General features: G+C 48.3%; 4 protein-coding genes across 4 annotated transcripts; 2 read left to right on the forward strand and 2 right to left on the reverse strand.

Moving 5' to 3' along the window:
• Positions 1 to 36,414: 36,414 nt before the first annotated feature.
• LOC117856349 (putative cyclin-dependent kinase F-2) lies at positions 36,415 to 37,518 on the reverse strand. Its single transcript, XM_034738733.1, has one exon. It carries the CDS (start codon positions 37,516 to 37,518, stop codon positions 36,415 to 36,417), a length of 1,104 nt encoding a protein of 367 aa, XP_034594624.1.
• Positions 37,519 to 43,701: 6,183 nt separating this feature from the next.
• On the reverse strand, positions 43,702 to 47,487 carry LOC117854498 (uncharacterized). The gene is made up of 7 exons (XM_034736708.1): positions 46,973 to 47,487; positions 46,761 to 46,846; positions 46,301 to 46,379; positions 46,103 to 46,162; positions 45,718 to 45,842; positions 45,032 to 45,103; positions 43,702 to 44,395 (listed from the first exon to the last, which is right to left on the reverse strand). The coding sequence occupies exons 1-7, from the start codon at positions 47,318 to 47,320 to the stop codon at positions 44,293 to 44,295; spliced, it is 873 nt and encodes a 290-aa protein (XP_034592599.1). The 5' UTR covers positions 47,321 to 47,487; the 3' UTR covers positions 43,702 to 44,292.
• Positions 47,488 to 51,472: 3,985 nt separating this feature from the next.
• LOC117856678 (zinc protease PQQL-like) lies at positions 51,473 to 59,376 on the forward strand. Its single transcript, XM_034739031.2, has 21 exons — positions 51,473 to 51,799; positions 51,909 to 52,155; positions 52,254 to 52,379; positions 52,624 to 52,761; positions 52,858 to 52,995; positions 53,090 to 53,347; positions 53,906 to 54,043; positions 54,257 to 54,326; positions 54,503 to 54,716; positions 54,864 to 54,969; positions 56,345 to 56,578; positions 56,688 to 56,852; positions 56,967 to 57,116; positions 57,197 to 57,288; positions 57,438 to 57,519; positions 57,615 to 57,698; positions 57,795 to 57,911; positions 58,004 to 58,114; positions 58,208 to 58,288; positions 58,527 to 58,721; positions 58,821 to 59,376. The coding sequence occupies exons 1-21, from the start codon at positions 51,549 to 51,551 to the stop codon at positions 58,896 to 58,898; spliced, it is 3,075 nt and encodes a 1,024-aa protein (XP_034594922.1). The 5' UTR covers positions 51,473 to 51,548; the 3' UTR covers positions 58,899 to 59,376.
• Positions 59,377 to 60,481: 1,105 nt separating this feature from the next.
• LOC117856679 (uncharacterized) lies at positions 60,482 to 65,451 on the forward strand. Its single transcript, XM_034739032.2, has 10 exons — positions 60,482 to 60,771; positions 60,991 to 61,071; positions 61,966 to 62,015; positions 63,545 to 63,622; positions 63,702 to 63,759; positions 63,840 to 63,889; positions 64,256 to 64,364; positions 64,456 to 64,517; positions 65,076 to 65,131; positions 65,225 to 65,451. The coding sequence occupies exons 1-9, from the start codon at positions 60,688 to 60,690 to the stop codon at positions 65,116 to 65,118; spliced, it is 615 nt and encodes a 204-aa protein (XP_034594923.1). The 5' UTR covers positions 60,482 to 60,687; the 3' UTR covers positions 65,119 to 65,131; positions 65,225 to 65,451.
• The last annotated feature ends 5,442 nt before the right edge of the window (positions 65,452 to 70,893 follow it).

The following is a 70,893-nucleotide window of genomic DNA, read 5'->3' on the forward strand; positions in this document are numbered from 1 at the left end:
ATGGAGCACTGGAAGACCTCCGGCGAGAGGTCGACGCCCTGAAGCAGCCGCATGGACGAGCTTGCCATGGATAGCGCGCCGCGTGTCCTAGCTCGTAGTGGAGGAAGACGGAGGAGTCATATATAGACTTAGAACGTCTGCTGGCAGGAGCGGATCCAGAACGGGGCTGCGCCCCGGGCTGAGCCCCGGGCTGAGCTGTTGAATCACACCTAAAATAGTCTAATTTTGTCTCCTAAGCCTCATTTTATTAGGCTAAACAGCACATAGGTTAAAGGGACTCCATGATCTCGCCCCGGGCTGCAGCCCGGGCAGCCCGGGCCCTGGATCCGCCCCTGTTTGCTGGTCCGTGCCGGGGCCCTCGTCGCGGTGACTCGGCGTCGAGTACACCCGCGCCAGAGAGCAGCAAATGCACACCGACGACGGACCCACGCACGGCGGCGGGCCGTGGCGCTCCAGCCTCGTGTGGCAGTCGGACACCATTACCCTGGGCCTTGTTTAGTTGCCCAACTTTAGGCAACCCAAATTCCTGTAGCAACACTGTAGCGTTTCGTTTGTATTTGTGAATTATTGTCCAAACATTGACTAATTAGGCTTAAAAAATTCGTCTCGCAAAGTACAACAAAACTGTGCAATTAGTTTTTAATTTCGTCTACATTTAATACTCCATGCATGTACTGCAAGTTTGATGTGATGGGGAATCTTCTTTTTCTATAGTGCCAAAGTTGGGAGTTGGGGGTGAAGTAAACAAGGGCCTGGTCACCAACCAGCGCCGCCCGGGGGGAGGGTCGAGCTGTGCAGCCGCCTCGGGCCCAAAAAATGGAGGGGCCCATTTGTATGCATGTATATGTATACGGTATACTCTATCCCATGTACAGAATAGGAGGCCAGCAGTCCAGCAGTTTGTTCTATCCCATGTATTCGCGTCTCATCAATCTTCAGTTGGGCCAGGCCCATAGCACAGCAGAACTGCAGGAGGCCAGTAGACGCGAACGGACGGATTAATTAGGGCAAGTACATTGCTACATGTCAGCGGTCTCATAGGTCGTCTCATGCAGTGCCACGTAGGATTTTTGATGATGTGGAGGAGAGAGAGCGAGGAGAGAGAAAGAGGTTGTTGCTTCGTGAAACAACCACCTCATGAGCTAAATTGTAGGACTACGAGACAACTTAACAACCATTGTACGAGTTATTGTTGCCATGCAACTCATAATATTTTATTTTTCTTATGCACAAATTAAGGAATTATATACCACTATCAGACAACTTATAGGACAACTCATTGTACGAGTTGCCTGTTGAATCGTCTCAAGATTACATGTCAATGCATGAGACCGCCTATTAGACGACACCAATGTACTTGCCCTTAGGTGATTTGACGATTGACGATTCGCATGCCGTGATTGACGATTTGATGCCTGGAGTCTGGACGCCAATCGCCAAGTCGCCGTCTCGCACTCTCGCTGAAACCCTGAAACCTGAGTCGCCGTCTCGTCGAAACCAGAAACTCCTCGACGCTTGGACGCCTCGACTCGACGTCTCAACCGTCGTCTCCTCGACTCTTCGAGCTGTGCAGCCACGGCCAGAAGTAAAATAGGCACTCCAATCCTCCATTAATATTTGAAATTCATCTATACTGTATCTTACATAATTTACTAATAATTTGATTAAGTCGGTCCTATATATTAGTACATTTGTAAGTTACTAATTATCTTGTTAAAAAATCCCAGTGCCCTCATATCATCTAAAAAGCATGCATCAGGCAGTGAGAAAAGGGCAGTGAGAAAAGGAAAAGGAAGAAACGTGTATATGAGTTGATAGAATCACAAAGAGGATCCATTGACAAATTTTTTAAGAGTAGTACAACAACTTCAAGAAAGCCAAACGATTTGATGATAGTTGCTGTGGAGGAACAAACTAATACTATTCCAGAAGACAATGTTGGCATCAACACGGATGATTACAATGTGAGTGATCATGAGCACTTTGCTAGTGATGAAGAACCCGTTTTTACTTCAGATATGTATGATCCAGTCAATTGGGACAATCTTGATAATAAAGCAAGGGACATATTAGTAGAGAAGGGGCCTATAAGAGAAGAAAATATTATATTTCCTTTGGATGCCAACTCATGACATTTTTCTTACACTCATTACTCTAGAAAAATGAGCAATGGAGAAGTACGTGACAGGAAATGGTTAGTCTATTCAAAACATGTTGATAAAGTATTTTGCTTCTGCTGTAAGCTTTTCGGTTCTAATAACCGCAAGAGTTCACTGGGGCGTGATGGATTTAGAGATTGGAGGCATACTAGTGAGAGGTTGAAAGAGCATGAAGTTAGTGTTGATCATATTACCAACATGAACTCTTGGAATGAACTGAGTGCAAGACTAAGGAAACGAGAAATGATCGACAAGGAGTTACAACAACAAATTGCAAAGGAGAAAGAATGCCTAAGGCAAGTTCTGTTATGAATAGTGGCCATTGTGAAATTTCTTGGTAAATGCAACTTAGCTTTTCGAGGATCTAGTGAGAACTTTACAATGACCTTAATGGTAATTTCTTAGCTTGTTGTGAGATGATCGCAGAATTTGACTTGGTGATGCAAGACCATCTTAGATGTATTCAAAACAAAGAGCTTCAATATCATTATCTTAGTCATAAAATTCAGAATGAGTTGATTTCTCTTATAGCTTCTGACATTACAAGTTCTATCATAAAGATTGTTGAAGATGCCAAATATTTTTCGGTTATCCTTGACTGCACCCCAGATGTGAGTCACCAAGAACAGATGAGTTTGTTGGTTCGATGTGTTGATATGTCTAATGGACAAATAAAAGTTGAAGAGTACTTTCTTGGTTTTCTGAAGGTGGATGACACATCTGGTGAAGGGCTTTTCAATGTATTGCTTGATGCCATCAAGTCATTTGGTCTTAATATTAATGATGTCAGGGGTCAAGGTTATGATAATGGCTCTAATATGAAAGGAAAAAATAAAGGAGTACGAAGGAGGTTGCTTGATATAAATCCAAGAGCTTTGTATATGCCATGTGCTTACCACAGCCTTAATCTTACCCTTTGTGATAATCTTACCCTTTGTGATATGGCTAACTCCTGTACTAAGGCTATTTCCTTCTTTGGAGTTGTGCAGCAGGTATATGTATTATTTTCTAGTTCTACCAAGAGATGGAGTGCTATGCTTGAACATGTCAAAGATTTAACTGTGAAGTCATTGAGTAATACTCATTGGGAGAGTCGAATAAAAAGTGTCAAAGCAATTAGATATCAAGTTCCTCAACTACGGTCAGCTTTGAAGGCATTAAGTGAAGATAGAGATACCACTGCTAAGGATAGGAGTGATGCAAAAAATTTGTTTGATATCCTTGGAAGCTTTGAGTTCATACTTGGTATGTGTTGGGGGGAAATATTAACGATCCCCTAAAGTACTGCTTAAAAAGAGCAAACGCGGAGGCCCGAGCCCACCTAAGCATAATCGAAACTCCACCTCGCCCAACCAAGGCGCCAGGGTCGGGAACGCCCGACCCCCCTCCACAAGGCTTCCGCCTCGCCCGACTGCGGCCCCGGGGTCGGGGGCGCCCGACCCCTCGCCACGAAGTTCCGCCTCGTCCGACCCCAAACGGAGGGGTCGGGCGCGCTGGGGCCCCCGGGGCAGGCATCCCCCTCGGATGCGGTCCAGGTGGGCAAGACAGACAAAATCCTGTGGGTCCCCCCGTCGGCCTCGCCATAAATGCGCCGCAAGCCCTGGCGGAGGGAAGGGATGACCGCGTTCCTCACGCAACCCGTCGCAAGTACCCGTGCACGACCACACTGTACAAGCTACAGTGCGGGCGGCTCGCTCCCATTCGCCGCAGGGTACTCATGGCCTGCGCCGGCCGGAGCAAAGGAGAGACCGGCCTGTCCTCGGGCCCCGCGCGCCCTCGGGTCCCGTGCGCCCAGCGGCAAGGATGTGACGCCCTCTCTCCAGGAGCCGTCGTCTGAACGATAGCATCCACCGTCCTCCCCAACAGACACCATGATAACGACGGAACGCCTTCATCATGACCCGACGCCTACGAGTGTCGAAGGAGTTATCTGTAGGATGCAACGACAGTTGGCACACGGCCGCCTCCCCCTCCGGCATGCACGCCGGCGTTCGCCAGGGGCCGGTGGAGGCGTCAGGCGCCTAGGAACTTGCTCCTCCTTCCTGCCGTATTTTTTACCATTCTACGCTTTACTCTTTACAGTCCTCTTCACCCGATCCCAGCTGTAACTCCGGCCACCCCCCTTGCGATATAAAAGGAGGAATCCAGGGCCGGAGGAGGGATCGGCTTCTTCTCCCCCGCAAGCCACAACACATCACTACTCTCCCTGAGAGCGCAAGCACGGAAGAGACTGGGGACCAGTCCCTCTCTCGTCGATCTGTAACCCCCTACTACAGAACCCCGCGTGGGCAACACGAACATCCTCGATACTGGACGTAGGGCTTCCCTCGCCCGAACCAGTCTAAACTCGTGTCTCCCACGCCACCACCTGAGGCTTACGCGCATAAAAGAATTTTACTAGTCTAAGTCTTGATCCACCGATCTTGACAACGACAGTTGGCACGCCAGGTAGGGGACCTTTGCGCGTACATTCCCAGCCTCAGATGGCCAATTACGATAGTAGCTTTGCTCCGGGCTCCCTGATCCGATTCGGGAGCCTGGACTTCCTTGCCACCGGGGAAGGGATCAAGCTGATCCCTGTCCTCATCTTACCCGCTCGCTCAGCCGCCCCCGGCCCCGCTGCCGGGACGGCGGCGAACGGCCGCTCGCCCACTAGAAGGACCTCACCAGGGGGACAGCCCTTCGGGCTACGCAACGCCACGGGGGCTTACGGAAGCCTCCTGGCAAGGTCCATGACCGCGTCGCCCGCGAGCAACGAGCTTGTAGGCGCAACGAGGACGATCTCTGATGCTGGAGTCCACACCCCTCACGTGAGTGCCTCGTGGCCGTCGCGCACTTCGAGGGACCCAACGACAACGATGCCAAGGGGAGACAAAGGGCTCCCCCCTCGCGCGCCGCAGCCACAACCGGAGCCTTGCCAAGGGCCCCGGAGTGCTCTCGGCAACCAGAGGCGCGCGCGGGCACCCGCCAAGAAGTCGAACACCCCCACCATGAGGGAGGAGCGCGACAACGGGCGCGCGACGTCCAGCAACGCATCTGCGCGGACGAGGAGTGTCCGCAGCTCTTCGCCCGCGCTAGCCAAAACATCGCAGCCGCGGTGGTGTTGCTCCGACAGCTCCCCGAACCAGCGACGCCCGAGGAGCGACGGGCACGCCAAGAGATGCGCAACCTGCTCGAGTACGCTGCCGTCCAGCAGGCGGAAAGTTCGGCGTCCCGGCGATGCGGGCAGAACGCTAGCCGGGCGACGCCCGACGCACCCCCAGAAAGGGGGGGGATCTGTCCATCAACCCCCTCCGGGGGCGAATCAGGCCGCGTCCGCCCAACGGACCCCGCCACCCGCGGGAGGCGAGGCTCGATCCGTCCACCAGCGCGTCGGTCTCGTCCGCGACGCCCGCAACACCCTGAACACGCCGAGACGCTCCCGCGCGGACAGGGAGGACGGGGTAGATCGAGGCTACCACGTCCACCGTGGCGGACGCTACGACAGCGGGGAAGACCGCAGCCTGAGCCCAAGACCGGCTGGGCCCCGGGCCTTCTCTACGCGCATCCTAAATGCGCCTTTTCCGCCGCGCTTCAGGCAACCCACGAGTATAACCAAATACTCAGGGGAGACAAATCCTGGAGTGTGGCTCAGCGATTACTAGCTTGCATGTCAAGCCGGCGGGGCAGATGATGACCTGTTTATCATCCGCAACCTACCCCTTTTCCTGGCCGACTCCACGCGAGCTTGGCTAGAACATATCCCTTCGGGACGCGTTCGCAGCTGGAACGACCTGAAAGAGGTTTTCATAGGAAACTTCCAAGGCACGTACACGCGCCCCGGCAACTCCTGGGATCTCCGGAGCTGTCGTCAGGGGGCGGACGAGTCCCTCCGGGATTACATCCGGCGCTTCTCTAGAAAGCGCACCGAGCTCTCCAACGTCGCGGACGCCGACGTCATAGGAGCCTTCCTAGCAGGGACCTCCTGCCGGCCCCTCGTCCACGAGCTAGGGCGCCGAGGCCCGTGAACCACGGAGGAGATCCTCAATATCGCCACTAGCTACGCCTCTGGCGAAGAGGCCGTCGGAGCGATCTTCGACCGTTCCAAAGGCAAGGCGAAACGGGAGGAGGATGCCGACGAAGGCACCTCCAACCGCCAGCAGAAGAAGAAGGGCAAGCAACGGCGCGAGGCCCCCCTCGTGGCCGCGGTCGAGCGCAAGCGGGGGCAGCCGCCCCCCTAAGGCGCTCCCAGCTTCTTCGACAAGTTGCTCGAGGGACCGTGCCCGAACCACGAGTTCCCCGTGAAGCACGCCTACAAAGACTGTAACCTCATGAAGAGATACTTCGTGGGCAATCCGGTGAAAGGCGACCGGAAGCGGAAGCCCGATGAGGAAAAGAAGGGCGACGAAGAGAAGGAAGACGGCTTCCCTAAGGTCGACGGCTGCTTCATGATCTTCGGCGGCTCCACAGCGTATGACACCAAGCGCCAGCAAAAGCTGGAGCGCCGGGAGGTCTACGCGGCCGAGCCTGCGACTCCGGCCTTCCTCGACTGGTCCGGGCCGACCATCACCTTCGATAGGTCCGACCACCCTGGACGCGTCCGGCATCCGGGGCGTTACCCTCTCGTCGTCGACCCCATCATCGATACGACGCGCCTCACCAAGGTACTCATGGATGGGGGCAGCAGCCTCAACCTCCTCTACGCTGAGACTCTCGATGCTATGGGGATCGACCGCTTCCGCCTCCATCCCAGCAAGGCACCTTTCCATGGCGTCATGCCAGGGAAGCAGGCGACGCCTCTCGGGCAAATCGACCTGTCCGTTACGTTCGGGACCCCTTCCAACTACAGGAAGGAGGTCCTCACCTTCGAGGTGGTGGGGTTTCGCGAAACCTACCATGCCATCTTAGGACGGCCATGCTACGCGAAGTTCATGGCAATCCCCAACTACACCTACCTCAAGCTCAAGCTGCCGGGGCCCAACGGGGTCATCACCGTCGGCACGACTTTTCAGAAGGCATACGAGTGCGACATCGAGTGTTGCGAGTACGCCGCGGCCATCACCGTCACGAGCGGCATGACGGTCCAGCTTGCGGAGGTCATCGAGGATCAGCCCGACTCCAAGCAGTCGAACATCTCCTTTGAGCCCACCGAAGGTATCAAGGAAGTCCCTCTCGATCCCGGCTGTTCCAATGGAGGGGTTGTGCGGATCAGCGCGGCCCTATCCCCCAAATAGGAAAGCGCGCTCGTCGACTTCCTCCGCGCGAACAGCGACGTCTTCGCGTGGAAGCCCTCGGACATGCCTGGCATCCCGAGAGAAGTCGCCGAGCATTCCTTGAACATCAGGGCCGGCTCCAAACCAGTGAAGCAAGGCTTGCGCCGTTTTGACGAGGAAAGGCGCAGGGCCATTGGCGAAGAGCTCTAGAAGCTTCTGACGGCCGGGTTCATCAAGGAAGTGCGCCACCCCGAGTGGCTAGCGAATCCTGTCCTTGTACCAAAAAAGAACGGGAAATGGAGGATGTGTGTCGATTATACCGGTCTCAACAAAGCGTGTCCAAAGGACCCGTTTCCTTTGCCACGCATAGATCAAATAGTTGACTCGACCACCGGGTGCGAGACCCTCAGCTTCCTCGATGCATATTCCGGCTACCATCAGATCGCGATGAAAGAGGCCGACCAGCTCGCTACCTCCTTCATCACCCCCTTTGGCCCCTACTGCTACATTAAGATGCCGTTCGGCCTCAAAAACGCGGGGGCTACCTTCCAGCGATGCATGCTGAAGTGCTTCGGAGATCTCATCGGGCGGACCGTTGAGGCCTACGTTGACGACATCGTAGTTAAATCCAGGAGGGGTGACCAGCTCGTTCCCGACCTGGAGCTAGCCTTCGAAACGCTGAAGGATAAGCGTATTAAGCTCAATCCCGAGAAATGTGTGTTCGGAGTCCCAAGGGGCATGCTATTAGGCTTCATCGTCTCCGTGCGCAGCATCGAGGCAAACCCGGAGAAGATAGCGGCCATCAGCAACATAGGGCCAATCTGGAACACAAAGGGGGTACAGCGCATCATGGGATGCTTAGCAGCTCTAAGCCGCTTCATCTCGCGCCTCGGCGAGCGAGGTCTTCCTCTCTATTGGCTCCTGAAGAAGTCTGACCGCTTCGAATGGACCAGCGAGGCCCAGGAGGCACTTGACCGACTCAAGGACCTCCTAACGAAGGTCCCGATTCTAGTCCCGCCCACCGACGGCGAGACCCTCCTGCTCTACGTCGCGGCGACCACCCAGGTGGTTAGCGCGGCCCTGGTGGTGGAACGGGAAGAAGAGGGACACGCTCTCAAGGTGCAACGCCCGGTGTACTTCGTTAGCGAGGTCTTGTCCGAATCCAAGACGCATTATCCATAGATCCAGAAGCTCGTCTACGCCATCCTTATCACGAAGAGGAAGCTGCGTCATTACTTCACTTCCCACCCGGTAATGGTTGTTTCATCATTCCCTTTAGGTGAAGTAATCCGGAACCCAAATGCTACGGGGAGAATCGCGAAGTGGGCGCTTGAGCTCATGGACCAGGGAATCGCCTACATCCCCCGCACCGCCATCAAGTCTCAGGCACTTGCCAACTTCGTGGCTGAGTGGACGGAGGTTCAAACCCCATCAGCGCCAGAGGAGCAGGAGTACTGGACAATGTACTTCAACGGATCACTGATGAGGGCCCGCGCCGGAGCGGGCCTCGTTTTCGTCTCTCCATTAGGCGTGCGCATTAGGTACATGATCCGCCTCCATTTCCCTGCATCCAATAATGTCGCCGAATACGAAGCCCTCCTCAACGGGCTCCGCATCGCCATCGAGCTGGGTATCCGTCGGCTGGACGTCCGGGGCGATTCCCAGTTGGTCGTCGAACAAGTCATGAAGGAGTGGAGCTGCCACGACCCCAAAATGGCAGCCTACTACAACGAGGTCCGTAAGCTCGAGGACAAGTTCGACGGGTTAGAGCTCAACCACGTCGCAAGGCGCTTCAACGAAGCCGCTGACGAGCTGGCGAAGGCGGCGTCCGGCCGAATGCCCGTCCCCGACGGCGTTTTCGTTAGCGACCAGTTGAAGCCTTCAATCCGCTATCCCAAGCCGGCAGGGGTCGGCGAAGCACTCCCAGCCCTGGGATCGGGACCCGAGCCAGGGGAGGTCGGCAACGCGCCACCTGTCCCGGACCCGAGCACCAGTCCTAAGGGAATCAACGCTGCTTTGCCCGACTCGACCCTGGAAGCCGATCCATCCGACCTCGTGGTCATGGAAATCACGGCAGACCCTGCGGCGGGGGCCGACCCCCTGATCGACTGGAGAGCCCCATACCTCGACTACCTCGTCCGCGACATGCTCCTGGCAGACAGAACAGAAGCCCGCAGGATCGCGCGCCGCGCCAAATCCTTCACCATCATCGATCAGGAGCTCTACAAGAAAAGTCACACTAGGATCCTCCAGCGCTGCATCCCGATCGAGCAGGGAAAGGCACTGATCCAGGATATCCATGCCGGGGCTTGTGGTCACCACGCCGCGCCAAGGACCCTCGTGGGCAACGCCTTCCGACAAGGTTTTTACTGGCCGACCGCGGTCGCGGATGCTACCCAGGTAGTCCGCACCTGTGAAGGATGCCAGTTCTTTGCCCGCCAGACTCACCTGCCCGCACAGGCATTGCAAACCATCCCCATCACGTGGTCGTTCGCGGTCTGGGGGCTGGATCTCGTCGGACCCTTCAAAAAGGCGCCTAGGGGCTTCACCCATCTGCTCGTCGTTGTCGACAAGTTCTCCAAATGGATCGAAGCAAGACCAGTGGCGCAAATCAGGTCTGAGCAGGCGGTACAATTCTTCACCGACATCATCCACCGCTTCGGGATCCCAAATTCCATCATCACCGACAATGGCACGCAGTTCACCAGGAAGAGATTCCTCCAGTTTTGCGACAACCACAACATCTGAGTGGATTGGGCGGCAGTGGCGCACCCCCGCACGAACGGGCAAGTCCAGCGAGCCAACAGCATGATACTCCAGGGTCTCAAGCCACGGATCTTCGACCGCCTTAAAAAGTTCGGCGGACGGTGGGTTGCGGAGCTTCCCGCAGTCCTCTGGAGCTTGAGGACGACCCCCAGCCGGGCGACGAGGTTCACCCCGTTCTTCATGATCTACGGGTCAGAGGCCATTTTGCCTACCGACCTAGAGTACAGGTCGCCGAGGGTCAAGGCATACGACGAACAGGGAAACCAGACATCACTCGAGGACGCACAAGATCAACTCGACAAGGCACGAGACGTAGCCCTACTACACTCGGCTAAATACCAGCAAGCCCTATGGCGCTACCACAGCCGCAAGATACAAGGCCGCGCCTTCAACATCGGTGATTTAGTGCTCCGCCTCGTCCAGGACAACAGGGGTCGGCACAAGTTGACTCCCCCATGGGAAGGCCCGTTCATCATCGTGCAAGTACTACGGCCAGGCACATACAAACTGGCAACTCCCGACGGGCAGGTCTTCAGCAACGCCTGGAACATAGAATAGCTACGGCGCTTCTACCCATAGCTCTTATTTCCAAGTCCTGCATAAACTTGCCGTCATTTTTGTTTTTTCCTTTAAGCTCAGGGGCATCCGACCCTGGCCTCGTTCCAGGGCCGCATACCCCTCGGGGGCTACCAGTTTTGTTCTTCTGCGAAAAAAGAAACCCCGAGCCGCCTCGGTTCAGTCCTTCAAGCTCAGGGGTATCCGACCCTGGCCTTGCTCCAGGACCGCATACCCCTCGGGGGCTATCGGGGGTCCCGACCCCAGCCGCTTGGCGCCATCTAAAAGAAACGTTTTTTCTTTTTCAAACCGAACACTCCCTTTCTAGACCTTTGGGCACAAAAAAGAGAAGGATGCATGAACGGTGCTTAGGCATCGGACTGCGAAAAAACCTACACCCCAGCGGCTACGGCACCTTCGCTCATCAAAACTTACTGACGCACCCGGCGACGCATTCTAAGCTTTCGAGCTCAAAGGAACAGTAAAGGGGATCGGGATTTTTTCACGCAACAAAGTCATAGAACAGGCCCGTATGGCCAACGCAAAACGAGTTCAAGACTGACATATTTACAACTTTTGGGCACAAGCCCGGTACAGCTAACTTGACGAGGGGTCGGCAGGAGGGATGACTTCATCTTCCAGAAGCTTCGCGAGGGCCTCCGCCGGCGCGGTCACCGCCGCATCGATCCCATCCAGCTCAGCTTCGGTATAACCGGTGGCGTACCCTTCACTCATCCCGGCAAAATTGATGCCAGAATAGTGAGAGCCGAAGACCCCGAAGGCTCGCCGCACGCCGATGTGAAGCGCGTCCACGGCGATCTCGCGACGCCGACAGCGTACCCCGAGGACACGAGCCGGCAGAGAGCTCGACCCCTCCTCCGGAGCTACGCCAAAGTCGTCGCAGACGACGCGGACCGCATCTCGCAGGGCGCCGTGCTCGCCGCGCTCCGCGTCGAGCAGACCCTACAACTTGGCGATTTCACCTGCAGAAACCATCCAGAAAAGCCAACCAAGTCAAAGAACAGAACACAAACAACACGGGAACGTGGGAACGGAAAAAACCTCACCGTCGGCCCGGGTCTTCAACTCGCGCTCCCGGTCGGCCCCTCGGGACACGGCGGACTGAAGTCCCTGCACTTGCGAGCGAAGGTGACCAGTCTCCGCGCTGAGGGCTTCACGCTCCCCCCTCAGTTGTGCAAGCTCCTCGGCGTCACGGCGGGCCCTCTCAGCGGCAGCTTGAAGCTCCTCGGCGTCGCGGCGGGCCCTTTGAGCGACGGCCTGGAACTCCTCGAGGTCGAGGCAGGCCTTCTCAGTAACGGCTTGGAGCCTGGCCTCCGCTCGCCGCGCCTCCTCCAACGCTGCCCGCTCACGCCCTTGCAGGTCACGAATGACCCCCTGGGCGGCGTTGATTTGCAGGGACAGGTCCCTGGTGCGCTCCCTCTCAGTATTGAAGCGCTCCCAGAGACCCTGCTGCAAAGCAACGCGCCGTTAAGGCAAAAAGCAAAAGGGAGGTACTGATCACCAACAGTAGGAGCAACATACCTGGCTGCCAGGGAGGACGGTGTTACCCAGAACCCCCAACGCCGAAGATAGAGCCGCCTGGACGTGGGCAATGCCACCCTGCACTGCCTGCCACTTGTGCCATTCGGCGGCGGCGTCCAGCACGAAGAGATGTCTTGGCGGGTCATCGCGGGATGACCAGCGAAGGACGGACCCTCTCCACGCCCTGGGAACGGAGGAAGCCGAGGCCGAGGCAGGGGCCGACCCTGACGCTGCTGCCAAGACCGGCACCATTGCACTAAGAGCCACCGGGTCTACCGACGACCCAGGCACCTGCCCGCTCGTCGCCGCCGAGGCCGCCAGCGGCATCCCAGTGGGCCCCTCCGCCTCCGCCGCCGGAGCCACTCCCACGAGGGTGATTGGGGCGGAGGTCCCTGCCTCCGTCGCCACTGCCTCCGCCGCCACTGCGCTTCCAGGTGCAGGCGTTCCCTCCACCTCTGGTCCCACCACGGCTGCGGGGGCATCCGCCCTACCTCCCGTCGCCGCCGTCCTCTCTGCCTCGTTGGCATCGAGGTCGATCACCTCCCCGGCCTGAGAACCCGGGACGATCGCGCCCTGCACTGTAGGGACAACTGGGGTGACCGAAGGCGGAGTGGGGTCCGCCCCCCCTGCCGCGGCTGACGCCGCCGTCGCTCCGCCAGCCGCCGCCGCAGGGGCCACCTCCGCGGAGGGGTCCGCGGCCTCACCAGGGACCCCGCCGCTTGCCGCGGGCGGGACCGCGGTCCGCCCCCCGGAGGAAGCCGACAACCGCAACGCCTTCTTAGGCGCCAGCTGCAGGGTGAGGCCACGGGGAGTAGTGCTGCACATCAATGACCAGACGTCAGCAAAAACGGACGAAAGAAGAGGCAAGGAACGAGGCACAAGGAAGGGCAACTTACGAAGCACAAGGGCGGCGCGCGCGCTTCGACTCGGAGCCTGACGCCGACCCCGGGGCATCCGGCAACGGCCGCTTGTCGCCGCTTCGCTGCTCTCCGGCAGCGGGCACGGTGGTGGAGGCAGGCTCCACGGACCTCCGAGGAGCGCCCTGAACGGGCTCCTGGGGAGCGCCCCGCGCCGGATCCGAAGCTACGGCGGGGGCAGGCTCCGAAGACCCCCAAGGGGCGCTCCGTGTCGACACGAGGGGGGCACCCCTTGTCGACCCCTGGGGAGCGTCCCGCGCCCGCTCCTGGGGGACGCCCTGCGCCGACCCCTGGGGGGCATCCCGCACCCGCTCCTGAAGGACGTCCTGCGCCGACCCCTGGGGGGCGGCCCGCGCCAACTCCTGGGGCACGCGCTGTGCTGGCCCCTGAGGCACAGCCCCAGGGCCTGGTGGAGCCGAAGCCCGGGCGGATGCCTCTCCCGCTTCACCTCCCGCGGCCGTCCGCGGGGGCGCCTCCCGAATCACAAGGGCCCCCGATCGGGGGGGAACCAGCTCCTCCTCTTCATCACCTTCCTCATCTTCATCCTCTTCATCTTCATCATCGTCGTTGTCATCGTCGTCAGACATGACCGACCCCCTCCGCCGCCGCTGGAACTCCTTGGCGGCCTTCTTCCACTTCTTCGCCGTCTCCTTGTCCTTGCGGCGCTTCTGCGCCTCGGCAAGGAGACGATTGCGAGTTCGCCGTTCGGCATCTTCCGGCACCGGCGGAAGCGAGTCCACGACCCGGGTTAGTGGGCCCTGCAAACGCAAAACAGCTCTGCGTCAGAACGACGATCGCAGGATATAAAGAAAGGAAGACGATGCCCCAACTCCTTACTAGGTCTATGAAGCCCGCCTCTGGGCGCATCGGCGGGTGCCCGGAAATCGGGTACTCGACGTCCTTGTCCTCCAGTGCCTCCCGAATCTGTTGCCGGATCTCGGAGGCGGCGATCGCGCCCGTCGCCAAGACGGTGCCCTCGGTCGGCGCGTCGGAGGTCATGGCGCCGAGCGGTCGAATCCGGAGCATCAACGCCGCCACCCGTCGGGCATGGTACGCTCCGATGACCCCGGTGCCGGTGAGCCCGTTCCTCTTCAGCCGCTCGATGGCCTACAGTAGGTCGAAGAATCGCTTCTTCTCCTTCTCCACCGGCCCGTACGCCCATACATCCGGCGCCGCGTCGATGGTACGGCCGGTGAAAGCCGGCAGGGGGGAGTCCGGGTAGTTCTTCACGTAGAACCACTGATTGTGCCACCCCTTATGGGACGCCGAGGTCTTCATCGTCATATACTCCTTGGAGCGAGTATGACGAAGGTGGATTCCAGCGCACCCGATCGGCACCGGAGGCGACCGCAGCTGGCTCCCGGCCTTCCCCGACTTCTGGTACAAACTCACTGTGAAAAAATATTTTCACAGCGAGAAGTGGGGCTCGATGCCCAGGAATCCCTCGCACAGTGCGACAAACGCCGCAATGTGCTGGATCCCGTTCGGGGTTGAGGTGCTGGAGCTCGAGGCCATAGTAGTGGAGGAGCCCGCGGAAGAAGCGACACGGGGGAGAGGCGAACCCCCGCTCATGGAAGTGAGCGAAGGAGACGACGTAGCCGGAGGGAGGCGTCGGAACTTGCTCCAGCCCCGGCAGCTCCCACTCGCCCGCCGCCGTCCTCTCGCAAAGAAGGCCCTTCCGCACCAGGCCCTCGGCGCGCGAGGAGGTGAAATGAGAGACCCCCCAGGAACGCATCGCCGGAGGAGGGAGGAGATCGACGGAGACGGGAAGAAGAGCGTGCGGCTTGGAGCGAAGGAAACGAAGCAAGGCGCGGATGAACTGAGCGTAAGGCTGGGAGGCGAGAAGGCTCGAATGCAGAAGGGAGGCGGAACTGCCGCAGCGAGCTCCTGTTTTTATAGGAAAGGTACCGGGGAAGCCAAATCGACGCCCCGGCCGCCATAAATGCAGCGCCAGGTACGCCCCTGCCACGCCCGTTTCCTTTTCGAAAACCGCGCGCACGATCGGCCGTGAAAACATCCTATCCTCCTCGATTCGCGGGACGATGCTCCCCATAACTCCACTTCCCGGATGACGCGCCCACGACGCCTCCACGTTCGGCCCAGATGCAACGACCGCTTCGCTCCGGCCCATGGCCCAGAGGGAGGTAAGAAAGGGATACGGGGCTGAAAACACCCCTACGGCCCATTACGGTCCAGAGGTTCGAAAGCTGGCCCAACACGGGTTCGACAGCTGCCTCAGGACATCCCCCGAGCAAGGGGTGAGAAGGGACGGGTCCGCTAGCGGCCAACACCTAGGCAAGCAAAAGCCAAGGGTGTCCCGACCTCACGTTCGAGTCCCGTCCGGTATAAAGTTCATGGTTTTTCCACAGGGAAAGGCAACGAGCCCCCAGATCCGGTCGAACGAATCCGGGAACTATATGAACTGGCCGGCGGGAAATTGGAGTGCGCCACCAGCTTGGCCCGAGCCGGACCCCCCCAAACGGGGACCGGGACTCCACTCGAACCTACCCGTTTGCAGCTCAAACGAGCACCACGGTTCGTCCAACGAGGATAACGTGGCCCGGTTCAACCCCTCTGTCCTAGCGAACGGACGCTTGAGGGACAACGATCAAAAGTCGACCTAGCCTCCCGACCGGTTTCCTGCAGCGCGCGGGAGCTCGGGGGCTAGCATCGCAACTAGCGGCCACGCGTGTGGTCACCATTCGCAGGCTCCCCGGCCAAGCTGGGATAAAACAAGCGCGCCATAAAACAGAGCCCACAGCGAAACAGCGAAAGAAGCCTCCGGAGGAGCACTTCTGCTCCACCACAGGCTCGGGGGCTACTGTTGGGGGGAAATATTAATGATCCCCTAAAGTACTGCTTAAAAAGAGCAAACGCGGAGGCCCGAGCCCACCTAAGCATAATCGAAACTCCGCCTCGCCCAACCAAGGCGCCAGGGTCGGGAACGCCCGACCCCCCTCCATAAGGCTTCCACCTCGCCCGACTGCGGCCCCGGGGTCGGGGGCGCCCGACCCCTCGCCACGAAGTTCCGCCTCGTCCGACCCCAAACGGAGGGGTCGGGCGCGCTGGGGCCCCCGGGGCAGGCATCCCCCTCGGATGCGGTCCAGGTGGGCAAGACAGACAAAATCCTGTGGGTCCCCCCGTCGGCCTCGCCATAAATGCGCCGCAGGCCCTGGCGGAGGGAAGGGATGACCGCGTTCCTCACGCAACCCGTCGCAAGTACCCGTGCACGACCACACTGTACAAGCTACAGTGCGGGCAGCTCGCTCCCATTCGCCGCAGGGTACTCATGGCCTGCGCCGGCCGGAGCGAAGGAGAGACCGGCCTGTCCTCGAGCCCCGCGCGCCCAGCGGCAAGGATGTGACGCCCTCTCTCCAGGAGCCGTCGTCTGAACGATAGCATCCACCGTCCTCCCCAACAGACACCAGGATAACGACGGAATGCTTTCATCATGACCCGACGCCTACGAGTGTCAAAGGAGCTATCTGTAGGATGCAACGACAGTTGGCACACGGCCGCCTCCCCCTCCGGCATGCACGCCGGCGTTCGCTAGGGGCCGGCGGAGGCGTCGGGCGCCTAGGAATTTGCTCCTCCTTCCTGCCGTATTTTTTACCATTCTACGCTTTACTCTTTACAGTCCTCTTCACCCGATCCCAGCTGTAACTCCGGCCACCCCCCTTGCGATATAAAAGGAGGAATCCAGGGCCGGAGGGGGGATCGGCTTCTTCTCCCAAGCAAGCCACAACACATCACTACTCTCCCTGAGAGCGCAAGCACGGAAGAGACTGGGGACCAGTCCCTCTCTCGTCGATCTGTAACCCCCTACTACAGAACCCCGCGTGGGCAACACGAACATCCTCGATACTGGACGTAGGGCTTCCCTTGCCCGAACCAGTCTAAACCCGTGTCTCCCACGCCACCACCTGAGGCTTACGCGCATAAAAGAATTTTAGTAGTCTAAGTCTTGATCCGCCGATCTTGACAACGACAGTATGGTTATTTGGCATGACGTTTTATTTGCTATAAATACTGTGAGCAAGAAGTTGCAATCACCATCCATGTGTATTGATTCTACCTTACGATAGATAGAAGGTATGGTGAGTTATTTTGACACTTATAGAAATGAAGGGTTTGCTTCCAGTATGATCATTGCTAGAGAAATTGCATTAGACATGGGTGTAGAGACAACATTTCCCGTAAAGCGGCGTGCTTCTAGGAAGAAACAATTCGATGAAACAGAATACAATGAATCAATTTTGCAAGCTGAGAGGGACTTTGAAGTTAATTATTTTTTGGTTATAGTTGATAATGCAATCACATCACTAAAAAGGAGATTTGAGGAACTCCAATCATTCAAAGGTATATTTGGGTTTTTAATGAGTTCAACAACCTTGAATTCCCTAGATGGTATTGAACTAAAATACTGTTGCACTAAGTTTGCAGAAACTTTCACTCTAGATGGTGAATCTAATGTTGAGATAAATGATTTGATTTCTGAGTTAAGTGTTATGCAGTTCACTTTGCCAGATAGACCAATGTCTGCTATGGAGATTTTTGAGTTTGTCAGAGAAGCAGATTGCTATCCTAATATTTTTTTGCTTATCGTATCTTATTTACTATGCCTGTGACTGTAGCATCAGCTGAAATAAGCTTTTCAAAATTGAAATTGTTGAAGAATCATCTAAGGTCTGTAATGTCTCAAGAAAGATTAAATGGTTTGGCCACTTTATGTATTGAGAGGAAATTGTTGGATCAGATCAATATTGATGCCATCATCAATGACTTCGCATCTAGAAATGTTAGAAGAAATTTTTGATGTAATATAAATTGCTTGATATGAATGTTGCTTTTGGACACAATATCTAAATATTTTATTATTATTACTATTGTTGCTACTACTTTTCTTAGTATAGCTATATAGGCCCCCTCTTTTAGTTTCGCTACGGGCCACAAAAGTCTCAGGACCGGGCTTGTCGCCAACGCCGCCATCGGTAGGCAAGTCAAGGCAGCGGTACGGTGAACCAAGGAAGCTTTAGGAACTTACGCGATCGACACGACAACACCTGCCAAGAAGGGTTTCTGCTTGAGATTTGAGAAAGAAGAAAAGACCCAAAACTTCACACGTGGGTCGGCGCCTTCTCCAGCCAATACACAAGCGCAAACGAACCCACGTTACGCTTTCCGTGCGAAATCCCAAAATGTCGTACAATAACCCTCGTCCATATTAGGGCCGCCAAAATCCACCAAAGAATAGTTACAGATCCACCAAAATCCACTGACGCGCGATTGACACGACGACAAGTCTAAAACCCACCAAGAAGGGATGGGCCAAGGTCCAGGCCCAACAAAAAAAAAGAAAGGAAAGTGTATGTCTACTTGGAGAAGAACTTGTTCTGTTCCAAGCCATGTTGCGTCAGAATTCGTGTAGCAACGTAAAATGCCAACGTCGCCAAAATCTTCGATGGCAGAGGCCCCATCAAACACAAGTCAGTTCCCAATTCGATGCTGCGAGATCTGGAGCTGTCCGGCGGTCCACCGCAGCGGCAGGCATAGGCAGTTGGAGATCTTGGGCCTGGCCCAACAAGCAAGCACTTGCGCCCAAGAGGGCCTGCCCAACAAGCAAGTGCTGGCCTACAAGCAAGTGCTGCGCCAGACCAACATCTCCAATAATCTCCCACTTGCACAAGAGTTAATTATGTAAGTATTCATGTGTTCCAATCCCTTAAGTGTGTGACCCCGTAGGTTCATGCAACCAACGAATATGACTCGGAAACCATTTCCGATCAATATTTAGCATTGGTCTCTAGCAAGGCGTACTGACTCTCGAAGGTTCACGAAGATCATATCTTACATAACCTGTAACACTCGGCAATATTATATCCTTCCGCCACATGACACCTAGCAAAGTATAAGGCGAGTGAAATACTACCCTTATTCTTAGCCATTTCTCGCTCAGTGAAGAACTTTTCTAATCGACTAACCTTTAGTCGAGGTATGGACATGCGCTTTTAGGTCATCACATCGAGAGGATCCAGAGGAGTCTCAACGATAGCAGTGTATTCACGGTGTCTCGTAGTGGGTCTATCCGGCACTGTGTTCCTAACACGTGCCTACAATATTGGCGCAATATCTCATATTGCCATGACCTGTGAAACACCTCGGCGACGGTCAGATCTGCTATACCTAGATCGGCTGAGGGAATGCCTGGATGATGAGGACCGGGAGTGCGCGTGTCGCTCATTGGATCATGCCTCTAGTTGGACAGTAGTAGCTTGAAGTCGTGCTTTGGCTCGTCGAACCTAATTTGACTTAGGAAGGTTGTCTAGCTCAATGACTGCAGCCCCCAGGTTGGCCTGGGTTATAGTGAGGACGTTATTGCCGGCCTGGTTGAGGTCGGCTAGCAAATTACAGGCTCTCGCATGATACCTGCGTCTTTGCCGACCACCGCCTTGGTCGTCGTTATCATGATCATTACGCAGTTGCTGATGCTGGTCACCCGTTGCATTAGCATTTACCACGGGTTGCTGTTGGGCAGCAGCTTGCTCTTGCTGTTGTCGTGCTGCACGGTTTTGATTTCTAGCGTTGCGACCCTCTTCTTGGGATTCTGTTTTGCCATCGTAAGGTGGTTCGTCAATGGAGACCACGAAGGCTTGACGATCTGGTGTAGATGAGCTATTTTCATCATCGCTTCCATAAAGATTGGGTGTGAGAACGATGCGAGGCACCTTGAATTCGCTGCAATCCGGAGACTAGGTGGTTGTGGGAGGGTTTTCAGATCGGATCTGAAAAACATGGTCGAGCATAGCGGAGTACTCGGAAGCCGAGTTCTGCAGTTTTAACGGGGCAAGGACGGACCCTGCGCCAACCTGGAGTCGCGCAACGCTGCCTTGGACATCTCAGTGCACTCGACGATGGTACAGTAGATGCGATCTAACTCCTTGATCAGGTCTAAGGGCCTGGGTGGGTGGGGGCAATGATCAGATCTTGAACCCTCTTAGAGAGGGAGAGACCGCTGGCTTGCTGGATCAGTGGCCTGATGACCCTTGGATGGAGAACTTGTTTCACTAGAACAGATCCAACAAAAGCCGAGTTGGTGCGGGATGACGAGTTGGCAGAAGTCGCTGAGTCGACGGGAGGTGCCGAGTCGATGGAAAAAAGTGGTCAGAACAAAATCCACCGGCATGGTCCCAAACTGGATCTGGATCGGGTTATCGAGGAAGTCCTTCATGCTCTTGGGAAAAACAATGCCAGGGTAGGATGCCATTGAGGTCACAAAAACGGATCTCCCAACCTCCCCTACCTGGTGCACCAATTGTCGGAGTTAGAGGTCCTGTAGTCCACCAGGGGGTTACTCAGGTGGTTGATTTGTAGGCGAGGGCGATCGTGAAATCAAGAACTCAAAGGTGATTACGAGAACACGAAGGGGACACGAGGGTTTTAGACAGGTTCGGGCCTCAAGAGAGTAATACCCTACATCATGTATGCTGGTGGATTGTATTGCTCAATGATTCCATACCCTAGGAGAGGGCCCTTGGTCACCTTATATAGTCCAACGATCAAGACTTACAAGTCAATTTGGATCTAATCTACTCAGTTTTTACATGGAAGGTATTCTAAGTCGGATTACAATACGTGTCCCACAGAGTCTGGGTAGATTTGGATTGTCTAGTTGCCTTGTCGTATACTCCAAATAACTTAAAGTCCTTGGCCCGCACGTCCTGGTCGGGCAAATCCACTTGTCATTTCCGACCAGCATCTTGGTCGGTGGGGACCCGTGGGGCACCCATATCCCTCAAAAACCACCTCTTATGATCGAGTTCATTGGACCACATACATCTGTATGTACTAGGCCTAATAACTCGCTTGCTCTCTCACCTTGTCCAACAAAGGGAGTTTTAGTCATTTTTCCAAGTAGGCATGACTCGCATGTCTCAATCAATTCAAAATTGAAAGGATTAAGAAGACCATCTTTATGGAGCCTCTTTATGCATTTCTCTCCTATATGGCCTAAACGACAATGCCACAAGTAAGTAGCATTTGAGTTATCTACGCGAGTTCTCTTAGTACTAATGCTGTTTATTTCTACATCTTCTAGATCAAGAATGTGAAGCCCATTCACAATGGGACATCTCCCATAGTACATGCCATTCATAAAAATGGAACAACACTTGTTCTTTATTATGAATTCATAACCATCATCCTCTAAACATGAGGAGGAAATAATGTTCTTATTCAATGCAGGAACAAAATAACAATTATTGAGTTCAAGCACTAATCTAGAAGGCAATGACAATGGATATGTGACGATGGCCAACGCAGCAACCTTTGCTCCATTCCCGACGTGCAAATCCACTTCGTCTCTCGCAAAGCGTCTAATTATTTTCAGCCCCTGCAATGATTGCAAGTGTGAATCATTGCACTAGTATCAAATACCCATGCATTATTAGAACTCGTAGCAAGATTAATTTCAATAACATTAATACCTTGAGCAAAGGTCGTACCTTCTTTCTTCCTTTTATCTTCCAAGTACTTCTTGCGATTCCTTGACCAATGCCCCTTAGCACCACTGTGAAAGCAAGCATCATCAGGGGAGGCACCAGCTTTCTTTTTTTTTCTTTAGCATCCCATGCAACTCAGTCAGCGATTTCTTCAAACCATTCATGTGATAGTTCAGGATGAATGTCTCAAAGCTAGCAGTTAGGGACATCAGTATCACATCGGTGGCAAGATCGTCAATGAGGGGAAAATCTAGTCTCTACAAGCTCTCAATGTACCCTATCATCTTAATCACATGAGGGATGACTAGAGAACCTTCAGCAAGCTTGCAACCAAACAAGGCTTTTGAGGTATTAAACCTGTCAACCCTCGCATGGTTTTCGAACATGCCACGTAACCCACGATCATATCGAACGGGTTAGTACTCTCAAATTGCTTCGGCAACTCAAAGTTCATGCAAGCAAGCATCAGGCACTGCACATCCACCGCATCATCAGTATGCTTCACATAAGCACGATATGCACTAGTGGTGTGTGCGACATTCTGAGGCTCTTCTGGGTAAGGAGTATCGAGAACGTACTCTTTTTTCTCTTGTCTGAGAACAATTCTCAGGTTCCGATTCCAATCAACAAAGTTTGTTCTGTTTAGCTTTTCTCTATCTAGCATCGATCACAGATTGAAGTTTGATGCACTCGATATTTTCTACAACAGCAAGATATGCAACGGTTAGCACTTCTTTTATTAACACTTTTAATGAAAGAATTCCTGCTATGTTGTGCGAACGTCCCCCGACGTTGCATAGCAGGACGAGATCCAACGCTCCCTGTGATACTAGTGAGATTTGGCATCACAGCTAGCATCATAGTGAACAAGGTGGGCAACACTTGCCAATCGCATCCAATGCGACTCTCGTTTGTTGGGTGACATCATATGTCTCAGCTCCCAACACTTATGCCCCAAAGCCCAAGTTTGACTTGATAGCTCTGTCAAGCAAACCAACACTATGCCGTGGTGTCTGACACCACCCAATGGATCAAGGTAGAAGATGACACCCTGTTTTAGCAGACCCATGACCTACTAACAAGACCCCAATGGTGCAGTTGTTGGAAGGGCATAAAATCTTAACATTTTGTGAGGGATTTATCATGCTCATCACAGGTAGTGCATAATAATAATTATCATAGATAATCAAATTATTATGATAGTATGGCCTTTCTTCATCCAACAAAAATCAGCACATGTCAGCGACTGCTAGTCCGCACGCCTATGCCAAGATGTTGCATCTTGGGCACCTTCTCCAAGGTACGATGGTCGCCAAGTCGCTTCGCTCGTGTCGATGAATTACATAATCTAATTCAGTTAATACATGCTAGTAGCTAAATTAAAATTATAAATTACATCATAGGAGTGGCATGCAAGCTGAGAATGAACAGCCTCAACCTGGCTGTAATAATTTGTGACACGCAGGCCACACGAATTTATTACATATAGATCATCACATGATTTTGACACCATACCATCACATCATTCTCTGCAAAAACGAGTTAGGCGTTTCTACAAACGATGCAACGCGTCCCTTTTTTTCTTTTAAAAGCACGATCTGGTCCTGTCAGCCGATAACGGATAGAACAGATTTTTCGCATGCTGCCAGCAAGCTAATAGACATGGCGTTCTAGCTGACATAGCCATTCGTGCTGCATATCGACTGCTTCGCTACACGAACTCACAACCTCGTGGTCAGCCACACGACGCTCGTGCGTCATTGTAAATATGGCTAGTTAGCCAGTCACATAATAAGAAAGTAAGAATGGAGTAAAACAGTCCAATTCGTGTGTAACGCTATTCGCCAAAACGATCTGATCTACAACCAACCATGCAAAAATTTTAATCTAGATCAAAAACAACCCAAGCACAGCTCTGATACCCTTGTTAGAAAATGCGGTATGCTACTCGCTAGCACACAAAAATATAACCGCGTAAACAGGATCACTTATGAGTAGATGATCATAGATTATACCTTCGCTCGTCGCGCGTCATAGCAGAAGTCTTGATGAAGCGCAAGTAGTCGATTCGGTCAACGTCGAGGAAGTAGTAGTACGATTTGACGAAGTGTGCAACCTAGCAACACCTCTACAGCAGTCCGCACGTACAGGATGGGATGACGAATCAGAGCGTGCTAGCACTCCACAGCACGTACACAGAGATCCCCACGATCAACCTTTGATCTGGGAGGGAGGACTGCAACAGCGTACCAGGCAGGCACGTGCGGCGGCGGCACACCAGGGAGGCGTGCGGCAGGTGCAAGAGGTGCGGCTGCTGCAGGGCTTGCGGCAGGTGCAAAATCATGTTAGGGTTTAACACCTGATAAGGATTTATATACTTGCTTAATGGGCCAGCACTTTCTTGTAGGGCCAGGCCCTCTTGGGCATCTCCAACACAGGCGCACCCCATCGATCTCCTCCTGGCTAGGAACACGATCGAGGATGATGCCACCCTTCAAAGAAACTCTACCCCGGTGTATGGCTAGTCGTATCTTACCACATCTTCGACCAGCTACAGCTACCAAATACGACGCCGTCTACAAATCCTGGCGCCTCTCATATCTGGCCGTCTGCTGTTGCGGGCTCTGCTCGCCGCCCCCCCCCCCCCCCACCCCATCCCCAACCAAAGCCTATACCTCACCTACTCCTCCATGGACCATGACAGGAACATGGCCACCCTACACAACCTCTCCACCAACAAGACGTACCACGTCTCCCTACCGGATCCCCATTCTAAAGCTGCTACATCCTCGGCTCCTCCCATGGCTGGCTGGTCACCACCGACGAGCAGTCCCAACTATTGGTGATATGCCCAAGAGGGAAATCATAACAATTTAGACTAAAGGTTCACGGGATAATTGATCCATAAGGGATTAGGGTAACTAATGGGCCTTCAGCCTGAAAGCCCATTAGTGTGCTCTATAAATATGAGGGGTGGGGCTAGGGGCGCACCATTCCACCATGCCGCAACCCTAGCCGCCACTTCCTCTCGGCCTAACCCCGAGACCCTAACCGCACGCGCGATGCTAGCACACCGGTGCACAGCATTCCTTCCCCGCATGTGTGGACTTCGTGGAGGCGCTGCTGTTGTTGTTGCTGTGCTGATTGGCTACGACAGCGCAAGGCTGCTGTAAGGGTGAGGACGAGAAGGAGACGATCCGATCGACTACTTCCTCTACACCGACGTGCATCTACGTTGGACCGGCTGCTCCAACTCTTCTTCCGTTGCGCTGTGCGTCTAGTGGTAACGATCCATGACTCCTCAACTCGCAAGTTTCCTAGGTGAAGTCATAGATGTAATTGCTATTGCTAGAGTAGCCTACCTGCGTTTCCCTACAGTGGCAGCAAAGCCATCTTGCATAGTTTTTAGTCTGGATCTTGCACATATAGGTGATATGTAATGTTAGTAGATGTGATCTATTACGGTTAGGTTCATGTGATGGATCTTATGTTGCACGGTTTGATTAGATCATTTGGTCATAAGGGGATGGAACGGGTTCGGCTAGATTGCATCATGTGACCAAAAAGATTAGTTCGTGCTCTTTCTTTGTTGAGCACGTGACTTGTCCCCACCGGCTGGAATCACCATTCGGAAAGTCGTGTGCATAATCAGTAAATTGAGCCAATGAATCGAGGTCATGTGTTGCGGTCTTCTCATGTACACCTGTCACACTGATCAATATGATTGATCTAATGGAAATTGAGACACTGAATGGCTCAGAAATTGGGTTCATGTGATCAATCCGATGAGATCCTAGCATAATGTCGACTATCTGCTATAATGATATCCTAGCATCATTTCGGTAGAAGACATTCTACACTTAACTTGTTTTTGCATGGTATGATATGAATGGTATGGCCTCAATGCCATGTGATGATCTATGTGTAACATCTGTGCAACCTGCGATGTTGCAAGTTAACACAACCAGATTGAGGTTGTCCCATTATTGTATAATGACCTGCGTGTCGACTTGTGATGCTTGATCCCTCATGTAATTTATATATCATAGCTACTAGGTGTGTAGTAGTTTTGCATATGTTCATGGAGGCCTTATCAAGCATGGTGGCAATGGTGATCACCATAAGACAGGAGGCATAGCGATGGAGATCAAGGTGGAACCATGGTGATAGAGACCACTATGATTTCAAAGGCCATACTATTCACAATATAATATGATTGTATGCCTGTGATGTTTATTTTCTCATCTTACTATTCTGTTCATGCTTTACATGTGGTGGATGTTTTTGTCGTGATAGAAAAGCTTCCCTTAGAAAAATTGAGTTTTTTATGCCTTTTACCAATACCTGCACCTACAAATTTTGATCGTTGTGTGGTAGATTTACCAAAGTAAAGTACCATTAGCTATCATTATGACTAGGACATGGATGTCAGAGATTCATAAGCATAGTATTGGTTTACTCAGCAAAGCTATCAAAATGGTTGGTTTTGGGCTTTATGGCATGGAGTTAGGAGTTGGGGCATTGGATGCCGCTCAACAAACAAGAGTCATATAGGGATATCATTAACAAACTGTTGTTTACCTATGTCACTAAATTTTCTAGCAGTGAAGACAAAGCTCACTAGGATTTTAGTGAATATGGATCTTGGACCACTATATGTCATTAGGGGGAAGACGATGTTGATATAGTGGAAGTGTCTTTTATTAATTTGGTTAATAGAAGATTGGTACATAACCTAGTGCTAAAACTATGCATTTTTTATCCTATGTTGTAGATCATATATGCTAGTAACAATTCTATTTTCAATTTGCGATCTGTGCTTGACAAGGAAAAGCTCAATGGAGCTAAATTTATTGATTGGTACCGCAACCTGTGAATTGTTCTCACGCAAGAGAAAACTGAGTATGTTCTTGAGCAACCACACCCAGATGATCCCCCTATTGATCCCAATGTCGTAGCCCGCAGAGCTTATTAGAAGCACTATGATGATGCACTCAACGTCAGTTGTCTCATGCTTGCCACCATGTCCCCTGATCTGCAGAAGTACTATGAGCATGTGGATGATCACACTATGATTGAGGGGCTGCATGGAATGTTTGAGAACCAAGCTAGGGCTGAGAGGTACAACATCTCAAAGTCCTTGTTTGCATACAAGCTGGTGGAGGGTATCTCGGTTAGTCCCCATGTGATCAAGATGATTGGTTACATTGAGAATCTGGACAAACTTGGTTCTAAACTCAAGGATGACCTGGCTATATACATCATTCTCCAGTCACTCCTGGTAAGCTATGAGCCGTTCATTCTGAACTATCAGATGAATGGCATGGAGAAAACATTGGCTGAGTTGCATGGCATGCTGAAGACAGCAGAGGAAAGCATTAAGGAAAACCCCGCTCATGTGATGATGGTTCAAAAGGAGAACAAAAACAGGAAGTGTTGGATGCCTCCCAAAGGCAAAGGCAAGGGAAACGTCATTCCCAATGAGCCCCCAAGCTCTAAGCCTAAGCCAAAGGGCAAATCTGGCCCTTCTCCTAATGATGAATGCTTCCAGTATCATCTCAAGGGACATTGATCTAGGATCTGCAAGAAGTACTTGGAGGATAAGAAGAAGAAGGGAAGTGAGACTTCCACTCCAGGTATAAATGTTATAGAAATTAATATTGCTACATCTTCTAGTGAATCTTGAGTATTTGATATTGGATCGATGATTCATGCTTGCTGGCTGCCACTTCTGATATCCAAGCCTTGCTGATAACCTCTAGGACCATCGGTTTCCACTCAAGTTCCGATCACCCAAGAAAACTCACAGCTACCTGTATGAGAAGGCTATTATATTGTCTGATCCATCCGCTCTTGACTGCATCATTGTGCTTAAGCACTCCCCCGGGATGAACCTCTCCTTTGTAAGGGTTGGGCCAGGGACACCAAATGGACTTGGACCTGGCTTCACTAGGAGCGCTACCATAAGCACAGTGATATCTTGTACAGTGACCACGACGGCTTGTTCTATGTTGTCGGTTACGGTGGTCAAGTCCACATGATTGATCTCAACGGCACGTCTCCAACGGTTACTATCTGTCTTTCGCCTGATAAGGATTACATTGATTTTGGACTATTAGATACATTGTTCGGGCACCATGGGGTGACCTCCTTCAGGTTTTGAGGGAATATGGCGAACCTCCAACGACGACTGTCGTCTCTTATTCAAATGATGATTATTACCCATCAGACAATCAGGAGCTGTGTCAGTCAAATAGCATGAAGGGAAAAGAAAATTTGGTGGATGAACATGAGTTTGAAGAAGACGAGAAAGATTATTGTCCACAAACAAGAGACAAAATAGATGTTTGCAAGGTGGATCTTGCTGAACAAAAGTTTACAGAAATAAGAAACTTGTGAGATCACATGATTTTCATTGGTTTCAACAGCATATTCATGATCCATTCCGAGGACTTTCCAAATATAAGACCGAATTGCATCTATACTTTGGATGGCAACCTTGATAATATTTTCACTAGTCCATCCAATGGATGGCAGATGGCTTGTTTCAGTTTGGAGGACGCTAGGTTAACAGACATGTCGTTTCTTGATTCATTGCTGCAGTGGCCACCCCCGGTTTGGATTAGACCTCACCTTACATGAAGTATGTGACTTTTCCCACCTCTTGCTTTGCAAGCTGTGCACTTATTCTACCTTAAGACATGCGTGGTACTTCTTTACTCATGAATGTTTGTTCTCATGTGAAGTGAATACGTGTTTGCTGTACTAGAGGGAGTTTCGGTTTCATAAGTGTGATCATTTGTAGTAACGTGAATTCCGATATTGTGTGCCACATTATTCTGAATAAAACAAGATAAATTGGAGAGATGGCCTTACCGAAGCATGCCCAACCCCCCCAACAAAACACTAAACCGGTGAACATCATATCAAACCGGAGTAAATTTATTTGGAAGCTGTTGGGCTATGTATCAAGTTGTTATATGCTGGATGTAGTATGGTCAGCGTGCTCATCGTGTCTCTTTCGCAGGAGAATTTATGAAATCTCATCTACATAAAGTTGCCCAAAAAATTATACATTTCTCTACATGTTGGCAAATCCTAGTCAGCTGAGATCAGGTTGATTGTCATCCCAGAACATTCTCCTGGAAGGAGACAGAGAGGAAGTGCCAGAAAACTGGCAGGCTTGGCAGTGGCGATTGCGATTGGACATGGAAGTAAACCATGGTGCCCTGTCGAAGAAGTGGGGGTCCCCTCGTGCTCGTGTGACATTGACCGCTAGGATGAACTGCTCATGGAAATGGCTAGCTCGACTTGCATGTGCGCTAATTATGCATAAGTTCTCCGTCGTCCGACAACCTTTATTTCCCCTTCTGAAACTTCTGCTCCTCCTATTTCTCTTTTTTTCTAAACTTTTTTCAAAAAACTTAAAACTTTCTTTCTCAAGTATGTTTAAAAAATGATACAGCATTGTTATTGAAGTTTTAGAAAAAATGTAGAAACCGAACTTTTCCATTTTTTTTCAAGAACTTTTCTAGAAAAAATAGTGATCCTTTTCCAAAATATTTTGGGAAACTCCTTTGAGAAAACTATTTAGAAAATATTATAAAAAACCATAAAATCATTCCGGAAGGTTTCCATAAAAAGTTACATTTTGACATTTTTTTCAAGATAAAACCCAAATATAAACAAGGAGAAGAAGGAAGAAGTGGAAGAAATAAGGACCAAACTAAGGGTTGGGTTAGAGAATACATTAGCATGGCTTCCCACTAGTGGTGCCACCTGCCTCTCGGTTGTGAGGAGTTATCATGCAAAGGAGGGGAAGTTAGAGGGGTGACGGGACTATGAATATGACCTTTTGCTAGTTTCCGGTTGTCGGGTTGTAGCTTTACAAACCAAAGCTTGAATTTAATGGAAAGAGATGGAGCAAGGGATAAGGGAGAGGTGTTCACAACGAGTCAATAGAGATATGTATCTATGTTTTACCTAAAGAGACGATGAATCAATAGAGATCTCTAGCTATGGGTGCGGGGACCGCCCCTTGGGCATCCGCACTTAAGCAATACAGTGCCATGCCCTGGATCAGTAACAGGCACCAACGTTTATCAGAATGATCATCAGAGTAAGAAGAAGGGAAATTAGATGGAGTTATGGCGGTGTCATATTAACCTTCAAGGAGTAACAAGTAGCTATCAATACGCAGTGGAAAGATGAAAGCCGGATCCCTAGAAAAATTTCGCAAACAAGCAAGAATGAGTACTTTTGCTAGAAGTACTCAGCAAGTATCTTAACATAGAAGGGTTAATGATATGTAAGGCATATCAAGGAAGGGTGGTGGCTAGTATGCCAAAGATATCTGTATGCAGAGTGTGATGCTGTTTGGTCTTTTTAAGGTATGGTTGTTTAATTATAATATTGTTGTTTTAGCCCTGAGAGGGGGAAAACAAAACTCCCCTGCCAGTTCCCATATTTTAAGGCATCGAGCATCAAGATCCTGCTTACTTCAGTTTTTTGGGTTACAGGTCAGTTGATTTACTAGAATACTAGTCGTATCCGACTAGTGGAGTTCTACTCTTATTAAAACGAGTACTTTCCTAATTATCAACTAGTTCCTATCTTTCCATCTAGACTACGCCACCCTACGCTATGGTCTCCATGTCAGATATGTCTCAGTGTCCAGCCCCATATTTCTGACTATCCAAACCTTCTGGTGGGCTTGTAGAAGTATGTACGATTTCGCCATCTACAAAAACCGGCTCACCCTCATGTACACGCGTGACATCGTGACATGGCCGTGACGGCTGCCGCCTCTATCTTTCTCTCCTGTTTGCCTCCCACCACCCCGAGGCGCACGTTGAAACTACCTTGCCAAGCCACATCGTCCGAACCCCTCATCCTATGCCAAAACCACCTCCCCTACCCCCTTTCCCCTCGCATGCCCATGCATGGCCGGGAACGCCAGAGCATGATGTCACCGGCCATCAGTGCCATGCCCAACGTCTAAGGAGCCACGCATGCAACCCAGACGGGCGCACCAAAACCGCCTCGGCAATCCGCATCACCTAAGCCCCTCACCCCCACCCAAAATCACTTTTTCCAGCTCCCCGCCCATGCGCCTAAGAGCCATGGCAGTGTACATAGCACCGCCTGCCACTACTAACGAGCTTATCCGCTCGCCCTCTAGCTCATCCAGGAGCTCGAGCTCGGCTGCATGCACTGCCCGGGGCTATAAATAGCCTTCCCTGGGTACCTCCTCACCCCGCACCACCACCTCTTCCTTCCTCAACGGATTAGGACAAGAGCTTGCTGCCTTCACCCGCTGCCGCATCCCTTCCAAGGATTGGGCGGGTTCAAAGTCAAAGAATGTCTCAAGCTCGTAGCCACTTCCTACTAGCACCACACGGGCCCTTGGACGATCGCTCCACGCCAACCCATCACCACCGCTAAACCCGCTGCCACTGCCTACCACCAGCTTTGACCCGGCTACCGTGCTACCCACACACACCCTCTAAGTAGCCCCATCATGCTACCCAAGCTCCTACCTAAGCTTCTCACCCTCTCCAAATGCACACCAAAGTTTATTCTACCTATTTCTTTTACCCAAAAATTCCACCAAAATTCATTATGCTACCCGAGCTCCTACCTAAGCTTCTCACCCTCTCCAAATGCACACCAAAGGTTATTCTGCCTATTTCTTTTACCCAAAAATTCCTCACAAAGAATCCGCTAGCGAACTCGATGGCATAAGTCATCATCAAGACCGTCATCGCTTTCAAGGAAGGTGTGATGTTTGTCTTCGGCTCCTGGGTCTGCATCATAAATGACGCCGGAAGTTTCCACTGCTACATCGCACCGGCCCCAGAAAAGAAGCTCTCAACTGCCAAGCTCCAGCGCAAGCTTTGGCCAAATTCATGCCCATCCCGCGTTATGTGGGAATCCCACTCATATTTTTGAACATCCGCTTGAGCCTAACCATGATTTCATCCGTGCTGATTCTATCAGGAGAGAATCTGGATGGATCATTAAGGCCGGTATACTTGTAGCCATAATGGCATCATTGCTGTAGAGGCTGGATGCGATGCTTCATAAAGCTAAAAGCTACTCCAACTCCAGTAAGTCTTTCCTTTCAACTGGGAAATTCTACCAATCAACTTGGGCAACTGTAGGCAGTCGCCATGCTTTGGCTCATCAAGCCATCCATTATTCCATGAGGGATGGTGTCGTGAGAGTTTGGGTAGTTTTGGATCATGGTTGCCGATATAACACCATTTTTCTTTCCATCCGGTATTGGATTCTATCAGTTCGTAATCCAAATACTGGTTGTTCATTGTTTCTCGCATCTAAATCCTGACGCCTCCAACCAAGAGGATGTGATATTTTGAAGGCTTTGGCTTGACACAAAAAAACTTCCAAAACAACTGAAAGTGCGGTCTAATTCCCAGAAAAGCTTCGCGGAAGTGAACAAAAATGGCAGTATAGAAAATTCCATTGGGATTCAGATGGACTAACTCCAATTGTAGTAATCAAGGAGGCCCCAGAAGAAGTCACAGGTTGGCAACCCAAGACCTCGCTCGATGAAGTCTAGAAAGGTTACCGTCTCGTTTGGATATGGTTCCAACAAGCAAGCATTTCTGAGGGTGGATCTCCATTGAATGTAGCACTGATCTTGTAGAAGCTTTGTGGCAACAAGAGCCTTGATGTCACCCTCAGTTGCCTTCACTTCCTTCCAAGCACACATAGCATTGGGCGGCGCAGTCTGATTGATCTTCCCGTACTTGGGCGCCGGCAACTCAGCTCCTTCTTCTTGCCGGATTTCTTCTTCTTCTCGCCATCGGCAGTCTTGGATACGGCGATCTTCCTTCTCATCCTTGATGTCACGAGCATTTTTAGTTGCATACGCTCAAGGGCTAGGAGGGCTGGAGGGCGGCGGCACAAGTGCTTAGAGATTGGGCAGTGGCAGCGGCACTAGGGCTACAGTATGGAAGTTGGAAAGGAAATGGCAAGGATAAAATGGAAGGGATAAACTTCCTCCGTTATTTATAACAGTGGCACCGTAAATACTATGCGAAGTGAATGGTTTCTGATTTAAAGGTCTCCCAAAATTTGGGAGATCTGATTGGCAATTACCTTTATTTCGGGAGGAAACAAGATCTCCTTCTAAAGATGGTCACGTTAACCTAAGGTTGACCCTTATACCCACCAAACTAGTCGGCTAAAGGCTCGGGGGCTATGTGCCACGTGTCCATCGATAGAAAGTTTTTTCTCCAGGTTTGAAGGGGAAAGTGATGTAGATTACAGATAACCCTCAGCCTGATTCTTTGATAAAATCTAAGGCTCAGGGGCTACTCCATATGGAGTGCGACTTTTGTCACACTTCCATAAAAAATCAAGGATGAAGATTATAAGGTCAAGTTCAAAAAGGGCTTGAGCACCTTCCAACCTCATGGCAGTTTTAGGCACCTTTGAAGATCTAACTAGATGAAGTACTCAAAGAGTATCAAGAGTAGTCGGTGGAGACTTCAAAGTACTCGGTTCTGCTACATTTGGCTAATAAGTACTTGGGGGCTTGTCATACATACATCTATGAGCCCAATAGAAGGTTTGGACAATCCTAAATATGGGGCTAGACACCGAGACGCATCTAACATGGAGACCATGGTGCAGGACGGCGTAGTCTACATGGAAAGACAGGAACCAGTCGAGGATTAAGAAAGTACTCATTTTAATAAGAGTAGAACTCCTCTAGTCGTATCCGACTAGTATTCTTGTAAACTAACCGACCTGTAACCCTACCCCGACTATATAAGGCAAGGCAGGGACCCGTCCAAAGCAATTCAATCCAACCAACACACAGGATGTAGGGTATTACGTTATTCAGCGGTCCAAACTTATCTAAATTGTGTGTCTATGTTTACCTTCGAGTTCCTGATCTCGACGAGCCCCACCAACCACAACACTACCTCAGGCACCCCCCTCGATTGATTGTCGGGTCTAAACACCGACACCCTCCTCGATAGGTTGCCGGGTCTAAACACCGACACCCCCCTTGGTAGGTTGCCGGGTCTAAACACCGACTGAGAGGATCCTGATAGGGGAAGTTGGGAGAGGTATGGCGCGGTAGTGTGATACGCGTGGGGCGCGGCAGTGCGACATGCGTGGGACGGGGCAGTGAGATGGCTGGGGGAGGCGGATCCGGGCGGCGGCCGCGCCGGCATGCAAGGGGAAAGGAACAAGCGGGTGCGCGCGCGCGCGCGCGAGAGAGAGAGAGAGAGAGAGAGAGAGAGAGAGAGAGAGAGAGAGAGAGAGAGAGAGAGAGAGAGAGAGAGAGGAGGGGAGGAGGAAGACGACGCAGGTCATCACGGGCTGGGCCGGGTGGGCCAGTAGCTGGGCCAAGCGACCTGTTAGGCCGTGCGGGAGAGGGAGGAGCAGGCCAGGCTGAATTGACTGGAGAGAGGGAAGAGAAGGTTGGCGGCCTGTTAGTGAATAGGAGTGTTTGACAATTGTTTGAATAAGTTTTGAACTTGGTTTGAATTCAAATTTGAGGACTGTTTCTGAGCTTTGGATCTTTTCTAAAATCTATAGCACTCAAATGCACAATCATGTGAAGTTTATGCATAGTTGTGAATATTTGAGAGATAATTTGAATATTAGGAAGAAATGAGGATTAATTTAGAAAAAATTTAAAAGGTCCTCATTTTTAAATGCTTTTTAAAAATTAGGGACGTTACAATGGGTTACCTGAAGAGATTACGTTAGAGACGACAAAAGACAAATGCAAAAGTGGAACAAGAGTGATAGGCGCAAAGTCTTAGAAAAACATGCCAATTTTAATTTACTCAGGAGCACACAGCTTTCAGCCACATAAGAATCTTTATTTCTGAATTTCTGATTTCAATTTATCTTGAGAAGAAGATCGGCACATTTGCATCATTGATCGCTTGCAACTTGTAATAAGAGCCATTCCATTGGTTTAACGAGACTATGACTACAGCTGAAACATAAACTAATTTGTTGAAGTCATTTGGTCCAAACTAACAATACTAAATGTTGGCTGTTGGCTATCTGGCTGAGCATAAACGATATTGTTCTTTAAAAAAGAACACAGTCTTACATGCAAATTTTCTTCTGAACGACACATTCGCTACTATACGCTTCTAAAATGTGGACCTTGCCACATAAGGAGGACAATCAGGCAATGATGAAATCTGCATGCTGTACTTTGGAAACAATGGTCATGGAAATCTTCACCAGCCATAGGTGGATGTCTACTAATAGGTTACGTGCTTAATGCTATCCAGTTAGTTTCTATGTTTAGAACTGTTAGAATCTTGATTGACAGCAGGGGGGTGTAGTTGTGAATTGTGATAATAGATCGGTTGAATGCACAACTCACACAGAGGCCTGTATAAAGACTTCCTTTACTAAAAAAGAAGCTTAATCGAAGTACAAGCTACCAAAAGAGTAGGCAAGAATCGCATAGAAGCCAGCTGTTAATTATGTTCTAGTATTTGTATTTAGCGCAATGTACATTGACATGAATCACCTAGCATGAAGTATCAAATTTACAATGCCGGATCAAGTGCACCAACGATAGATAGCTTTGTCTTATCATGTGATCAGTGCAATATGTATAGTACATTACACCTCTCATTACCAAGATATTTCTGAGATGCTGGCAACATCTTCCAGCGTATTGATCCGGAGACACGATATATATAAGCACTAATGGAAGGTGTGTGTCAACGGACAAACTACAAGCTCTTAAATTAAATATTTTTAATTGGTTCTTGTTAAAAGGGGCAATCTTAATGAAAGAAATTTAGTAAAAAGACATTGGTAGGCTGATGACCGATATTGTTTTTTGACAATAAAGAATCCATCCAGCATCTTTTCTTTGATTGTCATGTTGCAACATTTGTTTGGAGAATTTTTACAATGTCTTTTGGTTTGCAATCTCCTAAAAATATAACTGATTTATCTAAGGCGTGGCTAGATCAAGTAGACCAGCATATGCGAGGAGCAAGTGCAATTTTTTTGTCTATTTAGCTCTACAGACACGATGTGGTTTTTAACATTAAAAAATATACTCTTATTTGCAGGTAATTTTCAGGGTGACACACTGGACACGTTTTTGGAGTCATCTATAGAAGGAGAGCAAGAGACTATATTTGAATTGGGCTTGTCGAACGCTCGAGACAAGAGACTATATGGAGATCTTTGCCAAACATGGGTGGCCGTCCTTCAGAAGGCTTTGTGCCTGTTACCTCTTCACTTGGTTTTGCTTTCTGAGAGCTCTTCTTGGCATGAACTATAATAAGAATTGGTTGGGTGCAAAATTTTTGCAGAGGCTAGAATAAAAAAAATTCTAAAAAAGCTCATAACTAATATCGCCAGAACTCAAGACAAGCATGCAGCGAAAGGTCATAATCACAGATGGAGATTATGATTGAACTTTTGCAACATCATAGTCTAGTGATCCATACAAACTTATTAATTACTGATAAATCCTACACCACGCTCGCTATATTACTTCCTCCCTCCCAAATTATTATTCGTTTTGACTTTTCTTAATACATAGCTTTTTATATGCACCTAAATAAATACTATGTCAAGATGCATATCAAAAGTCATGTGTCTAGAAAAGCTAAAACGAATAGTAATTTAGGATGGTTTGTAATTTGGGACGGATGGAGTATATACACAGGCTGACACGGGCAAACTTAATATAAGTACATCGGTCACCTTGTACAGCAGAACCAGTCCACCACTCTAGCTAGCTTCTCACTCTTCACGCACCTGCAGGTGATGGAGCGTCGTCATCATCCTTCCCCGTGAACCACGGCATCTGAAGCGCGGCCGCGGAGGTGAGCCTGTCCCTGGGGTCGAACTCCAGCAGGCCGCGCAGGACGTCGAAGCCAGCCGGCGAGAGCCGTTCCTCCGGCACCGCGTCCCGTAGGTGGCTCGGCGTCGAGGGCGACACACCTAGCGACATCAACGACACCTCGTCCGGGATCCCGAGGAGATGGACGATCTCGCCCAGCTGCTCGAACACATCACTCCCCTGGAAGATCGGCTTCCCGGCGACGAGTTCCGCCATGACGCACCCGAGTGACCACAGGTCCACGGGCGCGCTGCATTCCGTGTCACCCGTGAGCTGCTCCGGTGCCATGTACCAGAGCGTGCCCTGGACGGGCCCCGAGGTGTCCGGGGGCGGCACGGTCGCCGAGCTGGCGAGGCCGAGGTCGCAGATCTTCACGGCCCGGCCACGGCCCCGGCCATCCTCCTTGCCGACGAGGACGTTCCCCGGCTTCAGGTCGCAGTGCACGACGCCGCGCTCGTGCATCATCCTCACGCCGCGCAGCAGCCACCTCATCACGCGGCGCGCCTCGTCCTCCACGAGCGGCCGGCCGGCGTGGCGGCGCGCGCCGACGACGGAATGCAGGCTGGGACCGGCGTACTCCATGACGAGGTAGAGCTTATCATCCATCTCCGTGCCGCCGCCGCCGCGCACCACCTCGTGGAGCTCCACCACACCGGGGTTCCCCGCGCACGCCGTGAGCAGCGCGGCCTCGCGCAGGAGCGCCGCCTTCCCGCCGGCGCGCACGGACTTGATGGCCACCTTCTGGCCAGTGCTGCGGTGGCGCGCCTTCCACACGTCGCCGAAGGCCCCCGCGCCGATCTTGTCGAGTATCTTGTACGAATCGACTCTGCCTATCGGGATGTTGTCGAGCACGTTCCTTGTAGCGCCTGGTGCGGTAGTCGATGACGCAGCTGGTTTTGACCTTTTGGCTGAGGGAACACTCGGTGCCGGTGCATCGTCCTCAGGACGACGCTTCGGGGCCAACAAGCTGCCTTCCGCTCGCGATGGAGGCGGACACTTGGAGAGAGGCATGGGCACAACGGTAGGAGGGCTAGAGCAGAGTGTGGGGTCTAACCTTGTGGGGTGTTGCTTCCTTCTTGTTGCTGAATTGCTCCACCCGTTAGGCCCAGTGGCTGGAATTTGACTTGATATCAGGTTTCCCCAAGTAGTGTATTTCTAGGGTTACTAGTAGTCGAATTGGGGGAATTTTGCTTACTGGATCAACTTGCCAAATTGGGGAATTTTTTTTCAAGATTTGGAAGGGGCTCAATTTGAGCAAGGGGGATTTGAGTTGAGGGGGGGAGGATCGTCAGTGCTGCTAGGGATGGATGAAGTCGGCGGCGGTGACCGGCTTGGTGGTGGGTAGCGGAGTGCGGCGATGAGGCGGTGGTGGGCACCGCCTACTACCATAGGCAAACAAGATGGTGATGGTTGGAGTTGGTGTCGGAGATGAGGTTTGATTTATGGTGCAGCTGGTGGTGCAGGCGACCGCATGCGGCACCGATGTGCTCGGGGCTAACTAGATTGGTGGAGGTCGTCGGAGTTTAGGAAGATGCGTCGTCGCTGCAGGACGAACAGATTTAGGAAAGACAGAGCAATGGAGCGGATGGATTATAAAAGGGAACTGTAGAGTGGTAACGGATCAAGATCTATCTAGTGAGGGCTAACTATGTTGACATTTGTCATGTTGACAGATGTCCGTACGGTGAATGTTCACCAAAATAGGATGCAGTGAATTGCTCTTGTTTATATTCTTCTTCCTCCATTTCATCTCTCGATACTCCATCTCTGACCGCATGACGACACCACCAACCGACTATCTCGTAGTTACCTTGTGTTTCTACCATTACCGGCTAGCGGAAAACTCATTGTGGCTCCTATCTTGACTAGTAGGGTAGCCCATTCCCCACTTGTCATTTTTCAAGCGCTGCACACCTACCTGCATATAGTCCTCTAACTTACCAATGGCACGGCCTCGACCTTCCTCTACATCCAAGAGTGATGGTGAGATTCATTAATCCTTCCAAATTAGGTCATAAACATGTGCTCCTGCACATCCTGTAGATGTTTTAGTTGCTCCAAGGGAAATCTTTTTGCTGGCTCACAATTGAAAAACATATTATATATTAGAAATTCATAAAATAAATTTGAGCCCCACCGCTCATCAACCAATCTTCGCCATGTAATTATTTATGTTCTAGCATAATACCCATTGAGACACTTACATGAACAGTTAAGAGTTCGTGTGCATCACTGCACCACATAGTGAATGACATTATCTTCAACCTTTATAGGTTGGAAGAATGATGTGGGGATGCAAAGGCGAGCCACATTAGCTGAGCCTGGTGCACTAGAACAAGCAATAAAAAGTTTTTCTAGTTGCTACTACCAAATTTCACCTCATGTGTGCACATTGGATTTAATATGGTTTCTTTCGATCGAAACAAGCTTCTCTTTTAATCAAAATATTTTAGACTTAGGAATGGTGGCATCCACTCAACCATCCTTTATTACAAAGTTTTCAGCCATTGCCTCCATCATGTCAACAAATAGCAAAAGCTTTATAAAAACTAAAACCACCCCTAAAGATGAAATGCATATATGAATGTGTTATTGTTGCCTTATAAAAAACAAAATCATTTATACTTCACCAAATAGCCTAACATAAAGTGCTTGCCTCCAACCCAAACTTAGGATACAAAAGCTTAATCTATTCCTTATAGCTAATTTAATTTATAGACATATAGCTATACTTATAGGTGATTGTACTATATCTATACACAATCTAAACAATTGTTCAAATAAATTCTACAATATGGCAATAAAAGAATCTGAAGTACGCAGCAATAGAGGGGGTAGAAGCAATATCACCAGCAGCAAGGGAGCTGGAAGCCACCAGCCAGTGCTACATACAGTTTCCACCAACAAGTCTGTGTTGGTAGTCATGAGGCCATATGTAGAATAGTAAACGATAAGAAAAATTATTGCATGCGGTACAAATAAAATGGTACAAGGCAGCAACAATTTAGCGCAAGCTAATGTTACACATGAATTCACGAAATGATAATAATACAACAATCCCAAGAATGTATCGAGCTAGCTATTGCCGCATTAGCAAATATAGGGGCAGAACCAAGAATCCAGTAAGACCCAAGCTAATTTTCAGTACAGTTACGGAAAAAATTTAACAGGGAATTACCATATTAACACGAGTACGTAAAAAAACAAAGGTCGCTTGTCAATCCTAACATGCCATTTCTTTGCCAAATTCTACATATAGATAATATATAGGAAGACTATTGCAGGAGGTCATGAGGTTGAAGATACCATTAGTGAACAAACAACTAGCTAGGTTTCTAAATATGTAGGCAGAGAAAGATAGTAAGCAGCAATTAACAGCAAGCAAGGAATGGCATCCCTAGGTATGTAATTAACATGGAGAAATGGAGACCATAACCTGATATAGTTAGCCACATCTAGATAGATAAAAACTACCAGCAGATAAAAGCTAGCTAGCTTGGTATCAAGCATCTCTTCGTCTACCAAGTAGAGTAACCAGATCTGTACTAAATCAGGCCACATTGAGCAAGGAACCTCATGAATAAGGAAATAAATGCTAAGGAATGGATTCATCTATCGAACTTGTAGAGCTAGCAGGCAGACATCTAGGCAGAAGGAACGGAAAGGAGAAGCAGGGGTGAGGCATGCAAGAAGGAGCAAGACAAGACGTTGTCTCTCCAATGATCCAATCCCCTTCTCATAAATCAAAAAAAAAGTACTTCGAATGGACCAATGCATGAGGCGTCGTAGGTAGCACGACTTGGCGGAGTACACAAGCTCCGCAGCACGAAACTTTAGGGTTCCGTGCGGCTGTGTCGACAAGGAGGGGAGAGCATAGTAGACGGAGTTGACCACGTGCATGAATCAGAATTAAGAAATAAAGACCGAAGTATTATTTTCTATTTGTGACTCCTGGAGAAATTGGGGAAAAATATACTGAATAGCATTATAGGAAAATAATCGCATGGTCCAAATCCAGGTGGAATAATGCCTTTGGGACCGGTGTTATATATCGTTGGTTCAAGATTTGGTCATGATAATGAGCACAGCGAGAGCCTCCGAGAGGGGTGAATTAAGCACGGGGACGAGAGCATGAGGGTTTAATTATGTAAGAGTTTGGTCCTGTCTCTCTGAGGTCCAGGCTGTGTATTGCTCGGTGATATAAAGATTAGATGGTTGCCCCTCGAGGGCTTGACAGGAGGGGTCAGCATGGGTTGATTTGGTATGCATGTACATCGTAGATTAGGACTTGATCACTACCTTCTTGCTAATTCGCAATAGGCCCCCACGTCGCCCCGCTTGGGTGACTCGGGCGGCGACCGTCCGCCCCGCCGCCACCACCCCTCCCTCCCCTTCCCTCCCCTCGCCGCCGCTGGAGGGCTCGACCGGAAGCCCACGCCGGCCTCAGGACGGCGGCGGCGGGGCCTTACGGCCCTGTTCCGGCCATGGACAGGGAACAGGCGGCCACGGCGGACCCGCGTCCAGGGCGACGGCGGCAGCTCAGAAAGCTGGATCCGGCGCCGTGGAGTCCGAATCCGATGACGGCGGGCCCGTGCGGAGCCGAGACGGCGGCGGTCGGGCGAGCAGGCGAGAAGGGTGCTAGGACGGAGAAGTGGTGCGGCGCGCCGACCAAGGTGACAGCGGTGGCCCGGGAGGCTGGATCCGGGCCGGATCTGGCGATGGCGGCCCCGCGCGGAGCCGGGACGACGGTCCCAGGCAAGCAGACGCGAAGGGACGCGGAGTGGCGTCGGGCTGCAGCTGCGGGGCAGCGCCTGGGCTGCAGCGCCGGTGGGAGCGGCGAGGTGGTGCGTGGTGCGGGCGCCGACGGAGGCACACCGAGGAGCGGGGGTAGGCGCGGAGCAGCGGCGGGGTGGCGGACGGCGCGGGTGACGAGCTAGTGCGCGGCAGTGGCCGGCCCCCTCTCCAGCAAAGCGACGGGCGGCGCGGCGCCGTCGCGGTGGTGGGGCCGGAGGGTGCTTGTACGTTCGTGGCACCATGGTGGTGATGCGTGACGTGCCGGGCTACCATTCACGGAGGTGACGGGGAACGAGAAGCTGCTGCAGTCGATGCCCAGCGGTAGTGAGATGCCAGGAGGTGTGCCGCCGGGTGGAGCGCACGACAGGGAGGAGCGCCACCGACGGCAGGGAGGTGCAGGCGGTGGAGCCGCTAGAGGAGGAGATGCGGAGGAGGTGCTGGAGGAGGACTCGGGGAAAGGCGCTGTGGCCTGCGGTGGCGTGGAGTGCGGAGGTGGAGGTACGGCGGCGGGAAGTGTGGAGGCGTGGCGGCGGCACCGCCCTGGCTTAGCCCTTGTTCTCTTACCTCCAAACTCCCAACTTTGACACTATGCAAAAAGAAGATTCCCCATCACATCAAACTTGCGGTACATGCATGAAGTACTAAATGTAGACGAAATCAAAAACTATTTGCACAGTTTTGTTGTACTTTGCGAGACGAATCTATTGAGCCTAATTAGTCAATATTTGGACAATAATTCACAAATACAAACGAAACGCTACAGTGTTGCTACAGTAATTTGTCACCTCCCAAATTCGCGAAGTAAACAAGGGCTTAGTGGTTGTAGCTGTGGTCTGTGACTGCCAAGCTGAGAGCGTGCAGCGACGGTTGAGATGCTTCGGGTGAAAGTCCTTGCTGGCTTTTGTGCCGGTGCACATGACGACGGCGTCCTAGGGCGTCGTTTTCCCTGTTGAGGGCGTCATGTTGGAGCTACAACCTCCTGCACAGGGGTCCTCCGGGTGAAAATCCAGTCCAGCTCCTGGACGAGCGACGGCGGCACCACTGGCGTCGTGGCCTCCTTGGAGGCGTCGTCTCTGGAGACCCGACTCAGCTCGGCATCGCGGGTCCACTGGTCATAGGCGGCAGCAGCTGGTGGCGGCAACCCCGCTATGTGGCAAGCTTCAAGGGGGCTGCCGAGCTCACGTGGTGGCAATCACAGTCATGGTGGCGACCAGGGATTGTTGTACGGTTGTCGGTTGGCTGCTTGCAGTGGATTACGGCGGCTGGCATTGCTTGGCAACGGCCAGTGCAGCGTGGGACTGCGTCTTGGGACGGCGCTTGCGGCAGCGGTATCGTGGGACGACTTGGCTTGCAGCGGACCGCGGCGGGTTTCTCAGCTCGGCTGGGTCATCCGGTGCGGTACATCATCAGAAGACGGCGCAAGGGTACATCATCGGAAGACGGCGCAAGCGACAGACTTGGCTCGATGAAGTGGATGAAGTGGCGGTAAAGGCTATGCGCGTGGGTGAAGCAACGACAAGAGGCCGACCTGTGACAGTGGCCCGTCTGTTCGATGGAGATCTAGGGAAGCAACACGAGAAACGGATATAGGACGTGGAGTTCTGGGACGGGCGTGGCGAGGCCCCCGTGCGAGAGCGAGATGGAGTCCAACGGCGGATGTGGCAAGACCCTCGCGCGTTGTGTACTGTGGTGGCGGCTGCGAGGCAGCTTCTGAGAGATCCGAATCTAGTGATATCACTCTGTCAGGTGGAGTGTGGTGTCTGCAGCAGCACTTCGACGGAGGGTCCCGCATGGCGGGGGTCTCCTCGGTGGGGTGCAGTATGCTCCTGTCAGGTCCCTTGTCGACGCAGGGTCACTTACGGAGGTTTCGGTGTTTAGATGAGGGTAATTGTTGGTGGGTGCCGCCAGGACGAGTGGAGTGGGGAGGTCATATTTCAGTTGAGTGGATGTCCCAATCCAACCGGGTGAGTCCTCTGTTGTTTTTCTTTTTTTTCTTTTCCTGCCTATGCCCTCCCATGGTTATAATCTTGTAATTTTCTACTATATCAATGCGTGTATCCCAGGGTTATAATCTTGTAATTTTCCACTATATCAATAGCGTCGTTCTTTCAAAAAACACTACCTTCTTGCTACCGTAGCGACATCAGGTATGTCACTTGTCGTCCGGCATGGTACCGTGAGGTGTCATCCAAGTAGTTGAGTGGTATAATGCCTACCCAACAGAGCCAAATTTCACCATCTGAGAAAGACGAGAGGAGGGAATATGATCAGCGCAAACACGCATGTGCACTAGCTCAGCGAGGTGGAAATGGAAAGATCCAGGCAGAGAAACACATGCATGTGGCAGACAATTTAGAGAACCCCCAAACTGAAAAATCCTGCAAAATTTCGAAAACTTAATAAAGTATAAAAAATCGTGACATTATATAAGCAAGGAAATTCTTGACAGGCCATTTTACATGTTTAGATTAATGTAGCTATTACAATTTTTGCAACAAAAAATTTGTGCCTACAATAAAAGACTGAAGCAACAGGTCACTAGCCAAACTTGGTATAAAACATCAGCATGCCACTGACACTAAGCAAGCATACTTGCATTTGTTCAATCATGGTTCGTAATGATCACTAGCACAAAGAAAACATTATTTTACAAGTTTTCTCCTACCCAGCTAGTGTTAGAGCGTGGAGTAACCAACCATCCGCATATTGGACATCTGAGAACCTATGATACTACATGTTTCCAAAAGGATTACCCATGTGTGCAGCTCAGCAGCTAGCAGAGTCCTGTAAGGATGGCAACCCCTTTTCAAGCGGAAGTTAATAAGTTTGGGCATCAACTTCACATGCATGGCGCTGTCACCATTTTTCTTCTCATTTGCAGGATCAAGGTGGCTGAAGCCCTTTTGAGGCCTTTTGTTCTGGGACCAAATGCTGTATTTGCACTGTAGCTAAAATAGTAGCTGGTTCTGCAAATCTCATGATTGTAATATTTTAGATTTTGCGGACACTGTATCCAACTTCTTCTGTTTTCAAGTCCTCATTCCAGTTCACAAACTCTAACCCTCCAAACTGTACTTGCTTAATACCAACATGACTGCAGAAATCAAACAGAAAATGGATGAGATTGTATTGTTCTACACAGGAATATGATAACAAAATTGTTTATAACATGATCGAATACAGAGCAGTGTCATCTTGGAAGACAGCCCCTCTAATTAATTTTATAAAAGTTGTTAAGAGGCAGCTGATATATTGTTTTTCAAGAGTAACAACAGTTTGTTAAGTCATGATGAGTAATAAAAAAAGTGTGTTAATTCCTATTGGCGTGCCAAATGCTTTCAGGTAGCCCCAAAAGCTGAACTTGCCCAACTACAGGAGCGGCTTTCGAGAAAGGATTACATTTCACACTCCATTGACATCAGTTTCCAAATCAATAGTTACTACTTCCCTTAAGATAAAATGAAAAGTTCTGTTTTCTTCTCCTCAAAAAAGAAGGTTCAGTTTGCTTCTCCAAAGAGAAGAAAAGTGAATGCTGTGGAGCACAATGCACACAAACATGGCAGGTGGGCAAAACATGGATTCAACTTTTAGGGTTGCCAAACAAAAACCAGAGGGAAATATAAATATGCAAGTGCACCATATGTTAGAAACCAGATATCGTGATGAGCAGAAATCACATTGTACACAGTAAATAACCAAAATATTGACAATTCAAAAGTCTGGTTCTTACTCTGAACTTATGGTCGTTAAGGCATTAAGTAGGATGTCCAAAAGCAATGGCTCATGAATACCAATGTCTACCCTGTGCAAGTCAATAAGATGAAGGTAAACAGTCATGGGAAATATCAATGTGATTACAACTTGAAAAAGTATACATTTGTGATATTTCGGTCTAGAATAAATATTTGTCTGAAAGAGGTTAAAGAGGAAATATGGCACATGAACCAAACATAAGTACATAACTGAGCAAATATGGTATGGCATTGTTTCAATACATGGTGCAAAAAGGTACAATTGCACGGAAAGACTTATGGCTTTCTAGGAAGTCATACAACTCCAATGTACTAGGCTTAAATGGTAGTTATTATTTTTTTCAGCCAAAGTGGTCCAGCAAGCTTATTGCACCACAAAATTCATAAATCATGTAAAAATGGTTTGTCATGATTCACATCAACAAAATTTATGCCGTGAGTGCTCTGTTTGCAAGTTATGGTATTTTTCATAAGCTTGCTGATATAAACAGTTAATGTCTGCAATCCAGAATGATGTGAGAACAGATGGAACTAATAAAAGAATCAGAGGACGGGGAAACCAAAACAACACCCTTGTTCAAAACGTTATGATATTTCACATGGCAACATAAAAAGGTTACAGTCTACAGTTGTAAAGGCTGCTTAGAAGAAAAATAGTACATACCATACACGTGCTAGATTATCTTGAATCTCAAGATTACCAATGTTATAAAATGATGTTGGAGTGACGTTAGCTCCTTCAAGAGCATCATAAGTCGGCCTTTTGCAATCTAAAGGCAACTGCGATAGCTGTAAAATAAACAAGTATTTTTTAAGCCACTTATTGCAAAGCATAGAAGTTCGATCAAAGCATTTTTAAGCTACCGAAATTTTGAAGGAAAGAACAGAGGTCATTTTTTTTACATTCTTACTAATGGCAGGATTATGTTATCCTGACTAGTATGATCCACTCTGTTTCCTTACTATATTTGAAGGACATGACAAGAAAAAAGAATGCTGCCCACAATAACATTGGAAAAGTGACAGTAAATCTGGAGCAGCAAATTTACCTGCATATTCATAGAATTGCAGCCACCAAGGCGCCCAACTATATGCCAAGAACGTAGAGCCTGCAAGCATGATAAAAAGGGAAGTTGCAAAACATTCTGAATAAACATGTGTATAGATCTGATACACACTATGCTTTTTATTTATAGCGTGATCAATACTTTCCTTTGGAAAAAAAGAAATAGAGAGCAAGAACTTACATCAGAAATTAAGGTAGCATCTTTTGGCAACAAAGCATTGTTGAATTCGAACCATATATATGAATTGGAGAAGTCAAATCTAGAACAGGAAACAACCACAAATCCAAATTCAGTAAGCAATTAAGGAATACCTCCAAATGATTGTTGATTGTCAAGTTTTACTCCTACATTGATCATTATAAGGCACTTGAGATTAAATTTGTGACATCTAACAAATAGTTGATCCAACAACACATAGGTTTTGTGACACAAGAGTGACAATGTTGGGTTTGCACTTGGATTTATAGACAATAATAATATAATACATTGTCAAAAAATTAACATTAGAAGTTCGATTTAGGAGACCAATTTTGTAAACGAAAATTTGGAGAGTGATCAGGTCAAACTGCACAGTATAAACGAGCAAGCTAGCTAATTGGATTTTGCACACACATCTGGCAGCATGAGAGAAGCACATTACTTGTTGAAGACGACCTTCATGGTGTTGGGCGAGCCGGTCTTGGCCTGCACGATCTTGTGGCGCTTCTTCCTTATCCTCTCCTCCATCTGCGCAACGGCACAAGGCACCAAACAAACACCAAATTATTCAAACGAGAGAATCAGACGGGAAAAGCAATTCAGTCATCAGAGGATGAGAGGAAGAAGGGGGAAGAGAAGGCAGGGGACACCGACGCGGGTCTGGGCCTTCTTGGGGTCGTCGAAGTAGTCCCCCATGATGTCCCCTATCTCGGGGTCATGGTCGTAGTCCTCCTCCTCGCCGCCGCCGCCCTCCCAACGCGGGAAACCTTCGTCCTGGAGCTCGGCTTCGTCCTCGTCGTCGCCCTCCGCGGCGGCTGACGCGCTCACCGCCTCCCCCGCCCCCGCAGCGTGCCGTCGGGCGACGAGGCGGGACGCGTGCCTGAGGCGAGCGTGGAAGGCAGCAGCGAGGCGCGCGCTTGAGCTCGGGGCTGCTGCTGTTGAGGGTGGGAGGAGCGGCGGCGGGTAGGCGGCCAGGTAGCCGCCGAGGAGCGCAGGGAGCATGGCTGGTGCCCGCTGCGCTAAGATGTTCCTGCTGTCGCTCGGAATTATGCCGCGTGCGCGTGCGCTTTGCGCTGCTTGCTTGCCGCTGGGGCGCACCGGCGAGTAGTCGGCGTCGCGGCTGGCTAGCACCAGACAGCAGTGTAGCAGTAACTGCTGTGGATGGGGGTAGCAAACAGAGGAGGGGAGAGGGGGTGATGGAGCAGCTGGACAGTGCGTGATGGGCCGGTGGTGTAGGCAAGAACAACGGGTCCATCTTTTTTTTAGAACCAACAACGGGCCCATCGTCGGCCTACTGGGCTTTACAATTACCGAGGACACCTACCTCCGCTAAACTTTCTTCTAGTTTCTACGCGGCTGGAATTGGAGTTGCAGCTTTTAAATTTTTCTGAAAATCTGCTGACTTTTAGTCTGAAAACCAACACTAATTTTTAAAATATATGTTTAACTTTCTGAACTTAAAAGTTACAAAAATGTGAGAAAATTAAGTTTTTCAACTTCCCATATAAACTTAACTTTTCTAAGCTTCTGGTTTTCCAAAGACTGCACGAGAAGTTTACTGTTTGTTTGAACTTCTGACTTTTCATACCGAGAATCTACCCAAAAGCTCAAACAAACAGGGTCCAAGGCTTCGAGCTTCTGGACAGCTTCTTATTATGAAAAGCCAAAAGTTCAAACAAACAACAAACTTCCTATGTAGTTATCGAAAAGTTAGAAGTAAAAAAAAATTAAGTTTGTATGAAAAGTTGAAAAGCCTTAAATTTTCATAGCTTTTAGTGCAAATAATTAAAAACATCTTCTAAAAATTATTGTTGGTTTCTCAAAACATAAAAAGTCAGCTACGACTTTTCAGGAAACTCCAAAATCTACATGCTCAAACAAAAGTACCATAATAAAGGTTTGCATATCCAACTGCAGAACCACCATCCCACCAAGCTTCTTCGGGGCGGGCGGGTAGTGAAGCATATAAGTACTCAAGGCTGCCGCTGGCCGGGTCAACTATCGTCTCGATTCTATTAACACACCGGGCTTATTCACTTCAGCTTATTCAGCTGGCTTATCAGCCACCAAATAGTATTTTCCTCTCACAACAAATTAGCCGTTTCAGCTTTTCTTCCAGCTTATAAGCTGAAGCGAACAGGCCCGGTATCTATCAAAGAGCATGTCTTTATCAAGGACAGAAGGCACCGAGGCTGAGGCATTGCGGGCTGCGGCCGTGCCGCCGGGTCCGATCGTCGGACAGCAGAAAGGCTGGCAAGAGACCGTCGGTCATCTCCGTTGCCAACTAGGCGCTCTGGCGCGTGTGAAGGCCGGGAAGCCATGTCGGCAACTGGGGAGTGCGTGCGCGCTCGCCCGCGGCGTAGGAGCTCGGTTCTGTGCCGGTGCCGGCCACCTCCGACCGATGAGGTGCCTACCAGTGCTCCGGCTTCTTCCAGAACTAAGATTCTATGTACCCTGCAGTACCAATAGGTGTTATCCTGTACATTCATTTTGGATTCAGTCCTGTTTCGAGATCCGTGAAAGGGTGCAGGTGGGGTTTAGTAGTATGGCATTATGTCCCGTCACGTATGCTATACGGTACGTATTAAGTATGTGTACATGATCCATACGTTTGGTATACATAATGAGTAGGCTGGTACAACTCTCCCAAGATTTCAAAATCATTCAAACCTCTTTCTCCCTCTCTCTCCTCCCATCCCGTCTCCTCTCTGCGGGAAACCCGGCGGCGAGCGCGAGGTGTGGGCCGACGCGGGCAAGACGGCGGCGCGGCCACCGGTGGTTGGATTCGGCACGACGCAGGCCCGAGATGCTCGCCAGCATCCAGATCCGCACAGTCGCGGGCCGATGCGCGCCCGACGGCAGATAGATCCGGCGCGGAGGGTGCAACGGCCGAGGCTTAAGTACCGGTGTCGGAGCGCAGACGGCGTCTGCGAAGGTCAGGGTAGGCCCGGCTAGCCGGCGCGGCCCCGAACAGCGATGGAGGCAGTGGGCGTCGGCCCCCGAACAGCGATAGGAGGGGCTGCGGGGTTGATGCCTGATGCGGTCACCGGATCCAGCTACGACGCAACCACTTCGTCCTAGCCGCGGGGGACGTCAGCGTCTCGCGGCCCAGCTAGGTCCCGAGCTCTTGCGCCAAATCCGATCAGCTCCAACTCCTCCTCCGAGCGACGGCAGGCATCCCCTTCCCGTTGGCCGCTGGCTCCGCGAGCATGACGACAAGGGCAAGGGCGGAATGGCGGCAGCGGCACGGCATCTCGGCGCGAGCACGGGGCCTTCGGCGCTCATCTCGGCACAAGCGTGGATGTGCTGCCGATAGCGGTGGGATGCGAGGTCGAGCAGGGTTAGCCGGCGTCCTAGCTCCCGGCGCGGCTTGAGGATCCGCGCCCCTCGCCGTGCCCCGGCAGGCGGTCCGGCGGCTAGCGGCTCGGTGGCGGTGGTCTCGCACGGTGTGGGGCCGATGGGCGACCAGAGGTGCTCCTCGCACTCCGTCTCCCCGAGCGCTAGTGCTGGGCTGCTGTCGGAGTGGCGGCGCATGGCGTGGCCGCGGTGGGAGTGGCTGCAAGGACCACCAGGCGCGAGCGGGGAGCGGTGGCCCAACGTGGTGCGGGGTCCATGGCTCCTGGTAGCTACGACGACGAGCGTGAGGACCGGATGAGGAGCAGCGCATGCTGGGCTCGGGGTCGGTGGTGGGTCCGACGGAGCAGAGCTTGGGGTCTCCCATGGGCAATGCATCGGCAAGGTTGTTGCCTACCAGCTCGGCGCACCCACGTGGCCAGCACTCATCCTCCAGCTCCGAGTTCCTTCACATGCGTTATCCGTGTACGTGTGTTTTCTTCCTGATTCCTGCTCGTTCATGGGTTTCTTATTTCTTTCTTATTTTTTTCGTTACCAATTAACCTTTCTTGTTTTTTTGCCCCAGCTCCTCCATCTATTTTTGGATTGCGCCCCGAAGTTATGCTTAGATGGTTATGCTTGTTGCAAACTATTTATTTTCCTTCCTTCCATCTTCTTATTTTTTTTAAGGTGAATGCCAATAGTATACAATAGATTCTAGCATATTTGTACAAAGTTCTTGGGAAATTGTTTTACGAAATATGTTCGTAATTATTGGTTTGGTGGAACACATAAGAAAAGTTCATGGTTGTTGGTTTGGTTCTCTTATTTGCTTGTGTTTTTTTCCTCCGTGTTAGCAGGTTATTTTCTTCTGTGAAGTAAATGTTTTCTTATTTCTTATCTGCAATAATTTAATTTTTTGTAATTCAGATTTGCGAGGTACTAGCTGAGGCCAAAGTGATAATATAGAAGTTAGAGTACATAGGATGTGCATGAAGTACATTTGATGAAACGGGGTTATACCTTGACTGCACATTGATACTTGAGCAGCAGTCATAGGGGCGTACAAAATTGTGCATATGGTGCAATGATGATGTATCTGTGACAATACATAGGGTGTGCAAGGATGTGCATATGTTGCAATGGTGATGTACCAGTGATCAGTGTGAGATCGTATGGGAGTCCGGTAGTGTATGATCTCGTTACACGTGATTGTTGTAACAAATATCACAAAAAATTAATAGGGAGAGAAAAAGTTGATAAAGTTCTTGGAGGGGTGGATGTCACCCAAAATTAATGGTGCTAGAAAAGCTGCAGCACATGTGGCAAAGGGAGCCGTGGGAGGGTTACCTTAGGTACAACTTTAGCGGTTCTCGAGACGCTTTATGAATACACGCGTGTCACATATATGCGTCGGAAAAAAATCAAAATACTAAAATACATTGACTAGAGACAAAAGGGCACACGTCTCGGTACAGAACATCAGATTGCTTCCATCATACCTGCATGGTGTGCGTACAGGACATTAACCGCTTCTTCCATCTCTTCACATTAGAGCTCCCGGTGTTCACTGACTCCCATTCGCACATGCACGGATCGCCACGTCGACGCGACCCGCGGTCGTCGTCGGCTTTAACCCTTTCCTACTTTTGGCCCAACACAGGCCACGCGGTCCGGCCCACCGAATCCAGCGCGACCCTCCCTCCTCTTTATCCCAGCCCGGAAAAGGCGACCAAATCTCGCTCGCCTCCCCACCTCCGTGGCTCCGTCGTGACGGTGCGCCACCCCACGTCCGACGTCACCGCCCTGCCAGTCTGTCACGTGCCGGGGGCACCGCACCACCCGCCGTCGGATCCCCCTCCCCACTCTTCTCCCCCGCAGCGCGGCAGCAGCTGCCATGGATCTGCTCCCGCCGCCGACGGACGCGCCGGCCGCCGGCGGCCCCGGCGCGGGGGGCTCCGGCCGGGGGCTGCGGCGCGGGGTCGGGTTCCGGTCGCTGAAGCTGGTCAGCGTCGCCATGGACGAGCCCCTGCCCGTCGACCCCGTCGGCGCCACCTACGGCCGCCTCCCCAACGGCCTGACCTACTACGTCCGCTCCAATCCCAAGCCGCGCATGCGCGCCGCGCTCTCGCTCGCCGTCAAGGTCGGGTCAGTGCTACTCACCTCCGTGGTTTCGTCATCCCCACTGGTCGTTGCTTCGCTTATCCCCTTCGCGCGTTTGCTGACGGCGATGCTGTGCTCGGCGGTTGCCTCGTAGGTCGGTGGTGGAGGAGGAGGATGAGCGCGGGGTGGCGCACATCGTGGAGCACCTCGCCTTCAGCGCCACTTCGAGGTACACCAACCACGATATCGTCAAGTTCCTCGAGAGCATCGGGGCCGAGTTCGGCGCCTGCCAGAACGCGCTCACCTCATCCGACGAGACCATCTATGAGCTGCTTGTGCCCGTCGACAAGCCAGGCCTGCTCTCCCAGGCCATCTCTGTCCTCGCAGAATTCAGCTCCGAGGTCAGTATTGGGTTATGTTTGGCTTGCAAATGCAATGTTGGCTGATTATTGAGAGCTTGATGACTGATTGATGCCTGGAAATTAATGGTGGTTACAAGGTCCGGGTGTCGGCAGAGGATCTGGAGAAAGAGAGAGGTGCTGTGCTGGAGGAGTACAGGGGTGGACGCAATGCCACAGGGCGGATGCAGGACTCCCACTGGGCGCTGTTGTTTGAAGGTTCCAAGGTACTAGTCTCTGTCTTCACTAAACTGAAAATTCTGTGGGCTGCGATGACATCACTTGTTACATTGCATACTTTTTGTGCACAATAGGTAGGGTAAACATGTATTATTGAAGGCATTCACTTTGCTGTTGTGGGTTTGGTCTCATTGCATTTAAATTTGGATTACCTTTTTATGCCTTTTGTGTTGCTGTGTTTGGAGCTGCAAGTTCCTGAATGGTATTTCTTGTTAATTTTCTCTGTACCAGTATGCAGAACGCCTGCCAATTGGTACTGAGAAGGTCATACGAACCGTTCCGCATGAAACTGTGAAGCGATTTTATCAGAAGTGGTACCATTTAAGCAATATGGCTGTATTTGCAGTGGGAGATTTCCCAGATACACAGGTTTGGATTTTGCATATCTTGTCACACTCAGTACAACTACAATAATTTATCTGCAATGATGTTTACCCTCCTTTATATTCCATGACTTAATTCCAGGCAGTCGTTGAGTTGATAAAGGAGCATTTTGGGCAGAAAGCCCCAGCTCCCCTCCCTCCGCCAGCTATACCTGAATTTCTAGTTCCATCGCATGAGGAACCTCGCTTTTCATGCTTTGTGGAATCCGAAGCTGCAGGGGTTGGTATTTTATAGCCTTTTAAACAGATTCGATATCTTTTAGGGCAGCAATCAATAATAATGTACTGTTTTATTTTCCTTGTACAAAAAACAGTCAGCTGTTGTTATTAGCTGCAAAATGCCTGCTGGTGAAATTAAAACAGTAAAGGACTACAAGGATTCACTGGCAGAGTCCATGTTTCATTGTGCACTAAACCAGAGGCTCTTCAAAATATCTCGTGGAAAGGACCCTCCATACTTCTCTTGCTCCTCAGCTGCAGATGCTCTCGTCCGCCCTGTAAAGGCTTATATTATGACATCCAGTTGCCGTGAAAGGGGAACAGTTGAAGCTCTTGAGTCCATGCTTCTTGAGGTACTTTTGAACTTTGATCTCTGAAAGAATAAGATACATCTAGTGTTTTATTGCAGTGCACTGTTCAAGCTTGTGTGTGAATATTCAGTGTAAATGCCCCCAAAAGTGGAAAAAACGTGTGAAAATTGGTTTGCAAAGCTTTAGAAGTTTCCTAAAGAAGGACCATCTATAGGGCATGGTATTTATGATAGCCATGCAAAATCATAACATCATATATTGATCACTTTTTTGAGATATGGGAAATGCAAATACCAAGTGAAAACAGGTCATGTTCCTTCGGGCAGTGTTCAATCCTGGTAAAAGCCTTCATGTCTTGTAGTATAATAACAAATAATCTAGTGTGCTATGCCAGTATGCCATCGACTGATTAGATGTTCTGCAACTATTCTTCTCTTAGTGGCATCTGCTTAGTACGGCAGATGTTTTATCATTGGCACACTAACAATCATATGTAAATGTTGATATCTGAATTTGAGGTTGTTATCTGACTACCACTTTCTCCAATTTCGAGATGACATTTTGTTTCAAGAACATCTTTCTGACAGGATGTTTCTTTAGGTTGCTAGGGTACGACTCCATGGATTTTCTGATCGTGAGATATCCATTGTACGCGCCTTAATGATGTCAGAGATGGAGTCTGCATATTTGGAGCGTGATCAAATGCAATCGACCAGCTTACGGGATGAATTTTTGCAGGTTCTTGAAATCTTATAGCTATTTGACACCACAAAGACTTATTCATTTGCATGCCAATTGCAATCCAGTCCGTACTTCTATTTTCATATGACTTTACTTCAATAATATTGGACTAGTACTAAGTCCACATGTTTGCCTACTATTTAAATGAAATTTCATGATCTTCATCTACAGCTTCTAAGCATATTAATATCATTTATATTTTTCTTGCAGCATTTTCTTCGTGAGGAGCCTGTTGTTGGGATTGAATATGAAGCACAGTTACAGAAGACTCTTCTTCCCCGTAAGTACACCTCTTTGTTACTTAGTGTCAGAGCTTAGGCGGTAAATTTCTGATCTCACTTACCTGCTCACTCATGGCCTCATAATCCTTTATAACCATTTAATTGCTTATTAATCTACATATCATCACTTGTATCACTGCAGTTATTTAATTGTCTGTATATTACTTTCGACCAGATATTTCTTCTGTGGAAGTGGCAAAATTTGCAGAAAATTTTTCAACAGCCGGCAGCTGTGTTATCAAGATAGTTGAACCTCGAGCTCATGCTTCTTTGGAGGATCTTAAAGCAGTTGTATTGAAAGTCAACAGTCTAGAAGAAGAAAAGTCTATTCCTCCATGGGATGAAGAGCAAATTCCAGAAGAAATAGTTGCTGAAGCTCCAGAGCCAGGGTATTCTTAGCTTTTCCATGTCGACCATCTATTTCATTATCTATATCAACCATCTTCTTGTTCTTAAATCTTAATTAGTTGTGTTGAATTCATCCTCTCTCATTTCAGTATGTGAATGATGCCTGCTATTGTACAAATTAATTGCAGGAGTATAATTGATAAGGTGGAGCACCCTGGGATAGGTGCCACTGAGATGATACTTTCAAATGGCATGCGGATTTGTTACAAGTATACTGATTTTCTTGATGATCAGGTTTGTGGTTTCTATCAAGTTTATGTCATCGTGCAGTCTGCTAGTTTCAGGCAGGCAGGCACTCCCATCTTTTATTCTATGGAATCACTTAGTCTCTGATATGGACATATAGAATACATTCTCTCCAACATATACCACAAGTGTCAACTGCATGCCACACTCTATATCTATGTTAGTTTTTATTTTACTGCATACACACATAATTTGCCACATGAAAGTAATTGATCTGATGGGGATTAATTCCGGATATTCTGGGATTCTTCAGAATACAGCATAAGTTGGTCTTGGGATGTTTCTACATTTTAAATGATTAACATGATTCCCTTGATAGTGCCATGAAATATGTAGTTTCCCATGTTTTTTTCTGATGTGTGAAGGGAAGTAATTTTATCTGCACTAAAAACGTTTTGCATGTTTGTTTGTACTTCTGGTTAGCATAATCACATGAATCTATTGTATTTGCACATTGAATAATTGCTTCATAAGAACTAAATTTATGCATACCAACAAAAGCAAGCTGCAGCAGTTTTTTGGAAGTTATTACTAGAATGTTTCCTTAATTCCTTGAAGCTCCAGAGGCACTTCTTTTCATCATTGTGCCAGTGGAAGAAAATAGCAAATAAGTGAGATGTAGGTGAAATAAAAAAACATATGCAATATTCAATATAGACTGGAAGGAAATTGTTTAGTAAATAGTTATCTAATTACCATGTGAACTCATGCACTATAGAATGCATAATTTATACATTTGTTGTAGGACCCTTCCTTTATAAATTTTCTTGACCTAGTTCTCTGTCCTATAGTTAAAGAAAACTGCATCTGATACTGTCATTTTAACTCTTTTGTTCTGTATCATCTGATGTATTTGTGAAAGGGCATCTTTGATTTAGGAAATTAATGCCAGTGCTTCCCCCGTTCTTCCAGACATGCTGAGCTCCCCAAATTTATGTACATTCAGAAAAGGAATTGATTCCGTTAAAGATGGGATCGACCAGTAAATAGAAAATTACTGATATTTCATCCTTCTGACATTGTCAATTTTGTACCAAAGGCGTATTTTGAGTATACCGAATTAGTATAGTTATCCTTCCTATGGCATAGCAATCCAGTTTTGCTTGGTCCCGAAACAGAATTCCTTTTTTCTCTTATTTGTTCCTTTCTATAGGGAAATCACATGTTATTCAAGGCAGCAATAGAACCCCACAACCTTGAACATTTCATTTGTCCTCCCAAGTTATGTTATTGTTATACTAAATTCCCAGTCTAATTTTTCCATGGTGCATTATTGTTTGCTTTAGAGGTGCATTTACCATTTTGCTTCTGCTGTGTTGTTTAGTGCTATGTTTCAAGTCTTTATATGCTTATCTATTTTCAGGTTGTTTTTACTGGCTTTGCCTATGGTGGTCTATCAGAATTATCTGAAGCTGAGTATACTTCATGCTCAATGGGTTCGACCATAGCAGGAGAAATTGGCACTTTTGGCTACAGGCCTTCTGTCTTGATGGACATGCTTGCTGGCAAGAGAGCTGAAGTTGGTACAAAAGTGGGGGCTTACATGAGAACATTTTCAGGCGATTGCTCACCTTCTGACCTTGAGACAGCTTTGCAGGTTTGCTTCTGCTTCAAGCATTCTTAGATACATGCACAATTCAACACTGAAATGCCGTTTCAACTATAGCAATAACATCACTTGTTTCTTTGTTTTTTATTGGATACAGCTGGTTTATCAACTATTTATAACAAATGTTGAGCCAAGGGAGGAAGAAGTAAAAATAGTGATGCAAATGGCAGAGGAAGCAATCTATGCTCAAGAGCGGGATCCATACACTGCATTTGCGAATCGTGTTCGGGAAATAAATTACGGGAACTCATACTTTTTTAAGGTACTTAACTGAGTGAAGAGTAATCAGTTTCAATGCTTCATATCCTAACTGGGTGAGCATTAATCAGTTTCAATGCTTTATATCCTAGAAGTTTACTCAAGTTCTATAATGCAGCCAATTAGAATAAGTGACCTGAAGAAGGTGGATCCAATTAGAGCATGTGAATATTTCAACAATTGTTTCAAGGATCCATCAGCTTTTACAGTTGTAATAGTTGGAAAAATAGACCCAGCTATCTCACTTCCACTGATTTTGCAGTACTTGGTATGTCCTGGTCTTTTTCTTATTGTTCTGAAACAATGAAGCGACTCTTTTAATATGCTCATTAACTTCACTTTTTGTAGGGTGGGATACCTAGGGTACAGGATGCTGCTCAACCACTTAGTCGTGATGATCTCAGAGGATTGCCATTTAAGTTTCCAGCAACAATCATTAGGTACCCGATGTTCTGTTTTACATTGCTATACTTTGGAAGATTTACCTGTATGTGTTTGTGTCAGACGTCCACAGCAAGCAATCTCTTTGTCTTCCCTGAATACCTTTTGATTACTGATAATCTTACTCTGACTGTACACCTTATTTCAGAGAAGTTGTGCGCAGCCCTATGGTTGAAGCGCAGTGCTTCGTGCAACTAGCATTTCCTGTTGTTCTAAAGAACACAATGATGGTGAGTACTGAGTAGCAACTGAAACAGTGTCATTGTTCATGTTAATGATTAAGTGCTGTATCTCCATCTTAACATGTATTCTTCTGTGTGTGTAGACAGAAGATATTCACTATGTTGGATTTCTAAGTAAACTTCTGGAAACAAAAATCATGCAAGTACTTCGCTTCAAATATGGGCAGGTTAGGAATCTTTTTTATATGCAAATCTAGATAGGGCATTCCTTAAACTGGAGTCTAGAATCTGGGTTTCCTTAAACATGTCTTCATATTCTGCAGGTCTACTCAGTTAATGTAGCTGTCTTCTTGGGTGGCAACAAACCTTCAAGAACTGGAGATGTTCGTGGAGACATAAGCGTAAATTTCTCATGTGATCCAGACATATCATCTAAACTGGTATGCAACACCAAATCATCATCTTTCTGAATAGCATATATCCAGCAGCTTCTTATATGCAGCTTGATTTCACCAACTCAGAATTTCTCCAGGTTGATTTCGTTCTGGAGGAGATATCATACCTACAGGCTGAAGGTCCTTCTGAAGAAGATGTGTTGACCATCCTCGAAATTGAACAAAGAGCTCATGAAAATGGATTACAGGTTTAGTTTAATCTGTAACACTCAAATTAAATGCTGATGCACATAGGTAATTATTACTGTAGTTATAGCTCTCATATCTTTTATAAATCGCAGGAGAATTACTTCTGGTTGGATCGAATTCTGCGGAGCTATCAGTCAAGGCTCTTTTCTGGAGATATCGGATCCACCTTTGCGGTAATACTGATTTTCCTTTTTATGGTTCAGTGCCCTAGCATGAGTTTCATTCAGTTTCTTTCCTGACACAATGTGAGGCATCAAAATGTTGATCAGCAGAACCATATATATGCTTCGCTTTTTAGCTGCATTGCAAGCAATGCTATTGAACTGTTATACATGCTTGGCAGTCTACTTTTTTGTTTTACTGTGAGTTTCATATTTGAAATGTTGCTCATTGGTTTCTTTCTTTGTGCAGTTCCAAGAGGAGGGGCGTATGAAGGTTAGAGAGGCTTTGACACCGCAGACGATGCAATCAGCCTTGCAGAGAGTTCTACCTTTCCCTTGCAGAAATCAATACACCGTGGTTATTCTTATGCCAAAGTCATCCTGTTGGGCGTCAGTGAAGTCAATGCTTAGCTGGAGCTCTAATGGGGTTAGCAGAGATGCTAAGGTTCGTATCAAACATTTCATTTATTTACAACATCTTATTCTCTTTTCACCTGTGGTGAAGAAATCAAGCATCCTGAGCCTGAGGCCCACTTCCTTGCAGATTCTTGCTGGCATCGCTGGTGCACTGGTCTTGGCAGTTAGTTTGTGGAGATACTCTCGCAGCACGCTAAAATCATAGTGCCTGATACAACTGACCGTTTTTTTTTGAGTCATCCTGTCAGATCCGAAAATGGATTGACAATCAGGTTAGGAACTGATATACGAGCCTGTCAACACGATCTTTGTTTCTACCTGAGCACCTGCTGGGTTTGTGGAGATTGGGCTATAGAAGATCCATACTAGGACAAAATTGTTAGCTAACTGATTCGTTGCCACATGTGTGCGTGTAGTAAGCATGTAACCACATTCGTCATACCGCCACATGTGTGCTCTGTAATAGCCCTTGGTGTATGATATTGGCTCCCCCATTTGATTTCCATAGACAGGACTGAAGTAGCAGTCAGCAATGCTAGAGTGGTGGAAACCCAACGGGCCAACGGTGTAGATTCATACTGGTCTCATTTTTGTTGACAGCTTTGTGTACCTATACGTCTTTCTGACGACTCAGAATGAGGAAGATAGGATGAACTGGAAATAAACTGGGGGTCTTTCTTTTACGCCCTGGTTTGTCTCCGCAGACCGCAGCTGTGATGTTGGCATGGCAAACACGTGTCTTGGTTTCATTACTTGATCCGAAACGCGATAATGCAAGTGGGCGGTGTTTGATTAAAGTTTAGCACCTGCTACAAGGGGTGTTTGATTAAAGTTTAGCACCTCCTACATAGGATATAGGATATTTGATGCTAATTAGGAGTATTAAATCAGGCTAATTACAAAATTGATGCTAATTAGGAGTATTAAATCAGGCTAATTACAAAATTAATTGCATAGATTTGCGAGATGAATCTATTAAATCTAATTAGTTTATGATTTGACAATGTGGTGCTACAGTAATCATTTGCTAATGATGGATTAATTAGGCTTAATAGATTCGTCTCGTGAATTAGCACAGGGTTCTGCAATTAGTTTTATAATTAACTCATGTTTAGTTCTTCTAATTAGCATCCGAACATCCGGTGTGACACTGTTAAAGTTTAGCATCTAAGGCCTGATTTGGTTCCTCTGACTCACCCGTCACATCAAATGTTTAGATACTAATTAAGAGTATTAAACGTAGACTATTTACAAAATCCATTACATAAGTGGAGGCTAAACGGCGAGACGAATCTATTAAGCCTAATTAGTCCATGATTTGACAATGTGTTGCTACAGTAAACATTTGCTAATGATGAATTAATTAGGCTTAATAGATTCGTTTCGCCGTTTAGCCTTCACTTATGTAATGGGTTTTGTAAATAGTTTACGTTTAATACTTCTAATTAGTATCAAACATTTGATGTAACACGTGCTAAAAATAAGGAAAGGAACCCAACACCCTTAAGTATCCACGCATCCAAGGAATGATTCATCTTGATTTTGTGCAAGGATGAACACACCTAGTGACACGTGGGGAACAGCAGGAGCCCTGGCGTACAAGTTTCGGATAAGGAGCAGGAGTGGAATTGACAAAAGCGGGCGTGCCTGGCCCACGGCCACGATCTGCACCGACCAAGTTGGTGATCTGGCATTCCCAGGCCCCACGGCACGACGGGAGTACGGAGAGAGGGCGAGAGGTTGTCGAAGAAATAGAAGAATCCCTCTAGACTCCTCTCCAGACTGCAGAGTCCAGACCCCACGACGCCAAAAGGCATTCAGGGCAGGCAAGCTATTCGCAGCACCTCCTATATACCCGCCCACCAGGAGGAAGTCGGAAGGAGTCCAGACTCCGCAAGGGGACAAAACGAGAGCAAATCGAATCAGGACACGGCTGCTGGCCGCCGCATTCGGAGAGGAGGAGCGCGAGCGGGAGCGGGAGCGGGAGAGGAGGGATGGCGTGCCTGCACGATCACAGCTGCGAGGATCACAACTGCGCCGCCGACTGGTCGCTCTACAACCACGTCGACACCCCCAAGGTCCTGCGATCCCCTTCCCCCTTCCTTCTCCTTCCCCCCGCCGCCTCTCTCTCTCGTCAGTTGCCAGATTGGTTCGCTGCCCCCGCCTCCTTGCGCCTTTGTTTTCGACGAGTTCGAAATCTTCCGTAGCCGCCACGCGGAGTATCGGATTGCGCAACGGTACAGTAGAAGGTGAATCAGGATTTAGGGTCGGCGGCTAACCCCTCTCCGTGCGCGCAGGTGGTGGCTCTGAACGAATCTGTGCCTGGGAGCGTCAAGTCGGTCTTCAAGCCCTGGGAGCAGCGCCTCGACACCTCGGGGGTATGTGCTGATGCCGCTCCCTGTTCCTTGTTGCCTTATTTTAAATGAGCTTAGGGTTCAACAGTTCTGTTAGGATTTTAGGAATCAGGATATGCAGAATGTGCACAAATTTGTAAGAGTTCAGTAACCACTAACGAAGAACAATTGCCCTTCTCTTAAGATCATAGCTGAATGTAACTGATTGAATTTTGCTTGGTAGCCTGTCAGCTACTGGCCTACTGTCGTTAGGACTAAAGAGTAAACCTGCCATGGTCATTTGTCGAGAATGCATCTTGTTATGATTGAAAATATCCAGAAAGAAGAGATGTCTTGTGAATTCTTATCATCTGTGAAATATCGCTTGGATTTAAGGATTCTACAGATTAGCTGTCACTACCACAAGTTTTTTTTTTCCCTCTTTGCTTTTGATATTCCATTTCAAGGAATTTAGTTTTAGCTTTCCTTTAAATACTTTTGTTCAGTATGCACATCTTTTGACTTATAAATAGAGTCATGGTTCGGTAACTATTTATGATTCTATTAGTATACAACAGTTACCTTTTTTTACAAAGAAAAAATGAAATGGTGTAAGCTCTAACATGAAACGTGATAGGAGAAGGTTTGTCTATTTGAAATGTTAGGCAAAATAGCAGGCTAGCAAGGTGGCTATTGAAACTTTTTCAAATGAATGCTCTTCATTAAATGGTATAAGTCACCATTCTTCTGGTTGAGTACATATTAATGACGCTGGTTTAGTGACCTTGATTCACTCATGCAAGCTACACAGCGGCATGACGGAAATTTTATGATGTGATCTGCATTTTTTATTTATTAGTGATTTTTCAGCACAGATACCATTTCTTGAACTCCTCATATAGATAAGCTGCATTCTCATTAGCATCCTTGCTGCACCAGGGTTTTCTGGAGAGTAATGATGGTGACCCTGAGCTACTTATTTTCATCCCGTAAGTAGTAGAAGTCGCTTGCTCGTTCAATACATATGTGTGTGCTACCCTAATGTTACTTGTTTTCCTTTACTTTCTTTGTTTATAAAAGACTAATTCTATTGGTTCTTCAAGTTGAGGTATAGCAACATGATCAAGTGTCAGGCGGACTAGTTGATTAGAGGCGGGTAGCAGAGGCTGTAGCCGAAGTGGGTGGTGGGTTGAGGTTTTGGGAGGTGTTGTGACCTGTTATCGCTAGCATGGAGGTGGTGGCTAGCTGCTGCGCAATAGGAGGGGGCACGTGGCGTGACGCAGGGAGGAGGGGAGGGGGCCGGCGTGGGGAGGCAGAGGGCACAAGGGTGAGGAGAACCTCTATTCCTTCAGTGGTCAAAACGATTTCATCCCTCGGGTTTTTTTACTTGACCCGTAAGGCAACTAAGGATCAGATCCTTATAGATTGGATCCACCTTACAACTCAAACTCTTTTCTATCTCCTGATTCTATCTTAACTTATCCTAAACCAAACCTACCTCTTATTTTCCTAACTGAAACTCTTTTCAGTCTCCTGATTCTATCTTAACTATTCCTAAACCAAACCAAACTCTTATTTTCCTAACTGAAACTCCTAAAGATGATACATCGGTGGACCCAGCATGGATGGCAGAAGGAAGGGGCAGGGCCACCCCTAGGGTGCGCGTGCCTGTGGAGTCGGTGTGGCCAGGGCAGCTGTGGCCCTGGTGTGCCCTTCTGCGATGACTGGTCTGGCCGGGCCAAGCCAACCCATGGGTGCTCAGCCCAAGCCTGCTGTGCCCATTACAAAGTGTTTTTCCTTTAATAATTTCCTCGAACTTATAAGTGCTTGAGATAGTGTTTGGTCATTTTATTCTATCAAATATGTGATGTTTCTTATAATTTCCTCAAACTTACAGTTGCCTTGAGGTAGTTTTCATGCTACGGAATATGTGAATTTTCAGGAACAAGAATATTCCTATGTATTAGATGGATTTGTTTTTGTTTTTCCCCTTCTGTGTTGTGATTGTTCTCTCCACAGTTTACTTCAGCTAGTTCTTGTAGCTATTGTTCTTGTAGATATATTCTGCTTTCTCCCCCTTGCAATCTTTCAGTGGCTTTATACCTACTTACTCAGCAGTAATTCATTGAGGTGATGTTTGTGAAACACATGTCAGTCTTCACTTTATAGTCTTTGAATCATGTCCCGTCTATAACATCCTGTCATCAATTATGCGAAATAGCCTGAGAAAATGAGAATGTTTTGTTTTTTGTGCGCAGATGCTGATTCCATATGAACCTCCTTAAAGTAGTCGGCAATATGTTAAATGAATTTACTCTTGTAAAAGTTATTTCTTCAATTCACATAATCGCACTGAATTCAAACCTAAATGCATTTATATTTGTTAATTTTACCTTTTAAGTGGAACATATCTTTCTTTATTTGTTTTCAGGTTAAGAAATAGTTCCCCTCATATTCGTTTCTTATGTTCATCTAAAAATTGTTAAACCTGTGTAATCATGTATTCCGTTGGTTGCAGGTTCACATCAGATGTTAAGATCAAGAGCATTTCTGTTGTTGGTGGTGCTGATGGAACAAGCCCTTCGAGAATGAGAGCGTTAGTTTTAGAGCTCTAGCTTTTCCTTTCCTTCTCTTTATCATGGCATGAAATTTATAAGATTACCTTGATGTTACAGGTTTATCAACAGAGAAGGCATTGACTTTTCTGATGCTCAAAACATGCAGCCCGTGCAGGTATGTATTCAATTTCTTCCTTTTTCTGTATCCATGTCATTAGTGAAACTCCAGTTTCAGTGAGATACATTTTCTGCTAGGAATGGGAGTTAGCAGAGAACCTGCAAGGAACACTTGAGTACCAAACAAGGTATGTTCTGTAATTGTTTGTTCTCCTTGTGCCCTTTGGTGTTCCTAACAGATGTAAATTGTCAGTTGAATTATTTTCTTAGAGCTTCAGTGCCCTCAAGATATATTTGATTTAGTAAACGCTCATAAAGCTTCTGATAGACTGGAGTTCATTAGATTCATGCACTGATGCTGTGCAAATCAGTCTAGGACTTTTGCATTTAGTTACTGGAGTTAAAACACTGGGCTGCTTTTGTTTTATCTCTGTCTACTGTATGGCTTGTAACTACTATGCTTTTAAGTCCTCTTTGCACGTTGTATGTAGAAGCAGCATATGTCTCATCAGAGATTTTCTTACCTTTACCCCCTGTAACCTTTTGTTTCTCAGATATTCAAGGTTCCAAGGTGTGGCTAACCTAACTCTGCATTTTTCTGACAACTTTGGTGGCGATACAACTAAGATTTATTACATTGGACTACGCGGTGAAGCCACTCAGGTACTGAAGTTATTGTTTCCCTACATATTTAGTAAAAAAAAAGATAGTTGAATGTCACACTGATGCTTGACTCTTGTGTTCTGCCTATCAGAACAAAAGGGACGTCGTGGCGACAATCGTTTATGAAGTCATGCCCAATCCTTCGGACCACAAGTAAGTTTTGTTCATATTTGAGCTACTGCTGCTTCATGTTTCACATCAAGTATACAGGTGTTGATTTGCTACGTTATATGTTGTATCAGTTCAACAGTTTCATTAGAGTCCTGGTGGCCACCATATCTTTGCTCCCTTTTCCTCCTTAACCTTTACTAAATGTGGAAGATACTGATTTTACTAAGGTGCCTCTAAATAGGGAGAAAAGGGAAGGTTTATACAACCTAAGATTATTTAGCCTTCCAGCTTGCAGAGAATCATATGCTACTTGCAGTACATACTCTAGCATGATAGGTAGTCCTGGTGGTTCCTTTATAATCCAAAGTTGCATATTGCTTGGTCAAGCTGCATTATTTAACTACACTGATGGTTACACTGGGAGTTTACAAAGGGGAAAAAATAACATCTTCGACCCATCTAACTACCAAGTGCAAGCATTAGCGCAAAGTTATTTTCACTAAAAATGACTAGTTTTACTCATTCTTGGCTCGTGATAATGCTTTAGCATGTCTTAACCGAGGGTCATTCTTGATGATACTGTTTCTCTTTCCCGTGCAGAACAAAATCTGAGACTGGAGGAGGTTTCTCGCATGTTGAGTAGGCATCATTGCCAGGTGAGGCATATCTACAGTTCCTGTTGGGCCGATACCAATTTACCCTCCTTTTAACTTTTTTTTCCCTAATTGTTTGGTGTTCTTCCTTGACAGAGCTTGGGGAGAAGCTGAGCACTGCGTCTTCTGGAGGCAAATGTGCACTTCTCTTCCATGAATAAGATAATCCCAGCTGCTAGTCTTGTAGCTTGACTTTTTTTAGTACTGAACCCTGTACCTGTGGATGCTGTTAGTCTGTTATTTTCGGGAGAATTCTGTACGTGTGAACGCTGTAACTTGTTGCTGATGCTATCATAAGAATTGGTCGCTCGCTTATTATGGTACTCATGCCTTATTCACAATCCAACTAAATCTTATCTATTTTTAACTTAAAATCATAAAAATTATATATTATTATTGTCTGTTCTTATTGAATCGATCCTAAAGGGTTCTTTACCACCCTCGCATGCCTTGCCTTAATGTACTAATTTTCTGCAACATTGTCTTAATGTACTAATTTTCTGCAACATGTATTCGGTATTCCATTTTGGGTGAGGTGCGGTAGATAATTTTCCAGTATGATCATGCAACTTGTGGGAGTTATTAAAAGAGCAAGGGTGTGTTTGGTTTGTTGAATTAAATAGTTCATGGGCAAAATGGTGCATTTTGGATGGGATCATCCAGCACAGGATGGTACACTCACTTGTGTTTGGTTGTACACCCACTAGTGTTTGGTTTGTTGAATTAAATAGTTCATGGACAAAATGGTGCATTTTGGATGGGATCATCCAGCACAGGATGGTACACCCACTTGTTTGTATATAAGATATACAGGTTGGATGGATGTACAGGTTCATAGGTTCATAGTATTTAATGCGGTTTCAAATAAATACAACCACATAAATACATAGTTGAACTGAACTGTTTCAAATACATAGTTGAACTGAAGCATATGTACAGGTTCCAATGTGTACAATCCATATAATCCAAAAGTTCAAGTAATATGTCTATAATATATTCAAAATTTCAAATACAGTCCGGCTCCATTTACTTTCTACCACGAAAAGCTGGCTCCATTGACTTACTAACCAAGATCCGTATATGTGTTCCATCAATGACTCCAATACAGTTATATTTGTTCAGCACGTAAGAAGGATTAGTATCCTATCAGCAAGGTACGATTGTCAAGTATCATACCTTAAAGTATGAATCCCACCTAGGGTTGCCTGCGATTTCTCAGCTCACCTATGACATTGAGGATGATTCTAAAGTATCTACTCACTGCTTCACTTGATCTCCCAAAGTTTGTAGCAACTACCATATTCCTTTCATCGTGTCCAATCGTATAGAGGAACATGACAACTTGCTCTTCAACAGATACATGTATTGTGTCATAAAGCAACTGTCGTTCCCTTGAAACTTACACAACCGAAAGAAAGATGCTCTCTTAAGCCTAATCATATTTGTGCAGGTTGTGTCATTCCGCAAAATTTTATCATTCAGGTAGGATATTCTAGTCGCATCCCTTTCCTTAATCTGGATCGGACATACAGAACAACCATAGAAGCAGCAATATATGCAGCATTGATAAGCAATTTTCTCCTTTTAACTTGCCTCTTGTCCATCTACATGACTAAAGCAATGAAAAAATATTGTAACAAAATATTGATGAATTACTTGCATTTGAGTTACTGATAATTGTGCTGTCATTGAAGAAAAGGAAAAATATTGCACATTTTATTACACATGATGCAAGGATACATAGTTTTCATAAGTAAAGGAGCCGCAAATAACAGGAATACAAAAAAGAGAACTTGGTGCTTAGTAAGGGAAAGACATTAAAAGCTTCTCCAAACCCCCTGCTGTTTTAAGAAATTTTTATTTGTAAGCGGTCATGAGAAATCATATGTCCAATAGGCATTAAAAGCTTCAACAAACCAGGAATGTCCACAGCAAAATGATAGCTCTAGAACTATAAAAGTTTCATACAGAACCCCAGAGATAGGCAAACCTAAAGTAACTGCCGTTTTTTAACAATCTTCTCTTCTCTGAACTATGCTTATCAACTTCTCAGCACAAAGAAAGTATGTGTGCTAAACGGAAAGTCAAGTTCTGGCCAGGCTACTGTCAGAATAAGGCAGCACATGGAGCATCACAAATATTCAGGCGACCTTTATACAAGAATGCCAATTTCTAGTAATTAAAAAAATATGGAGCATGTTGGCCATAAACATGTCGCTTCCTGAAAACAGGAAAGGCATCTAAACTGACAGATCGAGTTTAATCCAACTGACAGAAAAGAGGAAAGGCATCTAAACTGACAGATCGAGTTTAATCCAACTGACAGAAAAGAGAAAAGGCATATAAACTGACAGATCAAGTTTAATCCAACTGACAGAAAAGAGGAAAGGCATCTAAACTCACAGATCCTAGGATTTTGGTCCCCGTACCTTGAATCAGAGAGTAGTCGGCCAAGAACAATCCCTCTACCTCCGCCGCCGCAAACCCTGGTCCAATCTTGGTGCCTGGCCCATGCAAACCCATCGATGGACAAGATTAGGGTTCGCGCAACACAAAGAAGAAGGGGGAACCACGGGTCATACCTTGCCTGGTGGCTGCCGGCAAGAATTTGGTCGTGGTCGGCGAGGATCTGGTCGGGACCGGTGAGGATCTGGTTGGGGCCGGAGAAGAGCTGTCGTGGGCAGCGAGGAGGTGTGGGAGGAGCGGGCCAATGGGCGCTGGATGAGCGGTGGCGTCGGGGAGCCGGCGGCGGACCTGCGAGCGGCGGCGTCGGGGAAGAAGAGCCGGCGGCAGAGTCGCGAGAGGCAGAAGAGTGGTGAGTCGCGAGCGGTGTCCCACGGGTCGCAGGGGGAGCGCTCCGCGTCCTAGATGCCGTGGTCCGGTTATTTTGAGCGCACGGGATGGTTCAGGATATTTGTGGAATATTCCCTGAGCTGGTACAACTTTGTCCAGGACGGTGTGGTGCGATTCAATCAACCAAACACTAGGATAAGGTTCCATCCTGGATGCGCTCATACACGTACGCTGCCGTACACCCAACCAAACGCACGCTAAATTGCACTCTCCGTACAACAACTGGGTACGTGTTGGTCCAACAACTTACAAAATGCTTAATTTAGTACAATATAAATTCTAAACTTTTAAAAGGTATTGTTAGTACATATTAATATATTAGTTTTTTAGCTGAACAATGCATAGAATCAAAGATGTGAACTTATTAATACTGAATATGGAATTAAATATTCCTAATCAAAATTAAATTTACTCGTTTTAACATTTGGACTGCGGATGCACCAAGTTATCAAGTTATTGCATTAAATTTAACATTTTACAAGTTGTTGGATCAATACGCACCCATCTATCAAGTTACTATTGATTGAGCATTTTATATGTTGTTGGACCAACCTGCACCCATCTTACAATTTGTTGTATGCCTATTAAAATGCAAATTCCAGCGCTAACTTGGGAGGAGACGAGTCATTACATAATTTGACTGAACAACCATGCAGTGCCAATATTTTGCTTGTGCATGGACGTTCATCTAAACTAGCCTAACATGTGACCGATGTTTGCGACATCCTATTTGATGCGCAAAAATTACACTCGAAACTAGCCATAGCACATGTGATTGTAACCCGTGACCCGGATCAGTTGAATGTTTTGCTCGATCCCCTCTCTGATTTTGTAAAAAGACACTGGTTTTTAATACCATGCTAAATTGATGGTGAATTATTAAAGGGGCAAGTTTAATTTGCATGTAAAAATAGGGAGGGGAGGGTATTGCTTGGGGTCCTGTGGTTCTACCACACGGTGGTCAACCATCTCAAACAACGAAACCTGCACCGTAGGCTCTCTCGTCTCCTTCACCGTTGGATCATCCTATAGCTCGATCTCGCGCCGATCATTTCCAAATGCATAGAGCATAAGCCCATAATAAAATACCCAAAAAAAAAGCTATGGCTCATAAAATGTGCTTCGCTAACTAACTGCTTCATCCGGATCTAGAAAATACCGTAAGGCCCCTATGAATCCATTCATTTTGAAGAATTGGAATCTACTTAATGGAATAGACTATTTATCTTGAAATATGTCATTCCACAATTTTATAAAGTTTAGATATAAATTTATGGAGGTGGGAGATGGAAATTGATTATATAGATTCTCATGCTATGTTTTTAATGTGCAACTTATAGCACGCTCTTCAACTCGCTTCCCTATAGCAGAAGTGCAGTACATAACACTAGTAGAGAACTGACTTTCGATCCGCCCCCTTTTATCCCGGTTTAAAGTTGGCCCGGGACAAAAGGGGGTGCGCCGGGGTGCGGGAATTTGGAGGGGAGCATTAGTCCCGGTTGGTAATTGCAACCGGGACTAAAGGCCCCCCTTTAATCCCGGTTGCAACGGCTAGCTGGGGGGCGTCGGTGGCGGGATCTTTTTATCCCGGTTGGAGGATCCAGTACGGAATGACAATAGTAGATCTGAGCAAGACTGGATACAGTGATGACCCATTCGTACTTGCCAATGATGTGCATCAGGTGTTCTATGTCAAGGACATGTGCAGCAAACCCAAGAGGAATCCAGAAGAGACATGGGAGCCAAAGTGCCACATAATTCTTCCAGGTAAAAGAAAAATCGTGGGAGTCGAGGATAAAACAGACTAATCAGATGATTATGATCAGTTTGATGGCATGCCTCCATTCGCCGTTGAAGTTGATCCAAGCATCCTGCTATCCAAAGAAGAGGCTCCGTACTTACACCGCGATCATGATCAAGGAACTTTCGTGAAGAAGAAATTTTACAACGTTGTATTGTAATGCGTTAAATGTACATGACCTTTGTGTATTAATTGATATTTGTAATTGACCCTATGTATGGTTTCATGTGTTATTAAATTTGTTAGGTGAAGATTTTTTAGATATACATGAACATTGTTAACCACATACTAACATGGATTTTTCTGCGCATTCAAATAATTTAATTGAATAATTTCTTGATCACAGCAATGCAGTAAAATAAATATTTTACAGGCTACATGAGTTGGTATAGAATTAATGATTACTTCATACTTATTGTCAATTTACTCGTTAATTAAATATATTTTTGCATGTACAAAATCTGTGAAGGTTTTGTTTTTCATCCTGAAATGCAGTGAAAAGGTAAAATAAAATCCATTTCCAAAAAACAGGCGGGAGAAGAAAAATAGGAAAAAAGACCTTTTGTCCCGGGTGCTAACAGCAACCGGGACAAAAGGCCCCCCTTTTATCCCGGTTGCAAACCGGCAACCGGGATAAAAGGGTACATTTCGTCTCCCGCCCGAACGTACCCTTTTATCCCGGTTGCCAACTGCAACCGGGATAAAAGGCCCCCCCTTTTATCCCGGTTGGTGATGGGACCCGGGACAAAAGGTTACGCTCCCAGCCCCACCTGGCGGGGGCACCCTTTTGTCCCGGGTCCCGTCACCAACCGGGATAAAAGGGGGGGGCCTTTTATCCCGGTTGGTGACGGGACCCGGGATAAAAGGGTGCCCCGCCAGGTGGGGCTTGGAGCGCACCCTTTTATCCCGGGTCCCGTCACCAACCGGGATAAAAGGCCCCCCCCCCCCTTTTATCCCGGTTGGTAACGGGACCCGGGACAAAAGGGTCCTTTGTCCCGGGTCCCATTACGAACCGGGATAAAAGGGGGGGGGTTAAAAGGCACTGTACTCCCTTCTACCCCCCGCCAGTTACACACTTAGCCAAAATTTCGCAAGTTCCGCGTGTTCTCCG

This window comes from Setaria viridis, chromosome 5 (genome assembly GCF_005286985.2).
Source record: "Setaria viridis chromosome 5, Setaria_viridis_v4.0, whole genome shotgun sequence".
Lineage (NCBI taxonomy): Eukaryota > Viridiplantae > Streptophyta > Magnoliopsida > Poales > Poaceae > Setaria > Setaria viridis.

Bases quoted from the DNA above. Each gene is read 5' to 3' on its own strand.
- LOC117856349 (XM_034738733.1), bottom strand. From the start codon at position 37,518: ATGCCTCTCTCCAAGTGTCCGCCTCCATCGCGAGCGGAAGGCAGCTTG.
- LOC117854498 (XM_034736708.1), bottom strand. From the start codon at position 47,320: ATGCTCCCTGCGCTCCTCGGCGGCTACCTGGCCGCCTACCCGCCGCCG. The intron at 46,380-46,760 runs GTAATGTGCTTC...TTCCTGTTCTAG, and splicing joins ATGAAGGTCGTCTTCAACAA to ATTTGACTTCTCCAATTCAT. The intron at 44,396-45,031 runs GTAAGAACCAGA...TGATTTCTGCAG, and splicing joins TTAACGACCATAAGTTCAGA to TCATGTTGGTATTAAGCAAG.
- LOC117856678 (XM_034739031.2), top strand. From the start codon at position 51,549: ATGGATCTGCTCCCGCCGCCGACGGACGCGCCGGCCGCCGGCGGCCCC. The intron at 54,327-54,502 runs GTAAGTACACCT...ACTTTCGACCAG, and splicing joins ACAGAAGACTCTTCTTCCCC to ATATTTCTTCTGTGGAAGTG. The intron at 57,912-58,003 runs GTATGCAACACC...GAATTTCTCCAG, and splicing joins CAGACATATCATCTAAACTG to GTTGATTTCGTTCTGGAGGA.
- LOC117856679 (XM_034739032.2), top strand. From the start codon at position 60,688: ATGGCGTGCCTGCACGATCACAGCTGCGAGGATCACAACTGCGCCGCC. The intron at 62,016-63,544 runs GTAAGTAGTAGA...CGTTGGTTGCAG, and splicing joins GAGCTACTTATTTTCATCCC to GTTCACATCAGATGTTAAGA. The intron at 63,623-63,701 runs GTTAGTTTTAGA...TTGATGTTACAG, and splicing joins AGCCCTTCGAGAATGAGAGC to GTTTATCAACAGAGAAGGCA.